This window comes from Daktulosphaira vitifoliae, unplaced genomic scaffold (assembly GCF_025091365.1).
Source record: "Daktulosphaira vitifoliae isolate Bord-2020 unplaced genomic scaffold, ASM2509136v1 Scaffold_3, whole genome shotgun sequence".
NCBI classification, from domain to species: domain Eukaryota; kingdom Metazoa; phylum Arthropoda; class Insecta; order Hemiptera; family Phylloxeridae; genus Daktulosphaira; species Daktulosphaira vitifoliae.
Genome location: NW_026099574.1, coordinates 8,977,653 through 9,046,784, shown reverse-complemented (window position 1 = coordinate 9,046,784; position 69,132 = coordinate 8,977,653). Strand labels below are relative to the sequence as shown.

At 27.7% G+C, this 69,132-nt stretch overlaps 8 protein-coding genes across 13 annotated transcripts; 3 read left to right on the top strand and 5 right to left on the bottom strand.

Moving 5' to 3' along the window:
* Positions 1-10,956: 10,956 nt before the first annotated feature.
* LOC126901201 (origin recognition complex subunit 1) lies at positions 10,957-24,737 on the bottom strand. Of its 5 annotated transcripts, XM_050677532.1 has the most exons (20): positions 24,472-24,737; positions 24,058-24,118; positions 23,773-23,943; positions 21,614-21,694; positions 21,477-21,551; positions 20,029-20,091; positions 19,853-19,969; positions 16,612-16,692; positions 16,432-16,515; positions 16,269-16,349; positions 16,072-16,194; positions 15,810-16,003; positions 15,652-15,754; positions 14,856-15,026; positions 14,640-14,789; positions 13,885-14,000; positions 13,497-13,658; positions 12,219-12,343; positions 12,007-12,157; positions 10,957-11,187 (listed from the first exon to the last, which is right to left on the bottom strand). In XM_050677532.1, the coding sequence occupies exons 3-20, from the start codon at positions 23,941-23,943 to the stop codon at positions 11,028-11,030; spliced, it is 2,208 nt and encodes a 735-aa protein (XP_050533489.1). In that variant the 5' UTR covers positions 24,058-24,118; positions 24,472-24,737; the 3' UTR covers positions 10,957-11,027. The 5 variants fall into 5 exon arrangements, with proteins under 5 accessions (XP_050533489.1, XP_050533490.1, XP_050533492.1 ...); XM_050677533.1 differs by lacking the exon at positions 24,058-24,118; XM_050677534.1 differs by lacking the exon at positions 10,957-11,187 and having other exon boundaries at positions 11,749-12,157; positions 24,472-24,735.
* A 1,740-nt stretch (positions 24,738-26,477) lies between these two features.
* LOC126901202 (uncharacterized) lies at positions 26,478-29,997 on the top strand. The gene is made up of 8 exons (XM_050677537.1): positions 26,478-27,392; positions 27,778-28,042; positions 28,100-28,303; positions 28,380-28,611; positions 28,839-28,963; positions 29,277-29,430; positions 29,557-29,780; positions 29,856-29,997. The coding sequence occupies exons 1-8, from the start codon at positions 26,734-26,736 to the stop codon at positions 29,937-29,939; spliced, it is 1,947 nt and encodes a 648-aa protein (XP_050533494.1). The 5' UTR covers positions 26,478-26,733; the 3' UTR covers positions 29,940-29,997.
* On the bottom strand, positions 29,820-33,174 carry LOC126901203 (cell division cycle protein 23 homolog). Its single transcript, XM_050677538.1, has 8 exons — positions 32,925-33,174; positions 32,657-32,869; positions 32,250-32,595; positions 32,012-32,189; positions 31,436-31,780; positions 30,783-31,029; positions 30,258-30,720; positions 29,820-29,960 (listed from the first exon to the last, which is right to left on the bottom strand). Exons 1-7 carry the CDS (start codon positions 33,044-33,046, stop codon positions 30,270-30,272), a joined length of 1,902 nt encoding a protein of 633 aa, XP_050533495.1. The 5' UTR covers positions 33,047-33,174; the 3' UTR covers positions 29,820-29,960; positions 30,258-30,269.
* A 1,865-nt stretch (positions 33,175-35,039) lies between these two features.
* LOC126901214 (MOB kinase activator-like 1) lies at positions 35,040-37,953 on the bottom strand. The gene is made up of 4 exons (XM_050677556.1): positions 37,665-37,953; positions 37,427-37,593; positions 36,390-36,781; positions 35,040-36,311 (listed from the first exon to the last, which is right to left on the bottom strand). Exons 1-4 carry the CDS (start codon positions 37,676-37,678, stop codon positions 36,231-36,233), a joined length of 654 nt encoding a protein of 217 aa, XP_050533513.1. The 5' UTR covers positions 37,679-37,953; the 3' UTR covers positions 35,040-36,230.
* A 518-nt stretch (positions 37,954-38,471) lies between these two features.
* Positions 38,472-45,434, bottom strand: LOC126901204 (splicing factor 1-like). Its single transcript, XM_050677539.1, has 8 exons — positions 45,171-45,434; positions 44,468-44,602; positions 42,382-42,457; positions 41,544-41,696; positions 41,368-41,474; positions 41,121-41,287; positions 40,902-41,060; positions 38,472-39,581 (listed from the first exon to the last, which is right to left on the bottom strand). The coding sequence occupies exons 1-8, from the start codon at positions 45,253-45,255 to the stop codon at positions 38,814-38,816; spliced, it is 1,650 nt and encodes a 549-aa protein (XP_050533496.1). The 5' UTR covers positions 45,256-45,434; the 3' UTR covers positions 38,472-38,813.
* A 117-nt stretch (positions 45,435-45,551) lies between these two features.
* LOC126901208 (U3 small nucleolar RNA-interacting protein 2) lies at positions 45,552-47,043 on the top strand. The gene has a single exon (XM_050677550.1). The coding sequence runs from the start codon at positions 45,664-45,666 to the stop codon at positions 47,026-47,028; it is 1,365 nt and encodes a 454-aa protein (XP_050533507.1). The 5' UTR covers positions 45,552-45,663; the 3' UTR covers positions 47,029-47,043.
* LOC126901215 (RNA-binding protein PNO1) lies at positions 46,998-48,271 on the bottom strand. Its single transcript, XM_050677558.1, has 2 exons — positions 47,822-48,271; positions 46,998-47,345 (listed from the first exon to the last, which is right to left on the bottom strand). The coding sequence occupies exons 1-2, from the start codon at positions 48,164-48,166 to the stop codon at positions 47,085-47,087; spliced, it is 606 nt and encodes a 201-aa protein (XP_050533515.1). The 5' UTR covers positions 48,167-48,271; the 3' UTR covers positions 46,998-47,084.
* Positions 48,272-48,391: 120 nt separating this feature from the next.
* Positions 48,392-50,932, top strand: LOC126901210 (2-oxoisovalerate dehydrogenase subunit beta, mitochondrial). Of its 2 annotated transcripts, none has more exons than XM_050677552.1 (7): positions 48,392-48,714; positions 48,791-48,868; positions 49,086-49,288; positions 49,372-49,527; positions 50,044-50,361; positions 50,435-50,521; positions 50,587-50,932. In XM_050677552.1, the coding sequence occupies exons 1-7, from the start codon at positions 48,603-48,605 to the stop codon at positions 50,725-50,727; spliced, it is 1,095 nt and encodes a 364-aa protein (XP_050533509.1). In that variant the 5' UTR covers positions 48,392-48,602; the 3' UTR covers positions 50,728-50,932. The 2 variants fall into 2 exon arrangements, with proteins under 2 accessions (XP_050533509.1, XP_050533510.1); XM_050677553.1 differs by having other exon boundaries at positions 48,594-48,719; positions 50,587-50,930.
* The last annotated feature ends 18,200 nt before the right edge of the window (positions 50,933-69,132 follow it).

Genomic DNA, 69,132 nt, shown 5'->3' with positions numbered 1-69,132 from the left:
GAGCGCCAGCCTAGAGCGACGGGCGGTGCCGTGTCAATGTAAAATATATATTTAATATTTTATAAACAAATATTGTTCATACTCTTTGTAATTATCATATTAAGCGATTACAAATTTTATAATAAAAATAACTGACATGTATTAAAATAATATTTTTCAGGTATTTTTGATTTAGACATAGTGTTTATATTAATCAATTTATTTGATGGCGTTTAATAAAATGAATAATAGATTTGATTATATTAGTGTATTGTTTATCCATAATCTACAAATTACTTACACACATGATGTCTTAAGAATAATCTTACTTCAATTTTTTGTTTGTACATGTTTGTAAAACAAATCTGTACAGATATTTAATATATCCATTCTCATCTGCAAAGGAAATAACATCTCCATGATTTAAAACTTGATATTCATTTTGGTTATTGGGAATTTGCACACAATTTACATAAGTTTCATTATCTGTTCCCTGTAGTACAGATATTGTTGATCAACTTAGAATTAATTATTCTCTTTGATAGCTTAATTAATATAAACATGCAATAAAAATTTTAAGTCTTACATTGTGAGAAATAATATATTTGCCATTGGATTTCTTTATAAAACAATGTCGTCGTGCTATAGAATTTTCATCAATTACAATTGAACAGACAGGAGAACGTCCAATAACAAACTGAAGAGTTATAATATATCAATTTAACCATTTTAAAGAAAAATAAAGTATATTGTAAAATATAAAACAAAGTTAAGATGGCTTAAAGTTAATATAAATATTATTTTCATGTAAAAATATATGTATTTTTAATAAGTTCATCTTAACACTTAAATTGATTTTATTTCCTAAAGAAAAAATCTACCTCAGTCTCTCCAATAGGATAGTTAGTGCCACTAGCCAAGTTCTGTAATGTCGCATTACCAGTTAAGTCAGAACAACTGTTACTTCTTTTTAAGCTCATTGTGTTTTTTATCCTTTAAGATTTATGGTATTCAGTTTCAAATCTATTATATAAATACACTTTAAAGTAATGAAAGTATTTGTTTTGAATTAAAAACATTCGAAACTATGGTAGCAGATGTTAATTACATACTGATAATACAAAATAGAACAATTTTATAAAAGTTTATAGAAAATAATAATGTTAAACAAATAAATAACTGGAGTCAATTTTGATGAACAATATGTCAAAAGATCACAAATCGTATCTAGTCGAAGACTTTACCCTCAAAAATTTAAAAAAATTCTCTCGTTCCCCGTAAACGGGGGAAATCACCCAAAAAATTACAAATTTAAAAATTGCTAATTTTCGACATTTCTTCAATTTTTTTTACTTAAAATTGCCATAACTTATTTAAAAATAACCGAATCAATATACATTTTTTTTTTTATATATATACCTTAAAAAATTAACTATCATTTTATATATTTTTGTGAACATTTGACCCTTTAACAGCTCACAGAAATGGTTTCAAAATGATAACTTTTTTACAAAAATTGACTCTTTCAACTGGACTTTTGAAAATGTTCCGGAAAGACTGACACTTTTATATATATCTTAAATTAAAGCTTATGTAATGTACTTTAATTTAAAAAAAAAATTTTGACATCTGGATTTGTCTTCATGGTGTAAATGACTACCCTATTGAAAAATATGATATTTTTGTGTTAAAATTCTGGGTTTTGTATTTTATTTTAATTTAAAATTCCTGACAAGGGGAGTACACTGATTTTCATAAATATTATATAAATCAAATTGATATAGCATAGAAAGTTAAACTTATTTACAGTTTTTTGAAGTCTAGAAAATTAACTTTGAAATTTGAACTTGCTTAAATAGCCAATTTTTTCAATTGATAGTAGCAACGTTCAGTTGCCTAGTTGGTAAAACTTGTAAAATACACGCTTGGGGTTACAAGGTTCCAACTCGCGTATGGCAAGAAATTTTTTTGCATTTTTTCTTAAATCTTTTTTAGTTAAAATTAATTTTNTAAATCTTTTTTAGTTAAAATTCATTTTCAACTCGTTTGATTTTTATCTCATGTAAATTCAATAACTTCAATCAAGATCAAGGATCCCATCACTTTAGTCGCCCCATGCGAGAAGAAATTTCTTAGTCATATTAAAATTNTTCAACTCGTTTGATTTTTATCTCATGTAAATTCAATAACTTCAATCAAGATCAAGGATCCCATCACTTTAGTCGCCCCATGCAAGAAGAAATTTCTTAGTCATATTAAAATTATTATTTTACTATATTTTAGATTGTAGCTTCGATGCATAGCTGAGAAGGTATATTTTTGTAACTATCTTTTATTTTCTCTGCTCTAACTTACACCTATATTTTTCAATGATACGTCAAATGATTACAATTATTTACCCTCAAAAATTGAAAAAGAAATTCTAATTTATCAATGAAACAGTTATTTATCCCATGTTCTCCATACAGACAATTAAAATCATTCATTTCTAATGTTTTTAGAGTATTTATTGACGAATTAAGTTTGACATGATAATTTTATATGATAGGTTTCAACTACATTAAAATAACAAAATTAAATTATTTTACTTTGTAATTTAATAATTTTTTTGCTCTATTTGTGTGTGCTACTACTAGGCTATAATATTCAAAATTTTTTGGTAAACTGTTGTTATATAAATCATTTCTAAAAATTTTTTGTTAGAAAAAGTCTAATTGCACATTTAAAACATCGCAAAAAGTTGATTTAGAAAAGATATTTTTGTTTCTGATGTAAGTTACTTGTAGTCCAGTGTATTTATTCATAAGTAACAAACATTTTTTATCAAAAAGTATTGCATCAATCTTTTTATATTTTTATACACGTTAAAAGTAAAGGAGTATACAACTACTTTATTATTTTTATAATTTCTATTGTGTTAACATTGTTAACTGTTATAACTTTATCAAAAATGACCAAATCAGTATAATTTTTTTTTTATATAAATGCATGTCTTTACCTATCATTTAGTTTTTTTTTATAAATCTAACCCATTACCTGCCTATAAGAGGGATTCAAAATAATAACTTTTTTTTTTAGTTAAATTAAATCATTAAAATTAAATTCTGGATATTTCAATTGTAGAATCTTTTTAAATACCAAAAATTACTTAGAAATGATTTCTATTTAAGTGTTCTATTACGATTAAAATGAAAAAAAATAATGAGTTTTTTAGTAAATATAGAGTAAATAGTAATTATAAAATTTCCTGGCTGCATATTAATCATTAAAATAACATTATTTTAATTCTCATAAAATTTTCTATTTAATGATTCATTCTAGTCAACGAACGAGTAATTTTGGCGAATAGCAGAAAAAATTCCCAACCAAATTTTTTTTTTTTTTAAAGTAGGAAATCGGTGGATTATTCCAAAAGTAACATCAACAACTCTTATTTCTTTAATTATATCCTGATTAGTAGTTCTTTGATTTTAAAATATAATATATGAATAAATACTAATTATAGTTTTTAAATTTAGTATGAAATTGATATTCAATAATTTAATATTGTAATTTAAACGGAGAAATTATAAAAATAATAAAGAAGTTATATTTTGCTTTACTTTTTCGTGTATAAAAATTTAAAGGGCTTGATACAATAATTTTCAATAAAAACTGTTTGTTACTATAAAAAAAATGCACTGGAGTTCAAGGAACTTTCATCAGAAACAAAAATATACTTTTCTAAATCAACTTTTCGCGTTGTTTTCAAATCTGCAATTAAATTTTTTCTATCACTTCTAATTTTTATATTATTACTAATTACTTATAAAATAATAATTAAAAGAAAAAAAAATTTGTTTTCAAATTATTACTGATTTGATTTTTAATATGTTAAAAATAATCATATTTGCATATATATATATATATTTGTATAGTTGCAGCCACCGACTAGCAACCATCACTTTGAAGATGGACTCTGCAATGAGTCCGAAACGTCAGAAACCAACTGAAAACATAGATATATCCTCAAGCACTTCAAGCAAAAATAATCAGTCTAAATTTTCATTTTTAACCTATTTTTTTGGTTCTTTAAAGTTTGTAATGTTGCAGAATTTATACAAGTTTTTTTTTTTATATATTTAAATCTTATCAGTTAGGTAACACAGACACCTGTTATATTAACATTGACTCCTATCAACAATTTATCTTCTTATTAATTTATTTGATTAATCCAGTTTATTGTTTTGATTAACAAATTTATTTTAGTTAAATTCTGTTAGTTCAAATCCTTATCTTTTAAATTGTTTTTGTTTAATCCTGCTGTTAAACTATTATAGATTTTTTTTGTTTTTTCTTTCTCTTAATACTCCTTTTAAGTTAAAATGTCTGATTAAATTTTATTTAATCATATATTATTCTGATTAAACTGTATATTTAATCCAATTTTGTTATTTGAGGTGTTTTTATTAACTTTTACATGTACATTTACTTTTTATATAGTTAAATTTAATATAAATATTAGTTGGTTTGATCAATCCTTTCCTTTTGAATTAATCTTTTATTATTTTGACTATTGTTTGGTCAATACTTGGTTGAAGGTCAAGCTGCTAGGCTAGCTGCCCTTGAAACCTCTGCCCAAAAACTTCAATTATATATTCCTGATCCTAATGTAATGCCTCCTTTATCTCAAAAACCTCATATTGAANTATTCCTAATCCTAATGTAATGCCTCCTTTATCTCAAAAACCTCATATTGAAACTGAAAATCCCAAAAAACTTAGATTCTCTTTTGGCCCTCAAATGTCTTCTACCACTTTATCCCCTCAACTCAAACAATTTAATACTGATCCCCATTCAACTTTCCCTAGTCAACCAACTTTTCCACCTACTCTTTCCAATAATTTGCTTAAAGATTCTCTGTCTACCCAAACTAATTTTAATGCTGAACATTCTTCTCCTTTCCCTTCAACAAAAAACTTTGCTCTTGATGGTATGCCCCTTAACAATAAACATCAATATTCAATAGACTCATTAATCAATAAATATTCACATAGTTTTCAAGATTGTCCTAGAAAAGAAAATCCCCTTGATACTCTCTCCCGTCATCCCATAGGTCGTGATGACCAAACTCCTTTAGATTTTCCCGCTATAATGCATTTTGATTTTAAAGAACCTATTCCCCCCGACCCTTCTATACTTCCTGAAAATCTTTTTAAGCTTAACATTCCTCCAGCCCTTCCTCTTAAAACATAGTCCATCTAAAAAAGTATATTCCTTCTCTTTCTAAAATTCCATATGAGTCTTCATAATGTTATAATGTATATGATTTTTCTTTTTCTTTTGTTAAAAAATATTGTTTAATGTGTTTATGCACATGTTATTTTGTTACATTATTAACAATTCCCCCCCGTCTTGAGACTCATTTCCCCGTGTGTGGTTATGGTGGCATGGTAACGTCCCAGGGGTTGTAGTACGCTGCTTTGCCGAAACAACGTCTGGGCGGTGACATGCCAACTACCCATAACCCATGCGTTTCGCGGATTTGAGACCCTCAAGACACCATTTACCCATTGTTTTTTTATAAACTGTTTTATTAATTTTCTCTAATTCAAATTATGATATATTATAACATGCTTGTTTTTCTTCACGTCTTAACCAAAGATTCCTATACTCTTTTCACTAAAGTTATGTACAAATTCTTTCATCATTCCTTTGAAATAGATCACCCTATTTTCAATAGTTTAATCTATTTGGGGGGTTCTGTAATGTTGCAGAATTTATACGAGTTTTTTTTTTTATATATTTAAATCTTATCAATTAGATGTGTGTGCAGTAGGTGTAAAATATTTTAATAATTTTGTATATGATAACCTCCACTTGTCAACCGGTCCGATATCTGTCATCATCAGCTGACCGTACACTATGCACCTATACCCATATTGTTGTATTTCCCCCCCAATGGACTTGTCAAAGTTGGTACCACCACCACCCGGCGTCATGATCACCGGCCACTATCCAAATACCGCGATAATGAATTTTTTTTTTTCCCATCCAAACTACCGAGGCGACAAGTTGTCTGTTTTTTTGTGAAAACCACGTTTTTGTTTTTTGTATTTTTTTTTGTCCTCCGTTATTTTTTGTATAAAATAAAACGTCGAGATGTCCACGATGGCGTAAGACACAACTATGGCCGGTGGTGGGCCGGCACTTCTCAAAACAACAGCATCAAGTACAACATGAAACCCCCCTTTTCAAACCCCTTATTAATGTTATATATAGCACCTCTTTTTATTTTTTTTTCCTCTTTTCTCATGACTATATATTTAAAATTATATATATTAAAAATTTTCAATAATTAAAAAGAAAAAATATTATGTTATACATGGCCTTTCTCTTTTATTAATATTTGTTTTTATCAAAACCTAGTAGCTCCGTCAACAAGTACTATCTTGTTTGGCGCGGCTACTAAGTCACTGTCCAGTGTTCCCCCTGGGCAGTGGGTAATTAGTAGGCCCTCTGTTTGGCTGAAACCTTACAAGTTGATGAAAAATGTTTGATAAAGATTTATGAAAGTTTATAGCANTGATGAAAAATTTTTGATAAAGATTTATGAAAGTTTATAAAAAAAAAAATTGAATATATTACCATAACTTTTAGCTCAATTACAAGTTTAAAATTGACATCTAGGCCAGTTAACAAAGGAAAAATTGCGTAAAAAATTCCCAACCAAATTTTGTTTTTTTTAAAGTTGAATTACAATATGTATAATGACATACTAATAGTCCTCAAGATTGGAATTGAGCTTTTTTTTTACAGCCTCGCAAAAGTTCAAAAATATGAGCTTTTTTAATTTTCTCAAAAAATATTTAACTTACAAAAAAAAGTTTCGTACAAAAGTTGTTTAAAAGACAATTATAAACAAAAAAATTATCTTATATTTTTTCATTTAAACAAATATTTTTCGAGTTACATTACATTTAATATGAGTACTATAATTTATATTCCATTTTTTTCATTTTACGGTTACTCTTTATCATGTTATACTTACATTAGACACAATGTTATAAATGCATATGTGTGTATGTGTGAGTTTATTTATTTATTGTATCATAAAAGTGTAGTGTATATTAATATACAACCGATAGAGTTGGTAACAGGGGCGGATCCAGAATTTATTCCAGGGGGGGCGTCATTAGATACATATTTTTCTTTTAAGAACTGATTTATTATTTTGTGTTTATTACATTTCTATTTTTAAAAATTCGTTTAATGTTTGTAGCATAATAATTTTTTTAATTACAATAGTATATGTTTTTTGATGACTTTAAGGACATAGGTATATAAAAATAAACTCGTTAATCAAAATTAATTGCATATGAAGAACTTCATTTGAAATTAAATGCTATTTACCAATTAAAATCAAAATATACATTTCTTACAATATTATAGCTTAACACCTAAGTTTGTAACAAATACTGTTAAAATAATTAAAGAATAAAATCTAATTTTCTTTTTTTGTCAATGATATTTTTGATATTATTATGAATACTAATATTTTTGTGAATATACAACAAAGCAAGACCTGTTAATCTATCTGCACTCATTTTGGACCTTAACCATGTTTTAAGCAATCATTAAAATTTAAAATAAAAAATACACNTGTTTTAAGCAATCATTAAAATTTTAAATAAAAAATACACGTAGCGTGTTCTATAAATAACACAATTTAGAGTTATAATACAGTAGGTCAGTATATATATATATTCTATTATTGATGTTATTTCGATAAAGCAATGGGTGTTCCTACACAATTCGCATGCACTTATTATTTTTAAATTTTTATATACCATGTCCTAATTAAAGGTATTTTTATTTAATCAGTAAGCCAGTAGCTGAGGAGGGGCGCGCGCCCCCCTCTGGATCCGCGCGTGTAGGTAATTGATTTGACGCTATATTGTTTAGAACCAACTAAACGTTAAATTGTACATTCCCAAACAACAATCATATTATGTATGTCAATTGCCACCGGAATTTCTGGTAATCTTTTTCTTTGCCTTAATCCTAACTACTTGGAGTCGGCCACCTACATCCCAAACTTCCACTTGACACGATCTCCCACATAATCTACGCTCACATCAGCTGTCCTCATATCGCATTCAATAGCATCCCTCCATCTCTTTTTTGGGCTTCCTCTACCTCTTCTTCCTTCAACATTANGGGCTTCCTCTACCTCTTCTTCCTTCAACATTAATTTCTATAACTGTTCTTACAGCTTCCAATTCTTCTCTCCTCATAACATGACTAAACAATCTAAGTCTATTTTCTGTCATCTTATCCACGATTGACGCAACACTTATACTTCCTCTTATATGCTCGTTCCTTATCTTATCTTGTCTAGTCACTCCACTCATCCAACTAAGCATTCTCATCTCTGCTACGCTTATTCTCTGCTCTACTTTCTTATCAACCACCCAACACTATGAACCATACATCATATCTGGCCTTACAACTTCATACTAAATTTAAAAACTATAATTAGTATTTATTCATATATTATATTTTAAAATCAAAAAACTACTAATCAGGATATAATTAAAGAAATAAAGTTGATGTTGCTTTTGGAATAATCCACCAATTTCTCTAAATGAAACGCTATCTACAGATTTGCATCGAAACGTTTCTTATGATAGTGATTTTAATTACTGTCAGTTATCATCTATGACTCGATCCCACTGTGCTATCGTTTTATTAACTGATATCATTTAATGTGTTACAATGGAACATTCGTAACATCATACTTCACGTACATGATCTCTTTTCTTCTATCCAAACATAAATGCTCTTTTGCTCTATTATCTAAAACCTGGCTATTACCCAATCGCTCCTTTTCCATTAATCTCTTTAGTTTAATTCGTTCTGTTAGACCGGACGGTTAAATTGGTGTTACCATAGCCGCTCACCGCTCTATTCAAATTACTCCCACTATAATTAATTAATCTCATTAACTCCTTACGTCTTCTATTAGTCTTGTTAGCGTTGCCATCTTCTCTAACTACTTCTCCACCATCTGCCTCTGATCTATATTTATTCCTCCGTCTGCCAACCCTTCTCCTACACTTATTAATTCCATTTTTAATCTATTCTCCTCGAATTCTATTGTAGGAGGTGATTTTAAAGGTTACCATACAGCGTGAGGTTCTTCTAATAGTAATTATAGAGGAAATTAAATATTTTCATCTACTTGCTCGTCTAATCTTTCTTTAATCAATGACGGCTCTCCTACCCTAGCCAATCGTTTACCTTATGCAGATACTGCAGTCGATATCACTATAACATCTCCTCCATTATCTTGACATCTTTCTTGATTTTGTATATAGAAGTAACCACTTTCCTATTGTAATATCTCACTCATTTTCCTCTCCCAATCTTGTTACCGATACCCACCACTAACCTACTTCTCCTACAATTAACTACCGTTTTGTCAGCTAGGACTTATTTTCAATTTACATAACTGCTATCTTGTTAAATTTTTCTTTTACTTCTTGCCTTTTGTCCGACTACTACTCTTTCGTCTCTCTACTTAATAATGCTGCTAATACCTCACTTCCACCAAAAAAGCGTATCCTTCCTCTCTCCTACCTGTACAAATGCGATAAAAACACGCTTCCAAGCATTTCACTTATATAGATCCTCTTGTTTTACTTCAGACTTTTTATCCTATTAACGTATTTGCTATATCACCAGTAACACGATAAAAAAAGCAAAAAAAGATTCTTGGCATTCATTTTGTTCGTCTCTTAATCCCTCTTCTTCTGTTCTTAATTTGTGGTTTACTGCCAAAAAAATTAAACATGGTGTTAATCGTCAATGAACTCCTCTCTCAATGATTCATGGTTCCTCCTTCTATAAGAAAGTTACTCCTCTCTATGTACCTTTATTTAATGAATCTATCCCCTCTCCCATTCTATCCCCTATACGTTCAATGCTGCTTCTCGCCCACTAACAAAGCCTTTTACTGCTATATAGTGACACGGCACCGCCTTTTGCTCTAGGCTGGCGCTCACCCGTGTCTCTCTCGATATCAGCCGTCCAGCTATTAATATGACAATCGGTTGTCATCGGTCGTCTCCCCGCCCTTGACACTGAGATAAGGCCGCCGCCGAATATGGATTACCGATATTGCGTTCTGTTCCGTTTTCGACGTACACCGTAACTGGTTAGTTTTTGGAATGTACCTTTTTCGCCGTTTTTTTAAGTTTGTGTTCGGGTGCGACTTGGAAAAATCGCAGTTTACCTATGCCTTATATAACTGTGGAAATTGTTTAAAATAAAACAAAACAACCAATTACGACAATTGTAATTGACTCGCGTAATACTGAATTAATTTGCTCGCGTTGTTGCGAGGTCTTTTCCTCGTTATAGTTATTGTAAGACTATACTTATAATATTAGATATATATATAGTGCTAGTGCGTGCATATTGGATTACGTATTAATAGTCTCAATTGCCATTTACTCGCATTCTTCATCTGCTTCTGTCCTAAATGGCATTTCTCCTTCAACTTGGTCAAGATATCCTTCTCAACATTCTTAATTCTTTGTGATTTATTTGCTTAATTCCCTCCTATTGGAAGACTTCCACGTTATCCTTACTATGATGTGTTTTTTATTGTTTTTATTTTTGTATCTATTACTACTACTTTTTTTCAGCTCTCACTGGACCGATTATCATGAACAATATGTTAAAAGATCATTAATCGTATCTAATTGAAGACATTGCCCTTAAAAATTAAAAAAATTTACCTCGTTCCCCGTAAATAGTTAAAATCACCCAAAAAATCAGCATTTTTAAAATCGGTAAATTTCGACATTAAGCTTTAATGTAAAGATGAGAAGGTATTAATTTTACCATGTGTTTATTTTATTTTTTTATAAGAGGAGTAAACTGATTTTTATGAATATTATATACATTTAATTGACAATAATTAAAATTTAGAATATAAAGTTAAACGTATAGCACTTGAACAATCATATTTTGTCATGTAGCCTCTAAGAGCTTCATCAACATTACTTGAACCCAATACTAATAATCCTCCTTGTCTTCCTCGTACCCACAGCAAATAAATATGTTAAAACCATTCGAAGTCTGGCTTGTACATTCTGTAATGCTAATGATTCTCGTGGAGAACCTCCATTTACAGCAAACTTGGAGTTTTGTTTGTTAATCCTACAAAAATGGATATTACTGCATACATTTTATGTAGTAGTACATTTATACATGTAAAATGTATAAATGTATGGATCAATACAATTTTTTTATGAGAAATACTATTTATATATCTCTTTCATTCGACATACTATTTTTTTAAATTTCCCTTTATATAGAGGTAGTTTAAAACTTAAAATGCGTATAAAAAGTAGAACTTTTTCAACTTATTTTTAATTAAAATATCTTTATTATAAACAAATTATATATTAGGTATATTATATATTTTAACACGCTTATATTAGTTTCACGTGTATGTTTGTTGTTTGTTGTTTGTTTGTCGTTTGTAAGTTTGTAACTTCACGCGGCACGTGTTATTTTGTCGCGTATCCCGTCGTGTATGACCTTGAGACTTACTGTTGNTTTGTAGACTAATTTCAACATTGATGGTGCGCTTAAGAACCTCCAAGTTTACCCTTATATTTGCCTGTTTTCATCTCTTTCAGTAAACACCACTTAAACTAAATTAATTTGACTATAGATTATTTCAAAACATATCTCTGAATAATAACACTACAAATATTAAATTAACATCATATTGAGATTTTATTTATAAGAACTTTATTCATTAATAAAATTTTTAATACTATTTTAGAATTTTTTACATTTTAATTTCAACAAGTTATTAAAAGTAGGGTTTCAAAATAAAGTCTATCAGTCATAAAAAAGCTTTTCACAAGAAATACTATAAAAATAAACTAATAAGTATAATTACGACATGAAAATCATGCAAAAATAAAAATCATTAAAAGTTAAAAAAAAAATTATTATTGGTTATACTTGTCTAAAGCATAACTTATGTCTTCTGGGCTAACATTGAGTGAAACCTTTCGAAAAACATCCCACTGTTTTTTTTCTAGAAAAATTAAACCGTTGTCTCTTAATCTATATGTCATCATAATAATTTGTTGATCATTAGGTAATTCTTCACCTATTAAAAATTAATTAGTTAAAAAAAACGTTTTGTGATAATCCAATGTTAATTTTTATACCTTCTAATAAACAAATGTTCTTCATTTGTGTGTATACTGAATCAATTGTACTATGATCAAAACCAGTTCTAACTGTTTCATCACGGAGTGCTCTTAAAAAATACTGTTCAAATAGACTACATTGTCTAAAAAAAAATTTGCAAACGAATAAGAAAATTAATAAAGCAGTATAATAATTTAGATATCATATTGATGATACTCTTAATTCTGATATTTATATATATATTTTTTTTTTATGTTAAATTCACAACATATTAATTTAATAGAGATTTATAACATGCATATATATTAATAAATTAATATTTTTATTCAATCTCACAAATTTTGGTTACAACTTGTTTCTAACCAATAAAGGTTAAAAATATTAGTGTATATTATTTATTATGATTAAAAATTATATCAGAACTTAAAGTAAGGGGGGCACAAGAAAACTCAGTTTCCTAATCTTTAGCAAAACTGAAATGGTCAACAAGCATATCCTTTTAAAATATAATTAAAATGTTTGAAATTTTATCAATTGATGGATATATTTGGTCTTTCTATGTTTTATGATTCTTTAAGCCCAGATATATATAAATATACAATTAAGGTGTGCACCATATAGGTGTGTAGCTTGTTTAAATACTTACTTTTACTTAGCATAACTTTAAACCTAAAGAAAGCTTCCTTCAGACTCAAGCTACCACATTCCTTTAACTTGCCCTTCTACCTCTAAAAATTAAGTATATTCGGGAGGCTACATTAGTTTTTATGAAGACTTAAGCTCTTAATGCTCTCATGTAAACATTGCTAATGATTGCCCCTGTCAAAATATACTAGATCTACATTGATTGCTTTCAGTTTATTTTCACAGATTCGAAATGAAAAAAATCATAGAATTTTCTAGAGAACGTACTTATACTTATAAATATTAATGGCAACTTTGGTTAAATTATTTTATTTATAAATATTTAATAATAAATATAAGTCACCCAATAAATAAATTGGTACAGTATTAAAACTAAATTTTTATTTTCATTTACATGCTTTAATTTTAATTAACACACAAAATAACAGAAATTTTATTTATATTTGTTTGTCATTCCATTTGATTGTACTAAATAACATATTGTTGAAAATCAAACTGTACCAAGTATTTCAAGCCCAAAGTATCATGATTAATTGTATAACAATTTAAAAATGATAATAATTGCAGTAATTTCCAAAATGCTAACTCATGCTATACCTAACTAAAATATAATTTTAACCACTTTAAATTGCTTAACTTATTATTATTACCTTATTGCTGTCACGCGAAGACCAGATAAAATTGAATTTATAACTTGATTGACATGATTAATTGTTATCATTTGAGATTCATCTTCACTTTTTATCAAATCTATAGCACGTCTACATATATCTAAAGCTCTCCTAGCATCGCCTGATACAGCTGCCACTTTCCTAATTTTTTAGTAAAAAATATTAATATGGTCATTTTTTTAGTGCTGATAAATATAATATAGTTGTCGAAATTTAATAAAAATGTTTAAATGACTTTTAGAGTTAGGTATTTTTAAGTAATTTTTTTTTTTTAATCTTTTAGAATAAATAATAATGATTGATTAATAACTTTCATCAGTATTAAGAACAAAGAACATTGATTGATTCTAAAGATTTAATTAATTACCTAGAAACTAACTGTACTGCATCAGGATCAAAAGATGAATTACCAATTAATCTATTCATAATAATTTCTTGTAATTGCTGGAATGTATAAGGTTTAAACACTAATCTTGTTAATCCCTGTAAAAATTGTATAGCGATTTTTTTCACTTTTTTTTACTAAGTCATATTGTTATTATACATTTTTATTGATTAAAAATATTCTAAGAAAAAATAAATAAATTACTAAAAATCTTAACATGATATCTAGTTTCCCACAACCACACACTTTGTGATCAGCCTAAAAAATAGTGTATTGGCATAAATGGGTAGTAACCTAGTGATAATGTTGCTTTGAATTGTATGTTTAAATATTGTACTTTAGCTTATTTTTTTACATGATTTATAATATTATTTTGAAAATTGGTCATCATCATTGAGACAGCTGTATTAATATTAATTAAACAATTTAGAATTTTAATATATACCCTCTTTTATTAAATAAGATTAGTCATGGTAAGAATTTTAACTATAATTCCCTAAGTATTTTGTTACATCTTCGAAAATTAAGAGAAGTATAAAATTTTATATTCACTTGTCAAATATGTGAACATTTTTTTAAATGTCATATTACGCAAATCTAAAATGGATGTATTTTAATTGAAGATGCTATTATAACTAAAATTAGTAACTTCACATAGTTTCAAAAAATTTTAAAGTGATTATCTAATAACTTTTAAGGTTAAATTGAATCATAAAAATAAAATCTTTTTTAGTTACCATTCTACTAGTCACACATCCTCTTAAAACTCGTTCTGGTAAATCCATAGTATTAGCAATTGCTATTACAACCACTTTAGATCCTATTTGTGTAGGCCAATCAAGTATATTGTACACTACATCTTGTTTACGATTACAAATATGGTCAACCTAAACAAATTATTTTTATTATTTATGTTATAAAATAAGACTAAAAAGAGTTAAAAATATTTAAACCTCATCAACTAGTAAAATAGTAGTTACTTCTCTGGTTTCATTACCAGAAAAATAGTCATTTAATAGAGCTTGAGCTCGAGCTGAAGACACATTTTGTGATGTTAATTCCTTCCAAATAACTGAAAAAGCTTGATGTGGATTAGCCAGCCTCAATCCATTAATTTCTATAAACTAAAATTATTTTTACTTAAAAGTAAAATAATAATTACAATAATTATAAAATAATTAAATACAATTCAATACTTATATTTGTAAATAACTGTATTTTTTAATAGTCATAATAATAATTATTAAACGATAACTTAAGTAGTTACTTAGGCTTTAAATAAAAATAATAGCAATGACATAATTTAAAATGCAACTAATTGAACAGGTTAGGTCTTGAGTCACAAAAATCAGGATAAGCAAAAGTCATTTGTCCAAATTTGATACCACAGAAATTTTGGTGTTTTCTTTTACTAGATTACTGGACATTTTTTTATAATTTAATACCACTTCCCTTGTAAATATCTGAATTGTTAAATTATTTTTAGAATAACCAAGTCTCAGATCAATTATTACATTTAGTAGAAATATCATATTTTTACATCTATCTCACCAAATAAACAGCCTCAGAATTAATAAAAATTACTTATATAAAATTCTATGTTAATTTTTATACTTCATTTAAATTGATTCTACAATTTTTTAAGTTTCATAAGGCTATAAATTTTCAATCAACTATAAAATATATCAATATAAAAGGATATCTTCAACTAACACGCTTAATATTAAAAAAAAATTATTATGCAATTACTTTAAAACTATGTTTCATCATCAAATCAGAGCTCAAAGAATCAATTACGCGTTTAACTGTAGCAGTTTTACCAGTGCCAGGTACACCACTAACATACATACAACTAAAAAAAAAAAAATTAAGTATTATAATTTCTATTAATTGATTTAGTATCTTACCCTGTTAGATCATCATTTATTTTTCTAGCTAAAAAGGAACGTATTGATTTAAATTCAGATTCTCTACAAGGTAAATGTTTTGGTGCTGCATGCAAGTGTAAATTTGCCCTAGCTTTTTCTAAAGGACTGCATGGAACTCTAGCTCCACTATCTAATCGTTTGCTAGCTGAAGCTCTTAAACTCTTGACATAAGCCTAAATATAAAATATTATCTATAAAAATTAGTTAATATTAAAATTAATGTATAATAACATTTATTTACTTTAGGAGTTTTTTTGGGAGTTTTTGGAGTTGATATCAAATCATTTTCTGGTATATCTTCTAAAATTTTTCTTCGCGTTTTTGAACCAGAATTTGTAGGTGTCATAGACTGTCGTATACGTTTCTAAAAATAAAATGTTAAAATATTAATCAACTAATTCAATTATAAAAAATGATTTTATATCAATATTTACTAACATTAACTGGAGTTTTCCAAATATCAATTTCAAAATCTACATCTTTAGCTTCATCATCAATCATTGTTGAATTCTTCCGTTTCTATTAAAAATTAATAAATAAAATAATGCTCAACTTGATAAATATAAATGATGGGAAATAAAAATATAACCAAACTACATACACTTTTAGGAATTGTTTCATCTAAATCTATTTTTTCCAGATCTACATTTTCACCAAACCTCATAACCGGTTTTCTAACACGTTTCTGAAAATAAATAAATACATTTCAATGTACTAATGATAAGCTTGTTTCATACCTACAATACATAAGAGTTGATTTAAATTTTTAAAATTAACTTACTGGTGTAATAGGCTCCATTGAGTTATTAACAGAACTGACTAATTTCTTTATTGAACTTACAGATGATTTGCGTGAATTCTTCTATAAAAAAAAAAAAAAAAAAAAAGATTTTGTCGTACATTGGTAGTACTGCGACATAGACACAAAAAAGTACAAAAATTAATTATTACTTTTGATGACAAGTTTGTCATTTTTGGCTCTTCTTGAGTCCTCCTGTTGGATACACTGGTCAGCTCCAATCCCTCCAATTAGTGAACCACTAAAGAGGTAGGTTTCAAACCCCTTAGCACGGTCTAGCTCAAAAGTAGCAGACTGAAGGGTGGCTCCTCGTCAGCCAACAGCAAAACTACTTTTTCACTATACCTACTAAAGGACGGTGAAGCCAAAAATCTAGCCAGCACGCACACTAATTGTTAAGATCGACTTAAGGACCAGCAGTCCAACCTTGACTCTAGCCGCACACACAGACACAATTTTAATAACACAGTGAATATAAAAAATTTACACTAAGTGCAGGTTTTTGATTAGTTATATTTTATTTAAGGAATTTAATAAACACAAAATCAAAATACAATATAAATTAAGTCGTTCAAAATACAAAGTTACACGCACCAAACATCCTGACCCTTAACTCGACATTTCTTAGTCAAAACGTCAACCCCTTTTAATTTTTATTTTTCCCTTTATATATTCTTTTTCCCACCATTATTAATTTGTTACCCTGCATTTTCCCTTTATATGACATTATTATATTACTTAAGAATTTTAAAATTGCTTACTACTGTGTTGAAAACTTATATTACACTAATGTCGAAGTTATTTAATACTTTCTCAGCTATTTACTACAATTTATACAAATAAAAAATAGTATTTAAAGAGTGCGACACGGAAACCTATCGTATTTAAAACTGGTGTAGCTATAGAAAAAAAAAAAGTATAGAGAAGGAGACACAAGAGCACACTGTAGTCTGGTCTGCCACATTTTGTCTTCCATCACTAGTTAATCGCGATGAGCGAGTAGAGATGTTTTTTTAAAAGTCAAGAACGTTATGCGACTACGATACGCGCATTTCGTAAACATTTCTTAATACAGCCGCACAAACCAGTGCCAACTGAAGTAACAGAGCNCGTTTCTTAGTCAAAACGTCAACCCCTTTTAATTTTAATTTTTCCCTTTATATATTCTTTTTCCCACCATTATTAATTTGTTACCCTGCATTTTCCCTTTATATGACATTATTATATTACTTAAGAATTTTAAAATTGCTTACTACTGTGTTGAAAACTTATATTACACTAATGTCGAAGTTATTTAATACTTTCTCAGCTATTTACTACAATTTATACAAATAAAAAATAGTATTTAAAGAGTGCGACACGGAAACCTATCGTATTTAAAACTGGTGTAGCTATAGAAAAAAAAAAAGTATAGAGAAGGAGACACAAGAGCACACTGTAGTCTGGTCTGCCACATTTTGTCTTCCATCACTAGTTAATCGCGATGAGCGAGTAGAGATGTTTTTTTAAAAGTCAAGAACGTTATGCGACTACGATACGCGCATTTCGTAAACATTTCTTAATACAGCCGCACAAACCAGTGCCAACTGAAGTAACAGAGCGCTTATGGGTGAAAAATGTTGGCGAGAAGTATTGTAAATAAATTAAAATCTCCGGGTCCGAACGTCAGAAAACATTAAATGCGTGCGTTAAATAAAAAGTCCGCGAAAATTTCTTTGAAACACATGCGGCCAACTTGAAACGAACGTACGGTACGACAAATCTTACACCAACACCTACACTTTCATCCTTACAATATTGTGTTGACGACTCGACAACTTGACGCATGTCATACGCAACGGCACCAAGCTTTGCGAANACGAGCACACTGTAGTCTGGTCTGCCACAATTTGTCTTCCATCACTAGTTAATCGCGATGAGCGAGTGGAAAACGCATTAGCGGTTGAGATGTTTTTTTAAAAGTCAAGAGCGTTATGCGACTACGATACGCGCATTTCGTAAACATTTCTTAATACAGCCGCACAAACCAGTGCCAACTGAAGTAACAGAGCGCTTATGGGTGAAAAATGTTGGCGAGAAGTATTGTAAATAAATTAAAATCTCCGGGTCCGAACGTCAGAAAACATTAAATGCGTGCGTTAAATAAAAAGTCCGCGAAAATCTCTTTGAACACACAACTTGAAACGAACGTACGGTACGACAAATCTTACACCAACACCTACACTTTCATCCTTACAATATTGTGTTGACGACTCGACAACTTGACGCATGTCATACGCAACGGCACCAAGCTCTGCGAATATCGTACGGCCGACGACGACCCGCAGAGCGAATACACGTCGCGTCTTCTCGGCGTCGTCGATGTGACGACGTGGAAGATGTACGCTGCCGCCGGACGTGTCCCTCGACAAACCGATCGCTTACCATCAAAACCAGCGTCGACTACATTATCGCGCCGCAAGTTTGTTGGCCACTCATCACCAGATTAGGTTTTTGTCAACGCGTACTCGAAGAAATAGGATAATGGCGAGTTTCCTTTAGACAGTTTTGATTACACACGATGCGCATTTTTATCTTCATGGCGATGTGAATACACAAAATTCGTTCAATTTGACTGTTTGGTTGGGCATAGGGCGTCGTATGGTGTTATTGGTCTTTACTTCTTCGGAGACACTGTTAACGCTACCTACGGACGGTCCAGGATTTTCTCATGCCCTACAAAGAAAATGAAAACTGTCGGCGATACGGTTCCGGCGATGGAAACGACAGAATTGCTACGCAAACATTTTCATGATCGAATGATCTCACGCACCTGTGATTTTGTCTGGCCGCCGCGCTATCCGCATTTATCATACTGCTATCCCTTTTTATGGGCATTTCTCAAGTCCAAAGTTTATATAAACAAGCCAAGGAACCTGTCTCAGCTCTGAGCCAACATCGAAAAAGAATGGGCCAACATTTCCATCCATACAATAAAAAAATTAATAGCGAATTTTAGAAAAACAGCCGACGCGATTGTGTAAAATATCAAGGTGATGTAATTTTTTTAAAGTGATTTTATTGTAACTTTTTATGCTCAATAAAAATTTGTCAAATTCTGCATCTTATTATAAAAACAAATTTCTGCGTGATGATTTGATGAGAATTTTATGACAATTTTAAATACCATAGATTCCCATGTCGCACCTTGTAATATATGTTTCAAATAATTCAGATTATATACTTTTGGAGTTTTAAAAATATCATCTTCGGAATTTTCGTCATCTAAAATTTTATCAATTAATTCGTCAACATCGAATTCATTGCGTTGATTCCAACGTGAAGACTTTCTTGTACTTCTCTAAAGAAAACAAATTTATTTTAATCAATTAAAATGCAATAGAAAATACTACAATATACTTTAGGAGTAGCTAGTTTGTTTTCCATTTCTGAAGGGCTGTTTTTACGAGCGTTTTCAATTATCTAAAAAAAAAATTTAACATAAGACTTACTAAGCATTTGAGTAATAATTAAAGTGTACATTAAGAGGACGCCATACGGGCAAACGACATGACCGAGAGAATGAGGTTTTACAACCGAACTCTTCAATCACGCCCTGTCAATCATTCCAGAAAGGATACCCGCACCTGTACGGCTGCCTTATATTATTTTGGAGTAGCGCATCATTCTATTTTACTATTTACACTGTTATGCTGTGCGTTACGTAATATTTTCATTGATAAAGCTCACATAACATAAAACAAAACGAACATGTAATTATAATAAAATATCATAAGATTTTATTATGATATTATTTCGAATGCTATCTCTTATTTAACGTTAGTCTTACGAGTATCACATTTGTAGTTAATAATTTATTCACACTATGAATAAATGTTATATATCATTTTACTTAGTTTTGTGTGTTATATGAAATTAATAATAATAATACCTAATAATATGTATGTAGTTGGTACTTAAGTTGAGTTTAAACATTGGATGTAATTGAAACTGTAAGGGAATTAATTATTTAAATTTAAACCAAATTGTAAATCGATTCTTTTCATCCGAGAATAGAAAATAATAGTTTTTTATGTAGCTATCTACGACACAATCACCTTTAATTTGCAGTAATTTATTAGTTATTAGTGACACTGGTTTTGCCCTGCAAATAGTTGGTATGGAGTCGATTGAGGAAATAAGATAAAAAATGTTAAATTTTCAATTTTTTTTTTCTGTGTGTTTTTGATATATTTTCAGGGCCGTAGCACGGGGGGCAGAAGTGCCTACGCCCTGGGCCCAAAATCGTAAAATTAATCATTTTTGTTAAAAATTGTGATACCTGTTGTTTTACATACAACTTTAATGTCATTTAGATTTATTGGTACTTTGGTTAATTAGTTGAAAATTGTATTTAGTTGACTACTTAAAATATTTTTCTATTTACAAAAATTTATTGAACTGGATATTTTTATCGATCAACATGGATGTTGAAGGATCTATTGTTTTTATAATTTTGATAATACAACTCTGAAGCTATTTATTATATATTTAAAAAAACAAAAAATAGGAATGTTTAATAGTAATTATAAAATACTAGAAATAATGTTAACAAACAAATAAAAATGCTAGATCACAGATAATTTTCTCCTTTATAATTTTGTAAAAATTTAGGACTCTAGCATCATTACAGATCAAATAAAGTAGCCCCGCACAAAACCGTTTTATTTTCTGTATGGCGTTCTCTAAATTTTGAAATTCAAACACACTAAACTTCTGTATTTCAGTATATATTAAGTATTTCTATATTTTAATTCATTTATAAACAAAAGAGTAAATAAAATAAACATACTTAACTTTCTACTTACCTTTTTTGCACTTGGTGAAAAAATTGAAATATAATTGGTTTTGTCAACACGCTTAATATTAAGTTTTAGTTCTTGCTAAAATTATATTTTATGTTATATCATAATAATATTTCAGACAATATTTAAAATAAACATACCAGTTGAAAAATTTCATTGGGCGACTTAAATTCTGTACTATTATTTTTATGATTTATTTTAGGTGTATTAGTTGATTTTATCTAAAATATAAACAACTTCATTAAAAACTTATTAAAATTAAATGCCAATACTAATTAATCTCCAAATTGTCAGAATAACTATTTACTACAAAAAATTACTTCAATTAAGACTTGAAACCAATACGAAATATTTCAATTAGTTTTGATTTCAACCTTGAAAATGTTTTTGTTTTGTCCAATTTGAGTTTTGATTGTAATAACGGTTCTTTTATATTTATTTATTTTCTTATAAGGGTTTTAATGCTTTATCATTTTATTTTTGGTAAAATACCAGTTAGTGTATGGTAATTTTCAAAGGCATTTTATGCTTAAGTGGACATTAAAAAATTATTCACTGCCCCTCTAAATAAAAATTGTAACTTCAGCTATCTAATTTTTATTTGGACATGACACATAAATCTCTATTCACAATTACATGGATATTTACTGTAGTATTTTTCTATCAATAAAACATTTTGCTTTTCAAAAACATAAATAACTATTTATAAAAATAACTATTATTAAGCTTAATATAATTTCAAGACTCCTGTATACAACTTGTACTAGTGTATATTTACAATGCATACTTTACCTGTGCATGTAGCACAGGTAAAGTATGCATTGTATGTAAGTATGTAACTCAAACTATGTATTAAAAATTTTATAACTCGATAAATACTTATCTGAAAGTTGTTATCAAAATGTTTGTAAGAAAAGCACTTAAAAATAGCTATTTTAAAACTTTGGAAATTTTTTTAAAAATTATTTTTTATTTAATAAAATAATGTAATAATAAGTATGCTTTTTATGTGGTCTAAGAATGCAGAAATTAAAAAAAAATACAGTGAAATTTGAGTTATATTATTTAAATTATTAAACCACTAAATAACTAAAGGAAAACTGTACTTATTACTATACTGATCAGACTTACACATGCACACAATATCAGTCAATAAGGTTTGTCTTTGTGACTTATTTTAGACAAGTGAGTAATAATATGTAAATAAATAATTGTTTTTTTCATCCCTTTTGTAATGAAAAACTTAAATTTTAAATTTCTCTAATGTGAACCCCTTTATTAACTTTGACGCAAGGCTATGAATACTTTGAAAAGTATTCATTTTATTATGGTTTTTTTTTTGTCTGTCATCACTTTTTCTTAGCTTGTATCAGCCCGATTTTTTTCAAAGATACATCAAAATATCACAAACCGTATCTAGTGGAAGGATGACGACTACTGTATACTAAATGGAAAATTACTAATAGAAAATTGGCCTAAAATCTAATGGTTTGTTTTTTACTCTATCCAACATATCCTTTCCGTATGCTTCCAGCACTACATCTAAAAAGCTTCTATTATCCTTTACAAAAATTAAATTTTTAAATTGTTTCCAAGAAAACATGCATGTTTATATATAAAAAGTAGTAACATTTGTAATTCAATTATCCTATAAATAATTTATAAAGAAAATGTAATCTGCTAAGTGTTCATAAAATATAAACAATGATAAATATACATTATTAGTATTATACTCAAATAAATTGAAGGAAAGGATCACTGTTAAAAAAAATTGCCTTAGTGAAAACTGACATTAATAGAAAAGTATTTGATTGTGTATTTACACACATACATTATAAAAAAAATTATTAAAATATCTTATCAAATCCAATATCTGTTTCAATTTTAGTTTTACTACCAAATATTGGTTATAGAAAATCTTTTTATAGTTTCCATACAAATACCAGTTTTTTTAAATATTAGTTTAAGTTTTAATATTCATTTTTTATTCATTTATTCAAAATTGGTTTTGATACTGTTTTCAAGTCTTGCCTTAGATCATTTTACTCTGTACATTTAACTTTTACTATCTAAATTTAAAAAAATGAAATATAGAAAAAATTATTCTAATTGTTTTTTAATATAATAATAATATAATTGCATATATTTATATTTTTAGCAGAGTTAGTAATATTTAAAATAATAGTAAATTCCAAAAATATATAATTTTTTTTATAAAAAAAAATAAAATTTAAAATAGTTAACTTTAATATAACAATTCTAAGAAAATCTTATAAGAATTTTTTGAATAAATAAATACCGCAGATTTAGAATTTTTTGGAGGTGTTGTACAGCAAACATCAATTTTATTTTCCAATGTTGGATTTACATTCTCACTAAGTTTCCTTGACTTTCTAATGCTCGATTCATTAGTTGACTTTTTTCGAGACAAGTTTCTATTTTCTCTTTCTGGTGTTTGTACACGATTCATCTAAATAATATTAAATATAATATAGTAAAAAAAATTGAGACCAATTACAAGTACACTTATAATATCAAGTTAGGACAACACAAAAAACATTGAGTTTTTTACAAAATAATTTACCCATTCAAAATAAATCAAATTTCCTAATGCATATCAAATCATAGTGTACCATAACATGCACCTAATATGAACAAAATTTTTAATATCAAATTAAAAGTAAATGTCTGTAAATTTTCAAATTAAAAATTTTAATTTGTAAGACTTAAGCAAATATTGCTAATTTCAACAAAAACTTTTGAAGAATCATATATACACGTCAAAAGACTAATAAATCTATATAATCTGAAAAGTAAATTAATTTTAACTAAATAATAACTTAAAAAAAAAACCTAATAGCAACTTAACTATGATTATAGTATAAACTTTTAAATAAATTTCAAAATTTTGAAATTCATATATTGCATATTTGATTCCAATTAATAAATATAAAAAAACTACAAATTAAATTAACCTACAAAATAAAAATCTCATTACCTTAATATAATTACGAAAATTTGTTTAAAATATTTAAAATTGGTCAGTAAATAAAGTAATAGCAGCACGTTAATGAATCTATACCAATATTACTGGTATACCAATATTATTAATACTCCTGTGTCAATACATTGATCATAAAATTTTAAAAATTTGCCAACGGTTCAATGTAATTTATTGACAAGAACATTTCACAATTGAAGCAAAATAATTGTTGAATAATTGATACGACGAATAATAATAATTACATCCTAAGTAGGTTATGCGATAAATACGAGCAACGTCCTCAACAAAGAATACGCGGGAAATGTTATCACTTATCATAAATAATCAATGTTTCAAAACATTTAGAAGATAAGGCGAACTTCGTTCTTATCAGTGTTTCGCTTATTGAGTCGAAAATGTTTCAGATGTTGTTCTCAAAAGCGCTGTTTTTAGGAGAACTTAAGGTAATACGGGTATATATTGTATACTTGCATATATTACGCGTATAACCGAAAATCCCCCTTAAACATCTGAAACGTTTAAATTACGCCAACCTTATCTTATAAGGACATGGTTCAAATTTATCATCAGCTAATTCCAAAAGATAAATAATTGTTTGACAAAAACGCCTAAAACGTGATTGTCTTCAAACTCGAAATTGATTTTAAAAATCATCTTATTTTAAATGTATAGACCTAGATTTTTTAACGATTATAAAAAAAATTCCATTGCTAACTTATAATAAGCCCATGGATGGAACTAGTTATGGGTCGTTCACGAACGAACGGATCTTTTTGAACGGGTCATATCAGTGAACGAGTTGATCCGGATCGCNTCATATCAGTGAATATCAGGTCATATCAGTGAACGAGTTGATCCGGATCGCAAAAAAAATAGATATCGTTCATTCGTTCATACGTTCGTTCGTTCGTTTCACGCAATATATCGGACACACTGTTTCATGATTCGTTCATTTACTGAACGTTTACCTGCACTTCAGTTAAAACCTATGCCTAACCTTATATTCTTATAATATAAAAATTTAAAAAAAAAACGAAGAATATATTCTTTATAAGTATATACTTATAATGTTTTCTTAAAAAATTAAATAAAAAAATACTTATTGCCAATGAGAGTTTAAAAGCAACACTATTTGGTTTGTGATAAAAACATTTTTATTGTAGGTTTGCAGACTAAATTTTCAAAGTTGTGACATGTTTCTACTAACATAATCATGCAGGTTTAAAACAGATTACTTCAAGTATCCTACTAAATTGTTCATTTGAAGAACAATTTTGATTATCAATATATAGCTATTTATTTCATAAATATTACATTCATATAATTATTTATAAGCGAAAATAGGTCTATGAATTAGTGAATTTAGCAACTAGGACAAAAATTGACTATTAGACTAATATAATTGTTGTGAGAGGTATTAAACCACCTCACTCTTTTATAATCTGGTCATAGCTGCTGTAAATTGTAATATCTGATTTAGGTGAATTAATTTCTCTATAAAACTCCTTTTATGAAAACAAATAATTTAAATGATTTCGCTTATTATAGAAACAAATTCTATGGATTTATGTACCGCAACTCATCCGCTAGTATAAATTATTTGTTTTTATTCTATACAAAAATATTCGTGTATAACAGCATATTATGTTATTTCAAGTAATTTGTATTTGAAAAAATAATATATAACACGATTATACAAGTGCATTATCAGTAAAAATTCTAATATCACGATAATGTTGCATAGTGAAAATGCGAATTTGAACGACTCGTTCAGGAAAACCATAGTAAGGAGTAATTGATAAGAACCGTGACCGATCGTAAGAAATGAACGAAAGAACGAGTTATATGAACGGGTCATTTGAACGATCCGGATCGTTCGATTGATCCGAAATTCCATCACTAGATGGAACTCAATCTATGTGTAACCACAGAATAGATAATATCTTATCTATTCTGTGATATAATTATTTTATGTTATCAGTTATAAGTCACATGTCCGGCTAATTTTTATTTGTATTTAAATACTATAGGCCATATACTATATATTATATAAGTAATAATAATTATACCAGATAATTACAAAACAATCTTTAAAAAAAAGTTAATATCAATAACTCTTTTTATGACTTATTTATTCATGACATTCTTAACATTTAATTTTATACTATTCTCAACAAAATTATTTCTTTAATTTAAAAAAAAAACTATTATTTAAGCTTTTTATGTACCTAACGCAAAGCCTTCAATAAATGCACAATGAGTCGTACAATAAATTACCTGACAACTATTGGTCGTATTTCATTTTCTTACTACAGGACGGCTTTGCCAAAAATTTGTTTAATCAATGTACGGCCCTTGTGTATGCCATCATCATTTCATGAATCGTTCATAAAGTATAGTGTGGGTCGTGAAAATGCTAATGCACATAATACTATGGTTAATGATCCAATGTACAGTGATACTATAGTAAATCCTTATGACTGTAAAGATTGGCCTAGTGTAACAGATGAAGAGTTTAATAAACTAATCACTCAAAATTATCAATCTAAATCTGTTGATGAAATATGTGAAGATTTTTTCAAAATAAGTATTTTTGTATCGGGTAAACAATTTAGTTTCTTAGACCAGTTATTTGATCCAATTAGAGAGCAGTTAATTTCAGTTGCTTCACAATTATCAGATGATCAACTACTAAAATGTTTAAAACTATTATCTTTGTGGAATGTCAAAATAGCTAAAGATCCAGTATACTTCAAATTTTGGTCAGCTTTAGATAAACAATGCATAGAACGTTTTAGAAAATGGTCTTTAAATAAGACATTACTATATATGGATCATTGGTACATGGCTAGAATGGCCCGAATGAGTAATTTTGTTTGGATGGCTGTTAGAAAACTTGCTCGTAAACCATCAAGGTAAATAGTACTATTTTAAATCTAAATGTAAGATTGCAATAATTCATACAAAAATTACCAAATGTTTTAAAAAAAGGGTGCTTGATAATAAGAATTAGCATGTTGATTTAAATGTGCAAAAATATAAGGTCTCTAATGGACTAAAATGTGCTTTAGTGTTCTAGAATTGTGTTATGTTTTAAATCTATTGTAAATTTTAATAAATACTATCAGATTTAAGTATTTATAAAATAGTTGTTTAACTCTTTTTTAATTTAATGATATTATATAATCATATATAATCAATCAACTTATTAATCAATAAAGTAGTTTGATTCTTGTATTAATTAATTCCATTAAAATATGTTTAATAATTTAATGATCAGGATGTTATTTTTAATTTCAGATTAACTCCTAAACAGTTGGTTCAAATGATGTTTTATGCTAATACTAGTAGAAAATTTACACAATCTCTACCTATGTTTGATATTGAACACGAATTAAATTCATATTTTGATGACTTTACTATCAAAGAACTTGGAATAATAGCATTAGGATTTTTCAAAACACAGACTCCTATACGCAATTTAGAATTAATTGATAAAATATACTCAGCTGTTCTATCAAACTTCAACAATATTAACAGTATAGAACTAGCCGCATTTTTAAAGGTATTATTACTAAATTTCAAAGTAGTTTATTATGTATTGATACACTTCATTTTTTAGATTTTTAGGTACTGCACTAAGCCAAAAAATTATGTTTCGATGCTTAAACTTATGGATAGTTTAGTAGATAAAGTCGACCAAGTAAATATTTTGTGCTGTGTTCATATTGCATTACTAGGCACTAATTTGTTGATTAAACATGATGAACTCTTAAATAAAATCTCTCAAAGAATGGTCAATGAAATTTCAGAAACCCGTATTAAAGTAAATTAAAAATTTAAATATTATTTATATCACAAATTACTATTTATTTTGGATTAACACTAACTAATATTGTTAGGATTTAGAAAGACTAGTATTGGTATTAAGTATGTTAAATCATAACCCACAAACAAAACCTTGCATATTTGATGCTGTTGTCAATGAGTTGAGAAATACTAAAAGAAAAGAAGAGTTTGAATGTTTTCCTAGATCCTATGTTTATACCCTATCATATTTAGCATTAAATAAAATTTATCCCTATGACTGCATTTCTAAATCGTTAACTAGTGAAGCGTTACATAAGTGTTTTGGTATGTATAATCTTTTATAAATGAAATTTTCAATGTGTACTCTATATTTCATCCAATTCCTTAATTTGTATTTTGTTATTTTAAATTCGTTTTTAGATAGTTATTTTAAAATACATTAGTAAAAAGATTTTTAAATCTATGTGTATTTATTTAAATAAAATAATAAATAGAGAATTGTGGATTATGATATCTTTCAATTAATGTATTTTATGAAAACTTTATTTCAGGAAAAACACTAAACAGGTTTACTATTTCTCGTGACATATTAAGTTTGAATAATGGACTTCTTATTGAGTGTCCTGATTATACAGGACCATTTTTGCCTGTTAAATTAAATGAATCATGTAATAATGTAAGTTAATAAGTTTCAATTTATCTAAGAGATTTCTTTTTTTTGTAAAAAGTTTGATTAAAAAAAGGCTCAGATTGAAAAACCCTAAAAAACATAAAAAAATGTATCATTTTTAATTACTTAAAAAGTGTGATAACATTTTCTCTAATTTTAAATATGCTCTGAAAATTGAATTTTTTTTTGTTTTAATTCAACTAGTATACATTGTAGATATCACCAAGCTCTGAGTTAGCTAAATCATTTAACTGTTTTATTTAAACAAATTATTTTATATGTCAAGCCATGTTTAATTGATTATTTGTTTACATTTTAGCACGGAGCATGGCACATACCCACAACAACAGAATCTAATAAAATGTCTCATAGTGATAAATTTATTTCTAAACTGTATAGAGAACTTTCTTGTATGTTTATTGACGAATCATTCTTACATGTATGTTATCCATTACCTCATCACTCAAAACCAGGTATATAGTTATATAATACATTGCATCACTACACATGATATTTTTTAATTGTTTAAGTTTTAAAAATATTTATTTAGTTTTTGAATAAAAATTTTAATATTTATATTTGTAATAACTAAATTTTAGATATGCTCTTTTGTATTGATCCAAGTGGTAAACCCATCGATTTACCTGAATCAATAAAAAGTAGAACTGCTTTTCATGAATTTTCTAAACCTCCAAATATTGGGAAATGGTTTGCTATTGTCCCACTTGTACGAAATTCTGTTCTTTTTAACAGTTCAGAACCTACTGGCCAAACATTATGTAAAATCAGACAACTAAAAAAAATTGGTTATGAGCCAATTATGGTAAGAGTTATTATAACTATATTCAATAAATAAATATACTTGAAGGACTTAGTTATTAATGACTTTTTCTTGCAGTTTTCTCACAAAGAGTTTTCAAATGACATTAATGTACATAATCAAATCAGAGAAAAACTGAAATCTTATGGTGTAGATGTATGAATATTGAGTTTTACTATACACCTATAAAACAACAATATAGGTATAATAGATATTATGCTATGTTTCTTAAGATCATAATATAAAAAATATTTTAGTATGTTAATTTGCATGATTTTTGTATAGTATAATTTAAATTATTTAAAAATATAAATGATTATAAAAGTTGTTAAATCAGTCTTATTTTTTTTTTAAATTATAGACAATTAAACATCAAAATTATATCATCTTGCAAAAAAAAAAAAAAAAATTACATACTTTAGGAATAAATAAAAATTTTTTTTACTCTAAAAATTAGTTTAATTTAATTTTTATTATAACCTCATCTTTTTACTAATCAACAAACAAAGTAGCTTTATTGCATATAAATTCTTCATCTTCTTCATCATTCACATCCTCATCTTCCACATTTTCTTCTACCTTATCATTAGTTTGGGATAAAGATAACATTTGCAATTTTCTTGGGATTTCTTTATCATAATCTAAAATATTTGATTGTTTATTACACATAGATACAGATATTGTATGATCGACATCCATATGAACTCTCTCGTGCATGATAGTTTTAAGTAATGCTTTTGCTTCTTCTTTAGTTTCAGCATAGTTTAAACATTTCTGTGCATAATGTATTGCAGATTCATAATCTGTTTGACTTAAATAGTAGTTAGCAAGAAACATAAAAGCAGAACTATGGTCTCTAGTTTGTTCATCTAATGCATATTCATCAATGTACTCTAAAAACATTTTAGCTGCATCATCAGGTCTTTTAATCTGTACATACAACCTATATTTGAAAAATATTTGTTAACAAAATCCATGATAATTAAGATATAAATTGTTTATTACTTTGCTAGACATATAAGTCCAAGTTTCTCATCGTCACCCATTGCGCGTCCTTTTAAATAACTTTGAAATGCCATGTCAATGTTTCCAAGTTTTTCATACACATTTCCAACAGCAATTATCATCCGACTATCAAATGGCCTTAACAATTGTGCTTGTTTAAAATAATAAAGACTATGTTTAAACATACCAAGGATTTCATATGTCTGACCCAGTCCGTACCAAGCTCTATACTCATATTTATTGATTTCTAGAAAAATGAATTTAAATTTGTTATTGAATTAATGTAATACATTTAAAAGATTTACTTATGGATAAAATCAATTTAAATTGAATATATTAAATAAAAATTTAAACCTAATAAATTGTGCTGATTATTATTATTATTATAGAAAAAAAAAAATTAAAATACTTAATTATTATTATTATTATTATAAATCAATATTATATAAATAGTAGTATGTTAGAAGATTTACATTGTATATCCACTAACAATTTTCTTTTATTTAAATATAATTAACGTATATTCTAAAAAAATATTACTCAAGTATTATTTATTTGAAGGATATAGGCTCACAAATCAACATATACTCTATAATAAAAAATGGGGTATTTTGTGAAAGCACCACTGTGTATTACTATTAATTTATTCATACCTAAAGCTTTACTATAACTTTGAATCGCATCATTAGAATTTTTCAATTCCATGTACTCTTGACCGAGTAGAGTCCAGGCTGCTAAACACAATGGATTAAGTTTCAAAGCACGCAAAAAGAAACGCATTGCTTTTTGATGTTCTGAATGAAGGCTGTAATAGTTACCAAGAATACAACAAGTCTCTAATCGATATTTATCAATCACAACAGCTCTATGAGCTAAATAAGCCAATTCAACTCTTTGGTGTTGAACATAAAGTAGATTAGAATAAGTATCCATATTTTCTAATCGATATGGTTCAATCTCAATTAGCTCATGAAATTTTTGTAATGCTGTTTCAACATCTATGATTTAAATTAATGATTTTTACTATTAAATATTTTACGTATTATTTTTAAAAATACTATTAGAAATAATATATAACAAGTCAATAATATATTGTGCATCATTGCAGAGATAAATAGGATTCAATTTTGTCACAATTGGAAACATAAGTTTAATTGATCTTTCTGGCACAAACAATAACTTTTAAAAGATGACGTTCAACATAAATAAAAATTTTAGAGTTTACTCACATCTTTTATTATGATAACAAACTGCCACTCTAGAAAGAAGAAATGTACTGTCAGTAAAACCACAGTTGAATAAATACTGAGCAACCGCTAACATTTGTTCATTTAGTTGTAAATCTAAATATTTTTGACAAAAAAAAAAATTTCTCATCCAATGGTTTGGTAAATCAAGTTTTGACAACTAAAATTAAAATATTTATTACAATTAATTATAAACGAATTTAAACATTCAACAAATTACTTTAACTCTATCGACAATTAAATCACCAAGTTGCATCCAAGCATGCCAATTCAGTGGTTTTTTACTAATAGAATCTAATAATATTTCAACTGCCTCATCATACTTCTCTAATTTTACATATACCACTCCTAATAGGTATAAAAAATATCCATCTTTTAAACAATCAGCTTGTGAAGTTTTCAAATTAGATATTATTTCATCTAAATTATTTAGATAATCATCAAACATAGCCGGAGTAGCTTCACATCCTACATTTTTTATTGTACCATCAGCTGCTAAATATTCTGAATAATATTTTAAGTATGAAGATATACTTGATTTACAGTCTTTCAATAAGTGTGATGCTCTGAAAATTAAAATTAACATAATAATTAATGTGTTATAATTAACGTTTTATCATTTAATACCTCTTGTATTCCTTAAGTTCAAAACACCTTAAAGCGTGTATGTAAATACTTGCTTCATCATTAGACAATGTCATTCTTCTAAGTTCATTTCTGTTTAACTGCAAGTTTTTAAATGCTTCACTATCATATTTTTTATATACTTTCAAACTTTTTTTTTTATTTTTTGGTTTAGATGCATTTCCTACTACTAATGAATTTAAAAGATCTATACACCTAAAAATTAAATTATTATTAATATATTTAAAATTAAAAATTATGCAATACACACCATTGATAACTTATTTTCAGTCCTCTAATATTTAATTCCTTAAGACTACTTAAAAGTTCTTTCTTTATATCTTCAAGACTTCCGATTTTAGTCACATCAACATCCATTAAATAATTATTCATTTTTTTTATTAATTTTTTTGTTTAAAACAAACCTTTAATATTACTGGCTGATCAAAAGTTTTAAATTTTTCATTGCAGAACAGTTATGTTTTGCTAAGGATTACTATTAACAACTTATATTAAGAAATCAAACTGTAGTATATTATCAAATACCATTGATAAGTCTTATCTAAACTTATGGAGACTTTCAATAAAGTACACGGCTTAAATAGAATATTAATGATAGATAAATACAATGGCGCTTTCACAAAATTCCTTATTTTTATGGGTGGGTATACGATGATTTGTGAACTTATACCCTTCAATATTATTTTAATAGGATATACGTTAATTTTATAAATGATATCTGACTCATTAAACATACAAAAGTATAACCGTTTTTTTTACTTTCCATAGAGTGCACGATGTACAATGTTTTTGTTCGTTTCTGAACTGCTATAATCTGTGGAAAGATTATACGTTTTATTTAACAAAATTTATAAATCCCTATAATTCTTAACTCTGGTAATAATGTTTTAAAAATAACAGACAATTTTTTTTTCAAAACCGCTCTCTTGCAAAAAGCAAAACTACACTTAATTTTTTTTTGCACTGAGTTATCGATAGGTGAACTTATTCTTAATATGTATAATTTTGCATAGTCTTTTGATTTTTTGATGTTCTATGTCCATGATTCCTCATATTTATTAACATGGTTTTTAAAGATAAAAAACCATTTTATATATTTGATTATTAAGACTAACGGATGTTAGTTCTTCAAAATATGTTCGTCATTATCGAAAAATAACTAAAAAATATATAAGTACATAGAGTGATCTGTTTACTATAAACCACTCGATTATTTATAAAATAAACACAATATTGGAAAAATAATTTTTGATTACTTTTAGTTACATATATTTCATGATTTAACAACTAATAATTACTTTTTAGGATCATCCCTTTTAACGTATAGAAGTGTCAACTTTATTTTTTCAATTGTCAACGTACAAAATTAACTGGTTTATTTAATAGAAAATTATGTAATAATGAAAATGACTCATCAATACAATTTTTGGACCAGTATTTCAAAAGTTAATAACAATTTAAAGTAATGATTGGAGGTAAGGAGTAAGTGCTGCTATTTTAATCACTTATCATTTCACTTCGTCTCACCTATGTATAAAAATAAGAATGACATCCCAGGTACCAGTTCAAAAGTTGTTATCGACCAGTCATTTTTTTAATTAGATAATTTTCTATTTTATAAACAAATTAAATACGTATGTTACCACTTAAAAAAAAATAAAGTTGACACCTCTTTACGTTAAAAGGGATGATCCTAAAAAATAATTAATAACTAATAAATCAATATATATATGTAACAGAAAATACCAATTTTTTCAATATTGTATTTATATAAGAGTAATCGAGTGGTTTATAATAAACTGATTACTCTGTATTCATTCATGATTTAATTATTATTATGTTATTTAATTATTTTATCTATTCACTAATGATTTTAAATGTATCCTTTATTTTAATGTTTTATGAAATTTCATTGAATGTCTTTAGGCTGTTATATTTTTATCTTGAAAAACAATAATTTTTTCTGTAGTCATAAGGATTATAATTACTGGAACTCTTCTTAATAATTTACGCACAGGCTTGTAAATTAATATAACACACTTTTTTCAACAATTTGCAAGAATTTCCGACTTGCGGTTATGTCGCGGCATTTCATTCATTTTATTCAATTATCAATTGACTTTAATCGATTTTATATCTCTATCTTCCATATGAGTGAATTTACCTACATGTTGAAAAAATCAAAATTTGTTTTGTGTGTTCTTATATATTAAATTATTGGATAAAATTTTAGTATTTCTATTAAATTTTTTTCAAAGACTATTTAAGTATATCTATAAAGTACCATAGATTTTTTTGAGACATCTATTTTATTTGTTGTGAATTTTACAAAACAAATTTTGCCAGAATTATAAAACAATTGTAATCAAGAAACCAAGACGTGTAATTATGTTTTAAAAAATTCGAAAATAAACATTTTAATATGGTAAAATATGCTGTATTCTGTATTAACTTAATAGTTGAAGGTTAGAGTATTAACATAAAAAACTATACTACATATAACTAATCTGTTTAAATAGGCAAGAATTTTCAAAGGTGAAGTTGACATTTGGGAATGTGACACTATTTTTGAAATTATCAAGAGAAAATCAAAATGTTTTTATAGTTTGGTTACATTAAATTAAAAAAAATATTTTTGACTATAACAAAATCAATAAAAGTATTAAGTTAGAAAAATTAGCAATCTACAAAATAATGATTTATCTGATTAACCAAGTCATTACTAAACAATTTTTTATCAGGATCCTATAATCAAATATGAAGTAGAAAATTGATTTTTGTCAATTGAATAATTTGTCATAAAATATCATGCAATAATTGTAAGATTTTTTATTTTTTGATAATATTGTCTTACATTAAAAAATTGCTGACTAAAACTATTACATTTTACCAAGTAGGGGGTGTGATATCCCAAAGCCACTCTCACAGGATGGCCCTACACATTATAAGAATAAATAGTGATTTCTTTATTTTATTTTTTCCAGCCAAAAGAAGAAAAAATATATCTATAATAATTTAAGTATATATTAATACTAGTATTAATATATTTAAATAGTTTTATATTTTCATTACATAGATGTAAATAAAGATCATTTTTTTAGAAGCTTTAATGTTATTAACAACATATTTTAAAGTTAATAACAAATTATCTTAAAATATTTCACACCGGTCATAAACTATTGAAGTACTCTGTATGAATTCTAAAATATACCTGTGTAATATATATAATATAAAAGTAATTCTATAATATAATTGTACAAAATAGTTATAAAACTGTAAAATATTAATATTTGTGTTTTTCTTTGGTAGAGGATTGTCTACAAATATACAGTGCTTAATATCAATAATTAGATCATTAGGATGACAATAGTTTACATAAAAATATATTATTTATACATAAATAGAGATAATTAATGCCTTTTGACTAAAAATTTACTTATATATAATGTGAATTACTTTTAAACATTTATATACTTATAAAAATGAGTTATCACATCAATTATTAAAGCTGTCAGCTAGGTGCTTGTCAATTTTTTTAAAATAGCATTAAAAACATTTATCTGGTTTCTCTACCAGCTAATTTATCAATATAATCTTGTAATGGTGCCAATTCTCTTCTATCAATCAATACAAATTCCTGTAAAAAAAAAAAAAATTATTTATTTGAATTATATTACAATGCTGTAGAAAAAAGGTATTTTTGTTAAGAACTGACCTGAACAAAATAAATAAAATGTTTAAAAGATGTATTGAGGTGTGCTTCTTCGCCCAAAGATACAATAGAATCAAAATGAGTGTGATATATATGTGCATAAACCCTGAATAACCGTTTGAGAATTGTTTTTGCAATAGATAGAAAATTTTTTGGGAAAGGAACTCCAATTTTTGATGGAAATAATGTTTCATCATCTAATTGGTCTTGAACCCAAGTCATTAGGTAATCAATATATTTAGGTGCCGAACATTTGATTGGTTTTTTTACAGTTAAACCATCTGCCCAATGGTATTCATACTTAGGACCAGCAGACATGATAGAACAACTTTCCTCAGTACAAAATTCAGTTATAGTACCATACAACATATTTATTTGGTTAAAAAAGTCAACCGCTGAAATAGCAAATTTTGATATATATTCTAATATTTATAATAAAAGTTATAATATACAGTGAATTACTAATTAATTAAAACTATTTACAACACTTTAACTTAAAAAAAGTAAAGTACAGTAGGAATCCAATAAAGTGGAGTTGAGGCATCTTTTATATTAGCATTAATATCTGAAAGTGATTAAAATCACTGTCATTAAATGCTTTAATAAGTATTTGAAACATATTAAAAAAAAATTTAACATGTCTATCAAAAATTACATGATAATTGTTTTTAGAGGCCTATTATTACTCATACAAGACAAATCGTCAAAGTCATTTTTTAATCATACAATACACAAAAAAAACCTTACACTGTATGTAGTTTTAAATTATGTATATATTCAGTTACTATGCTAAACTCTTCAAAATAGTATTTTTTTAATGCCCAATAACTATGAGAAATCAAGATGTAGAATATCTTTTCTTTTTTCATCTTAAAGAACATTGTATAAGTTTTAATTTAATATATATTTAAAAAAGGTAAGTTTTTAGAAAAATTTAATAGAAAAAATATTTCAATAACTTGATTTTGAAATATTGATTAAAAAAACATATTTTAAATGTTATTTAGTTGATATAAATTTATTATATATAATTGACTTACTATTGACAGCAACCCACTCATTCAGATCTTCACCTTCAGGTAACAAAACAGCTAGTCTGAGATTGCCTGACCCAAGTGTTGCAGCTGCATGTTTCATCAAATCATATTGATGAGTTCCTTCTGGTATGTTCTTTTTAGGTTTAAAAGTTTTTGATGATCTGCCTCCACTGAAAAAATATGTAAAATAATTAAATCAAAATAAACTATAAGTCGAACAATTCACAAAAGTTTAACCTACAATAGGAAGCTCATTATGGATATACTTTGTGCATAAAATTGTATCCTTTAATTTACTAAATCAATAAAAATCTTTTTAATATTATTTTATATTTGGGAAATAGAAAAAAAATACTAGTTGAAAGTCTAAATCTTAATTGAGAACCAAAAAAGATTTTAATCATGAATATCAGATCGTTACAATAGGAAACTTTGCTTAAATATTTAATGATATGTTTTTAGTTCAATACATTAGTCATAAATATTTTCTTATAAATGTAATATTTTTTTGAAACTTTATTAACATATAATTATATGATTTTTTTTAACAACAAAAACTAATAAAATGTGTGGATCATACCACCACAGCTGTTTATGCAATACACATAGGCTGATAAAAAAATATTTATTTTTCCATGATTTAGCGTCAATTTAAAAAAAAAATTTAATCATTACGCACAAAAAGTTTTATTTACATGAAAAATAAAACAGAATGTTTTTATTATTCTTGGATCGTGAATACAGCTTAAATAAAGCTCATGACATTGGTTTAAACATTAATTTTATTATTAACTAAGTATCATGTAAGTTTTTTCCTTATTTAATATTTTGTTTCAACTTTAGCATTAGTCAATCTACATTAAATTACTGTTATAGAAGTTTTCTTAATTATCGATTTTTAAACTCAATTAATTTTATTAATTTAAAGTTGTAAAGTCAATGGTGGACTTCATTATAGCCTGTATTCAGGCTATAATGAAATTAAATTGGACAGAAAATCTAAAATTCTCAAAGTATGGAAAAAAATTTCTCTTAACAACAAAATTAATTTAAACCTCTTGATTTAATTTATTTAAAAATATATCAATTAAGTGTATTTTATTGTAAATGTCATACTAATATCACTATGAAAAGAATTACATTGTAAACAGAGTTATCAAAAATAATTTACAATACATTTGTAATTTATTCAAAAAACAATTCTAATGAAATATATTTTTTACCAATGGATTTGAAATCATGTTTTTCAATCAAAAGTGTACAAAGAATATGTGATTTTTATTAGATACAAGGTAAAAACTCTAAATAGCGAGGAATTATTGACAATATCATTACAAAACCAAATTTAGTTTTCTACCTAACACCAAATATAGTTAAAAACATTTTAAATTTAATTTGATGATGGAGGAGGTGGTGGTGGTGGTGGTGGCACTGCTAATAATGTTTGTAAATCAGGTGGTGGCATCATTATAGGTGGAGCCATAGCTGGTGGTGGAACTTTGGCTTGATGTTGTTGTTGACTAGGCCATGGTTGAGTTGGAGGTGGCCACATTCCTGAAACAGTAGTAGCAGCTGGACCACCAGTCACAGGAATGGGTGGTGGACCTTGTTGCCAAGGAGGAGGCATAGATGTTGGTTGATTTGGAGGAGGTGGAGGAGGAGGCATGGCCCAAGGCATTTGCTGTTGAAAATTTTGATTGCTTCCTGGAAGAGGTGGAGGAATATTTGGATACTGCTGGTTAGCAGGTGGTGGCATTTGCCAAGGTGGCGGTACATTCATTCCAGGAGGTGGCATTGCAGCACCATTCATTGGTTGATTTGTCCACGGAGGAGGAGGTAAGGAGTTTGGAATAGATTGTTGTGGTGGTGGTAAAGACATGAGAGACTTTAAAGGTTGAGGTTTATTGAACAGTCCTCCAGTATTAACATTACTACTGGCAGGCCGCATAGAAATATCATCACTTTGCTTTGGTGGTGGTGGTCCTTCACCTAATTCCGCCATAAGAGACATGTATTCTTCATCAATTTTAGTTTTTTCTTGGCTAGCAGGGAAACTAGCACCTCCTGTAGATTTCATTCTACAGTCTTTTGCTATGTGTCCGGCTCCTCCACATTGAGTACATAATATACTATTAGTTATATTTGGTTTATCTTGACACTAAAATAAAATTAATTGTATTCATTAAGATAAGTATCAATAGCAAATTATACAAAAAATATAATAAAAGATACAGTATTTTATAAAAGGGCGAAAAGAAAAGTGAGGCTAATTACATAATGAGAATTGATCACTTGTGGATAATATTAATTAAAATTAAAAATATATTAAAAATATTAATTTAAAACTAAAAAAATATTAAAAATACATCAAATAAAATATTTTGGAACAATGTTATTATCATTAGCGCTCAATACATACTGGCTACCTAGTTTATCTAATTATTTTCTCTTAAATTAAAAACATAAATTTTTTTATAAAATTATTTGACAGAATATTATATAGCAGAAACAACTATATATAGATGCAATAAACAATTTGTTTGATAATTTGCTATAGTCATTAAAAAAAGTAAGCCTTCTTTTGTTAAATTTAAATAAAAAAATGATTTGTCTTTTGCTTCTTCTGAAAATTTTTATTAGTCTGTTTTGCAGAGAGTCTATCAAATTTTAAATATAAGCTAATAACACTAAACTTTATCATACTCAAAAAGTATTTGAAAACTAGAATTGCTAAAATATGATTATTAAATTTTTTTCTTTTTAGTCATTGTAAAGGATGATCAATTTATCATAAAACACATAATTACCCGTAAAATAAATACAATACTGAAAAAACAATTTTTGATTGCTTTTAGTTACTAATAATTCATGATTTAACAACTAATAATTACTTTTTAGAATCATCCCTTATAACTTATAGGGATATAAACTTTATTTTTGTTTAATGACAACATATATATAATTAACTAGCTTATAAAATAGGAAATAATCTAATTAAGAAAATTAACAAAAGGTATTAATAATTTTAAGTGATGATTGGAAATGAGCAGTAAGTGTTGCTATTTTAATCACTTATCATTTTCCGGACATATTCTTCGTCTCACTTATGTATAAAAATGAGAATGACATCCCAAGTACCAGTTCAAAAGTTGTTATCGACCAGTCATTTTTTTAATTAGATAATTTTCTATTTTATAAGCAAATTAAATACATATGTTACCACTTAAAAAAAAAAGTTGACACTTCTATACTTTAAAAGGGATGATCCTAAAAAATAATTAATAGCTAATAAATCAAGAAATATATGTAACCAAAAGAAATCAAAAAAATTTTTTTTTCATTATTATATTTATTTTCAAGTAATTGAATATGTTTTTTGGTAGATATGATTTAAAAATGTTTGATGTTTTTCAAGCTTTAAGGTGATTATATAATTATATAATATCAATATAATTATATATCAATAACACTAATTTACCATCCAAGATTTATGATCAGCAGCACCACAATTTGTACATCTGGGCCCATCATTTTCTCTTAAGGTACCATTTAAAAGAGCAAGTTCTCTAAGTTGCATTCGTCGTAAATCATTTTGTCCTTCAGGAACTTCTACACCTTGTTTGATAATTTCTTTGATCTAAAAAAATAAATAACATGAATAGATTGAAAAAAAAGAATGCAGTTTTAATTGTATTACTTTATTAACAGCTTTTTGAACATATTCTGGATTATTACCAGTTACATATGCATGAAGAGGTTCATCTTCTCCTGGTAAGGGTTGTCCATCTTTACGAGCTACTTTACCTTCTTTAACTGAACCTTTTCCTCGAATAATTATTTTAGCCCCTGTTTCTTTTTCCATTGCTAAACATTATAATAATTTTAAAACTAGTCAATACAAGTAATGAACAAATATAAAATCTCAAAACATATATTTTACATACATTTTAAAGTATTTCCTCGAGGTCCAATAAGCAGACCAACAAAATTTATATCAGGATGTTCATCTTGAGGAATCATTACTTTATCACTAACACGGATAACAGGAGGTCTATAATAAAAATAACATAACATTAATATAACATCAAAAAATTATTTATTGTGTAAAATAAATAAATACTTGTAATCAGCGGGAGGTTTAAAAGTAGGATTCACCGTAGCCATTCTTTGTATTAATCTGTGTCGTTCTTCTTCAAGTTTTTTACGAGTTCGATACTCTCTAGTATTCATTCTTTTACCATCACTACTATAAATAGGCTCAGGAGATGGCGATCTGAAACAACATTTATAATACTTCTTTGGTATCCAAAAATTTGTTTAAAACATTTAGATATTAATTATTTTGATGGTCATTATATTATTATTAAAATTTATTATATTTAAGTCCACTGAAAAATATTAAACAATTTTAATAATAAAATTAAAGCAAAATTCATAAATGAAACTGGCTATATTAGTAAAATGGTTTAATTAAGGTAAATTATAACATCGTTGAAACCTGTTTGAAAAAAATTAATTAGTTTTATCTATATACATTTAAGAGCAGCCAATATAACCTATAATATATGTTATCAAATAATTTTAACAAAATAATATTAAGAATATTAATAAGACTGACATAAATATTATTAAAATTATTTATATGGTTACATCAGGTAACCTTAAATGTTTTACTTTAAAAAATTTAAACAAATTTAATACGTATAAATTTATATGTTTTAGCAGTTTAAATGTCAACTTGTCACTATTTGAATAAATAATACAAAAAATAATTAAACCAAATTTAAGAACTTAGACCTAATATATTATCTGTAAAATTTTTTCAGTGTATTTCTTCTACTGAAAATAAAACAAATATTATTATAAAAATCAATACTACGACTTGATCAAATCCATATGATAAATCGAGAGTTGAAAATGTTAAATATTTAGAAGATGGATTTCCAAATTAGTCAAACCTTTCTTCTGGATTAGATGGTATGCCCAGCTCTCCAGTTCTCAGCTTACGTCCAATCTCTTCAATCTGTAGTTGTACTGTAATGTAAACGGGTTAGAACAGGGCAAAAACGCCCAAAAATTAGTATGAAAATAAAATATAAGACATACAAAATTATTAATACTAAAATATTTCAAAATATACCTTTGTTCAAAAATTTATCAATATGTAATATACTAGTACACCCTATTAATATAATATCATTACACAGATTACAACATATCTCCAAAAGGTTAATTTTTTCGGGATAATAAAATTCAAAACCATTGTTGAAAAAATATTATTCAGTTTTATATAACTGACATTTTGTTGACTTGTGTAATTGTAAGAATGCAAAGTTCTTATATTGTGGTGTGGTTCTTTTTTCCTGCTTAATTTGATGAGGAAATGATATTTTCAGCTGTTTTTTTTTTTGAGGTATCATTAGAATTAGACATATATATATATTAACCATAATTTTTTACTATATATTTTTACACTGAATTATTAAGTTTTTTTCATAGAATTGATGTTACAATGATATAACTCTCACACTTAGAAGTTATAACTTAAGTTTAAGTAACTCTAAAGTTACATGGTTTAAATAGAAAATTCAACAAAAATAATTAGATGAAATTGTTTGAAAAAATTTATTTTTCATTTGGTTGTAATGATCTGATCCATATGACCATATATAGTATTACTAATGCCATAGTATTTTATTTCAGCCTTAGATATTAATTGTACTATGGATTTAAATTTAGTATACAGTATCCCACTAAGCTTTGATATATCTATTAACTTTTATCCGACAAATATTTTGCATTTCATTTTTCTTTAAATTAATTATTACAGCTTTGGACTACATTAAAAGCATTTTTTTATTTTTCCCTAACAAAAAATAAATTAAATTAATTTTTTTTTTTTTTTTACAAAAAATTTTCTTGGATTATTAACGACTTTTTGACAAAGTTTTGTGAAAGTTTATAGTAAACAAAATTGAATATGTTGCCATAATTTTTAACTCAATTGCAAGTTTGAAATTGACATCATTAAATATAAAAACTTGTATGAGAATTAAAAAAATAGTATTTTTAAGATTAATATGCAGTCAGGAAGTTTTATAATTGCTATTTACAGTATTAAAAAAAGCATAAAAATTTAAATAGATTCAACTTTCTATGCTATATCAATTTGATTTATAAAATATTTTTGAAAATCAGTGTACTCCCCTTGTCATGTATTTTAAAATAAAATAAAATACAAAACCCAGAATTTTAACACAAAAATATATATTTTTGAATACAGTAGTCATTCTCACCATTATTCAATCCAGAAGTTAAATTTTTTTTTTCAAATTAAAGTATATTACATAAGCTTTAATTAAGATATACATAAAAGTGCCAATATTTCTGGAACACTTACAAAAATAAATTGAAAATGTCCTAGTTTCAATACGCATGTTTTAAGTTTTGACCCCCCTTGTATAAATGGGTATGATCCGATTTAAAAAAGGTGTGTCAGATAAAAGGGGTATTTGTAATTATATTTGTATAAATTTGTAATTTTTTGGGAGATTTCCCCCGTTTACAAGGAACAAGGAAATTCTTTTTGATTTTTGTGGGTAATGTCTTCGACTAGATACGATTTGTGATCTTTTGACGTATTGTTCATCAAAATCGGTCCAGCAAGAGCTGAGATTGAGCGTTCACAGACACACAAAAAAAAACACATCATAGTAAAATTAATACCTTCTCAGCTTCGCATCGAAGCTAAAATAAAAAGTGGTATCAAAATATATCAGTATTAAAATATGTTGATCATACATAACAATTGGACAATTTTTTAAATTCTTGTTTTATAAATACATACCATAATAACAACAAGCATTTGATCATCAGAATTTGCTTGTTTTTAAATTAATACCTATTTAGTATCTAAAGGAATTTTAATTTGTAATTGTTGAATTCATCTTTAAAAAAAATATAGAGCATACACTAAGATATATATATACAAAATAATTTGACAACTTAAGTATATAAAAATTTAAACGTAAAAAAAATACTTACAAATATAAGCCTCCTCTTGCTCTTTGGTAAGATTGTGTGGAAGTACTGTAGGCATTCCAGGAATAAATGTTTTCTCCAATTCACTACCACCCCATCGAGATTTCTTTTTTTTTTTGCGATCATTACTTTCACTGCCTAAATTTAAATTAATAGTGTCAGAAAGTGTATTTTTTAAAAATATAATGAATAACAAAATAATAATAAAATCATAAGAGCTGATATAATTTTGAACTTTTATATAATAATAAATATTAATGATCAATTTGTTTAGTGCTGATTTTGATAACTTGAATGTCAAATACATATTTGTGGTTTTTTATTTGAAATATTTTTGAGACTTTTAAAGTTAAGTATTAATGTATCTTAATTTTTATTTTATTATTTTTTTTTTATTTTATATAAAAATCTATATTTAACATTTAGTTTTTTGCACATTATTTTAAGAATTTAATGAAATTGAATTATCAAATGCTTATGATACAACAGTATTAATTCTATAACTAATTAATATAAAGTTGCATTTCTTTATGTTTAATTAATAAAGTTAATAACTTTACTTGGAGTTTATATTTCGGATTCAATTTCTTTAAAGATACATACAATACTAGTTTTTTTTATAGCTTTTAAATAATATTAGTTTAATTGTTAAAACAAAACAATTAAAATAAAAAATTTTTCTTAATTAAAAAAACTTATTACTTACTAGATGATTCACGTTTTGAACTATCGCCATTGTGAGACTGTGAAAACATACTCATATAATTATTGACGCTCATGTTAGAGCTCATTTCGAATACGTCCAAATTAACAGTTTTTAAAAGAATATAATTTGTTTTAGAATAACTTTATCAGCTGTTCATTCAATATGAAATTAATTAAAGTAATTAAGATTACTTAAATGAAGCATCTAAAAAGAAATTAATTCCCTTAAACATTGTAATTATTTTCTGTTTAATCACAATAATAATGGCTGACGCCTATAGTTTAAGGTGATTTTTTGACCATAATTTATTATTTTTTCCATGAGCTAACCTTATAATTTTATCAGCAAACTTATCATGCTTGTATTAATATTTGGGTAAACGGGACTACTGTATGAGAGTATTGGACAGTTTAAAAATTGAAGTCGCGTGTGTAATGTTTACAGAAATTCACTTAGTTTATATAAATTTATCTTTACTAATTTTTTAGTAAAAATGTCATTTTTCATAAGAAAAAATGTTACAAAGCGTAAAAAGCCACCTGTGAGGGTTAATAACAATAATATAAAAAAAAAGAAAACTCGAAACCACGTCGACGATGAAATCTCATCGGAATCAAGTGAATCCGAACATGATGAACATTTTTCATCAGAGTCTGATAGTGAACGACAATTGACAGCTGCCGAAAAAAAAGTTCAACTTGCTAAAAAATATTTGAGTGAAATTGAAGAAGAGGAACGTCGTCGATTAGAAGATGACAATGAGGAACAAGTAAATAAAAGTGTATTAAAACGATTAAAAGACGATGTTCTTGAACAAAAAGGAAAATTAAAAATTAAAGTAGCTGACGGTCTATCATTTCCAACTGATATATTTGAATTAAGAAGTAAAAAACATACAAAAGCAATTACATGTCTTGTTATATCCCCAAATGATAAATTCGCATACTCAGCTTCAAAAGATGCTACTTTAGTACAATGGGATCTCCAAGAATTTAAAGCTAAAAATGTCTTAATTCATAACCGTAAAAAACCTCAAGATAATCAGACTCATCATAACTGTCCAATATTATCACTTGCTGTATCCGAGAATTATTTAGTATCTGGTGACAATTCAGGTCTTATAATAGTTAGAAATCCAATAACTTTAGACTATATTGGTAAACTAACTGGTCATAAAGGCTGTGTAACTGGTTTAACGATTTGTAATGAGACACAACAGCTATTTAGTTGTTCAAAAGATAAAAGTCTAAAAGTATGGAATCTTGTTGACTTATGCTATGTAGAAACTCTCTTTGGTCATCAAACTGAAGTGACTAGTATTGATATGTTACAAAAAGATCGTGTCATTTCAGCAGGAGGCATGGAAAATATTATTCGTGTATGGAAAATACAAGAAGAAACACAATTGATATTTAATGGTGTTGGAGGCTCTATAGACACAGTAAAAAAAATTGATAATGCTCACTTCATTACTGGGGGTGACAATGGTATACTTAGTATCTGGGGCTCATTAAAGAAAAAACCATTTTGTAATGTTAATAATGCCCATGGTGTTAGTAGCAACAATGGAGAACCAAACTGGATATCTGCTGTAGGAGCTCTGGCAAATTCAGATTTGGTTGTATCAGGAAGCTATGATGGAACTATCAAATTTTGGAGGTGTTCTAACAATTTTAAGACATTGCTACCACTATTTAATGTTTCTATTCAAGGTTTTGTAAATAGTTTAGTATTTACTAATGATGGTAGTAAATTAATTGTAGCCATTGGTAATGAACATAGATATGGAAGATGGCATAGTGTAACAGGTGTAAAGAATAGTTTACATGTTATTAAATTGAACTTTATTAAAAACTAATTTTTTTTTACAGTATTTAATGGTTTATTTATTTTCTATTTCTCAATCATACATAATTATAAAACTTTGCTTTTAGATAATTGTTGTAATTGTCCATAAACTTTAGAAGGTGGCGATCCAAGAATGAGATTACAAATAGCTCGCATAGCTACTTGAATATTTTGAAAAGAACCTAAAATATGTACTTTTGAATCAGCCAATACAATCCTGGTTTTTGTGACATTTTCAATAGTAAATTTTGTACGTCCTCCTTTTCCTGCTAATCTTCCAATAGCACGTGATAAATGATCACCTTTTAGAGTTTTGACATCTTTTACCTACAATATTTACATCATCATGTTATAAAATGTAATGTTGATATAATTACATCAAAACAAATTAATACCATTTAAAAATTTAAATTTAGATTAAAAATGTTAGAAAAAGAGAGAAGATAAATAAAATAAGCTATCAAGAATAAGATAAATAATATTAATTTCTTGAGTTTTAAATTGTGACTAGCCATTAATAATTCATCAATCAAATTAATTATTTTTTTATTTAATATAAATATTTAAACACATTTTTAAAGACTTACATAATTTAAAAATTTTAAGTATAAGTTCTCAGTTCTAATAATGTACTTCAATGATTTGAATCTTATCAATTAAGCACAAGCAGGATAATGTGATATGTTATATATAATGTACTTAAACTACTTAATAATTGTACCTTTTTTTATTTTAAATATGTTCAAAGAGATAAATTATTTATCTTTTTAGACTTATTTAAAATTAAAAGACGTTTAAATTACCTCAAATGATTCAACAAACAGATTGTCCAGCCTTATCAATGCTAATGCATCTTCTACATCAAATCCATATACAAATGCACGAACAAAATCTGCTGCTTTTTGTAAATGTTGGGAGCCTATAGTATCTTCTGGAAGTGGATTTCTGATTTCAACATTTTTTGATTTTATATTAAATCTGACATCCAACTTGAGATGTTCAACGATAGGAGTATAAATTTTCAACCAGTGTTCTTTAAGTGGAGTAAGGCGATGCGATGGCACGGGAATTTTACGAATTTCTCGGTCATCAGACAACTTCTTCGAGGATTGTATCTTTTTCAAAGGCCTTTTATGTACAATTGACATATTGCTAAATTTGAAAACACTAAAATTAATGAAATAGTGTAGATAAACCAAAAAATTACTACCAAAAATGTACACACGTGTTGTAACCAACGTGATAATAGTAAATGATACTGATAATAATATTTATATTGGAACTATTTATTCCAAGAAATATTCTATCATTTTAACATGTGCAGTAACAATGATAAGATCCGTTTAATGACTTGTTGCCATGAATTTGAATATTGTAACTTACATTATTAATTAATATTCTTATAATCATGACGTAAATGTTTATTATTCATTGTTCTCTAAATTAATAAATAATTATTTGACTAAGGCTTCGTCATTCTGTAATCAAACAGTAATTTAATTTTTTTTATTATATTTAAATAACACATTTATTTTTATTATTTTAACATTTTATAACTTTATAACAATTTACTTTTAATTAATCATGAATTTTGCTAATAATAAAGTCTTTTCTTTATCGAAGAAATTGTGTAGTTGTCTTTATAGGTATTCATCACATTTTGTATACCACCCTGAAAAAAATGGCAATGAATTTGGTAAGGTGTGCAGAAATTAAAGTGTTACCATTCATTGTTTATAAGTTTTATTTAAGTGTATTTAAAAAATTCTTAGGAAAAGTAACTGAGCAAAATATGTACCAAGCTATTAACAGTGCTATTGATATAGTGTTAAGCAAAGATCCCAATTCTGGTAATTCATTTATATTATTTAATTGTTAGTTTGTATTTATTAACATTTTTCACAAATTAATTTTTAAAGTTTCTATGTTTTTACATTACTTAGATGGATTTATAAATATGTTCCTATATAATTATAGGAACAAACTATTTAAAATATTTTCGTGCAGCAGTCAATTTACCATTTTGTTTATACATAAAATATTTATATAAGTTTTGCTTAATTATAGTTGTATTTGGTGAAGATGTTGGATTCGGTGGAGTATTTAGATGTACCAATGGCTTACGTGAACGTTATGGAAAAGAACGAGTTTTTAATACCCCCCTATGTGAACAAGGCATTGTAGGATTTGGAATTGGTCTAGCTGTAGCTGGTACAACTGCTATAGCAGAAATTCAGTTTGCTGATTATATGTATCCCGCATTTGATCAAGTAATAATTATAATTTTTTCTAGTTAATAATGTGATTATTAACTCTTTTCATAAAAATTACATGTTATGTTTTATATCTATAGCTTGTCAATGAAGCTGCAAAGTACCGTTACCGTTCTGGTAATTTGTTCGACTGTGGTAAACTAACTATACGAACTCCGTGTTCTGCAGTTGGCCATGGTGCTCTATATCATTCTCAAAGTCCAGAAAGTTTTTATGCTCATGCTCCAGGTCTTAAAGTAAGGAAAACTTTAATATTTAATGTATATATGAAAAATTTGTTTTATGTTTTTATAGTGCTGTAGAATTTGTTTCTTTTAATAATTCTTTTATGATTGACCTTAATTTAAAAAATGTATACACATTTTCATTAGGGCCATTAGTAATTATGGTAAATTTTTAAAAGTACTTATAAACTAGTATTTTGTAAAAAAAATAAGCATGTACCACAGAAGTTGAAAATAGCTATTGGATATCAACGTTTTCAGTAATAAAAGCACTTATTTTTTCATTTGGTAATATTTAGCTGAAAATATTTTAGTTTAAGTTAAAACACTTAACAATTTTAATGTCTTGTGTTAAAATTGGATACCAACATGTTCATTTTTGTACAAGAACAAATTCACTTTTATTTTTTGTTCTTTTTAAAAATATTGATGAATATATTTTTATTTAATAATTTATTTTAGCTATTTGATTTTTATTATCATAAGTTATAACATACTTATGTTTACAATTTATTTTTCAAATTTTAGATAGTCATGCCTCGAAGTGCTATGAAATCTAAGGGTTTACTTCTGTCATGTATCCGGGATCCGAACCCTTGTATATTCTTTGAGCCCAAAATTATGTACCGAATTGCTGTTGATAATGTGCCTGAAAATGACTATGAATTGCCTTTAGAAAAAGCTGATGTTCTAGTTGAAGGAAAAGATGTTACATTGATTGGTTGGGGAACACAAGTTCATGTCTTACTCGAAGTTGCTGAAATAGCTCTTGAAAAGTTCAGTATTTCATGTGAAGTTATTGATTTAGTAACAATATTACCATGGGACAAACATACAATTGTTAATGTAAACTAATTTTTAACTAGTCTACTTAGTTGACATTTTACTAATTTACAATTAATTAAAATATTTGTTATAGTCAGTTAAGAAAACGGGCCGTGCAATTGTGTCTCATGAAGCTCCCTTAACTGGTGGATTTGGTGCTGAAATAGCTGCTTCAATTCAAGTAATATATTACAATTTACCAGTTCTATAAAATTCAGTTTTAATTCGCAATAATATTATCTTTAGGAAGAATGTTTTCTTCATCTTGAATCTCCGATTCGCCGTGTAACTGGATATGATACACCATTTCCTCATGTATATGAACCATTTTATTTACCAAATAAATGGAAGTGTCTGCAGGCTGTAAAAGAAGTAGTCAATTATTAAATTCCCTTACTATTAAATTGTGTTTTTAAATTTACTTTCTTAATAATTTATTCTTTTTACTCTCAATTAATGATATGCTTTATTTGTAAAAAAAAATGTTGTTTAATAAATTTGTATGTAAATTTTTCTTAATGGATAAATATTGATTAGTATTTGATACTGTGTTACATTTAGATATTCTCTTTTTGTTATGTTCATTTTTTCTCTAAAAATATTTACCATTGTTTTATAAATACTATTAATTTTTTAAGATTAGTATTTTTTAAACTAATTTATATATTTTATCATTAAATTGCATTAATTACTCTGTATATTATTAGACTTTTTTTCTGTATTTATTTCATTCAAATATTAGAATAATTTGTTGAATAATTACTATGAATCTTTTATGACATTTTTATTTTATCTATTTTGAATTATTATACGACAATTAAATGTTTATTTTTTATATTTGTTATTTATTAATAAATTTTTTATAAATATAGTATTTGTTAATGAAAAAATAAAATGTTTAATTGTTATATTTTAAATTGTATTTTATTGGTAATCTTTAATTTATATTATTAATTTAACTTATCAAACTTATAACTATGTAATTACCAGAGAAATAATCGCTACTTAAAGACCGAATATGTTACAACATTAATGATTATTCATTAAATTTTGTGTTGTCTAATTTTATTGAAGTTATCAAAATAATTAATATCAGATATTATTATTATTATATATGATCTGTATTACACGTTTATACAGAATGAATTAACATAGTATTTATCACTCTGTACGTTATACAATTGGTGGTATAACCATTTGTGTTATGTTACTTGTGTTATAATATGTACCCATTATTAAGTAGAGATGAAAATAAGATATCTTCTATACAGCGTGATGTTAATAGTAGCGAGTTCTCGTTGAATGGTTCGCTTTAACACGTTTTGTCGAATAAACTATACTATAAACCACAAAATAATATCAAATATTTGATCTCATTTTGTGGTGGATCAAGATATGTAGTCCAAATTAATATTAATTTGGATCACGCCGCGAATTTAAAAAAAACATTTGAAATGTGTTACTTAAAGAAAAATAGCGTTCTATTTCTTTGAAACAATAGGAGAAAACGTTTTGTTAATTAATTTTTAAAAGTAGAAGTAGTAATAACGGGTTACAATGAGTGTATAGCATCTGATTATTTTGAAAAAAAGTTTTTAATTCTGAGGTATCTATTTTATAATAGGTACTTAAATATTTTTAATCCACACTCATAAATAATTTGAAATTTCGAATATGGCGAGCGATGATTTTTAAAATATATTTTGAACGAAAGCTCAAAGGTAACTACACTAAATAATTATTTATCATTGATGGAACACGCTACGATAGTAATGAATGGGATCGATACGTGATAAAAAGTTAAGAGGATGACGAAAGTGACCGTTCCTATTTAGTGGCGGTAATAGTAGTTTAATGTTTGTAGTAGTATTTTTAGTCGTAGTAATAATAATACACAGCCAAGCGAATTCTAACAGACACTCTGGAGTTGTGGCAAAATTAGTAATAAGTACTTTAGAATGGGTAAACCGGATATGCTTGTGGCGAACAAAAAACCTTCGTCATCGTCCTCCTATAAAAGGGTTTAGGACTTTCATTATTGTTACATTTTATCGGCGAAGGTCATTGTCGAGGCTAAGCGTATGAGCTTTATTATATTTTAATTATGTATACATTTGTACATTGAAATTCCTATATGGACCGTCAAAGACGTTACGTTATAGTTCATACACGTTCACGGTCCTTGTCACGACGCAACGTTCGGTCCTCCGCATGCCATTCATCACCATAAATATCAAATAAAATCTTAATCTTTTTAAAAAATAATCAAGTATAAAGTGAACCTAATAATAATAATAATAATTAATCACTTCACAATTGACAAAATGATAATTGTTATGGGCATTTTCGACCATAATTGAAAGGGACTGAAATTTATTTATCTGTAGGGCCGTCTATACTGTAATTGTTTAAATACACCACTCCTGTCAATAAATTGTATTCATTTAATGTGTATGATTTTCTCTGTTATTATAGAAATTATAATTTGATTCAATCTGTTACATAAGAAAAATAAACATAATTTATGGTAATGTTTGCATAATTTTGAAACAACAGAGAGAAGAACCTCTTAGTGGAGATACTCAAACATAACGAGTTTATATAAAATACTAGAACGTAAATTAGTATTTATTAAAGACCTCGAGGTATCTACGATTAGTTTTGTTAGGTTAAAGGGTATAAGTTAACGTACATTTAGAGCACATTAATTAAGCTGGTCGTGACAGCACATTTTTTTCGAAATTTCCTGATATTGTGCTAGAGGAATCGGTGATAATCAATTTAAATGTTAAAAGTCAACCTGTAAAATCTAAACATCTCCATTTGTTTCTGATTAAAACACATTTCCCAACCTTTACAACTGAAACTAAAAAATAATTTGTAGCATTAATCAATGTACAAAAATGTAGAAGTAGGTTAGATTAGAAAAAAATAAATTAAGAACTAATCAACAGTTTTGTATTATGGTGAATATAATTTATTTTTAACAAACAAGATTATTTTCTTTACGCAATTTTAGTCCTTGGTTCAGTAGCATACTTGAAGCTGTAAGTGGATGTTAACAGATATTTTTTCGAAAATACATTTTGTTGCATGAATAGTAGTATTGTAAAAACATTACATAAGTCTGAAATGGGTTTCGTCTCGTGATTATGGGAATAATAAATCGATAAAGGTTTTATTGAAGAATTTACCATTAAATACTACTCAGTTACAAAAGTAGCATTCCCGAACAATTTCAAAAATATCAATTGACACATTTATATCCACTGACTGCTTCATTTATGAGCTGATTGTGAAAAGAGGGAGTATTGTGAACAGGAGTGTGTATGCTTTTTTTAAGCCGTCTTATTGAAATTTGAATATTTTAATGGAAAAATTCATGCCCTCGGCACAAAGAATAATCATTAAAATGAAATATTTTTTTTTATTTCAACTTAATCTTTTAACGTCTCCTTGCCATTGATTTTGCCTTGAGACTTTCTCGCTGCAAATGTAGTTTTTCAATTGCAGTTTTTATAAAAGTAACGCCTATTGAAAACAAAAACGCGTGTTACATTTAAACATTTAGAGGGCGGAATCAAATGGAATTGATTTCAATTTCATCGGTTGATTTCTACTCGATTGCGAATACATTGTTTTGAGGTTAGGGTTTTTTAACCAAACCATCACACGAAACCGATAAATGAAAACCGATTTGATTTCCGAACAAACGGTTGCTGTTTGTCGTCGACCGGCGGTGGGTACCGAGTAGAAATGTGTACTTCGTCGACCTTGTTTCCAGATAAACAGCGAGTGTTGCAAGGACGTCGACAAAGCTCGAGAGGAGACCGGGCTGGCTCTTTGGTTGCCGCCGGTAAGTTACAAATCTCGAACACATCACACAGCAGTAATACACAAGTGTCATAATTAACTACGCCCATTATAACATTGCGGAATTGGGTCACCGTTACAACCGCGTTGGTACCACCACGTGTAGAGTGTTGCACTTTCAGTTTTCAATCGAAACCGGTTTTTTCGCGCCAATTACACTTCCCTTGGACGTCGAACTCATAACGAAAAATGTGTCCGACGGCTCAGATGAAATTCGCCTTGGCGATACTAAAATACCAATCGACAACGGCTAACTAAAAATGTAGAAACATTTTCATCGGCCAAAAACACCAACGACGTCCTGATTATTCGATAGAAAGTAGTTGTATTTTACATTCGTAGCAAACAAACACGAATGTTTCAACATTCTTCGGGTTGTTTTTAATAAAAACAGTTTTTCGTAATTACCCGCAAACTGTTTATTTACTTTACCGCGTGTCGCAGCCGCCAGTTAATTAAAACAAACACCGACCGAGTAACTCAAACCCTTTACAGGCGTGTGCGGCAATCGTAATGCGAACGAGCCACTCGATAAATGGCTGTAAAATATATTATTTACGCTTATTACCGGTAACGTATACGAGCTTTTCAATCGATACGGGTCAAGTAAATATTTTATATCGATTCGGTAAACACGTTTTTTTTAAGTCGAGTTTCTCAAAACAAACCTTGGAAAATTATTATTTAAATATTTTATACGGACTATAATGAAATGTCAGAATTCCTAAAGCCTCGTTTCAATTAATCGCATACAGTTTTGGTCGACATTTCATTTATATTTACTGTGAACTTTTAAGATATGTTATAATGAAATCAGTTTAGTTGTTTTATTCAAATCTACGTTAGTTTAGTATTACAAAACCGAATAGTAAATCAACAAAACAAGTAATGATCACACGATTACTAAACACAGACAAAAATAAAACTTGCATATTTTATTCAAATTTAACAATACTGATTCAAAACAACGGAAACTTTTTCTATTGGATTCTTCTACAATTTTGTACAAACAAATCTGTTTACGTGGTTTAAAAATATGACAAGAGACCGATAAAAATATGTATGATAATTTTAAATAAAAAATTTTAATTACAACTGAAAGTACTCATAATAATAGAATGTGAAAATTAGAAAATGTAAAAGCATAGTTATTTTTTAATAGGCTAATAAATATTGTATAATATTACACTGCGCACGATGTATGACCAGTGTACTAAAACGTTGATGATTATAAAAAAATACACTTGTATGAAAACCTAAGATCCAAACCAACTCTGTTTGATACATTCGGTTTATTACAAGTTGATGTACACGTGCCATGCGTTAGTGCATATAATGTTATGCAGAGTGTCAAACATTTTTTTACCGCTTAAATATAATTTATTGGTTAGACAGTATTTACCTGTATAAGACACGGCGAATTGTGAACTCTGACGAAAGTGACTCTTTCAACATTTTACACGTGTAAACTCCGACAAAAATGGCTTTTTTCAGATTTTATATTTGCAAACTACAGCTTAACTCATAAATTACATTTCACAAACTCCGACAACACACGAAATTTCCTAAATATCCAATTATCGATCGACACATTAACGATTGGCTGATGTGTAAAGGCGAATTTTAAATAATAACATTTTGTGTGATGTAAAAAAAAGGAATAATTCATAGTTTTTTTTACGATATTCTGACAAGTTTATTGGTTGTTCATAGGTTAAGCTAGGAAAGGGCTGAAAAGGCCAAGTCCCTTCAGAAATTCAGCAAAATTAAATGCATTGTTATAATGAAATAATTTTTTGCTGGAAGAAAAATTAAATTTAGCCCCCTCCAAAAAGATTGACCATTCCGCGATTACGTGTCTATTTTAATTTTTAAAAAACAAATTGTTTTCATTTTGAATTAATTTCTATTGATTATTTCGTTAATAATTTTTAACCAATCCAATAGAAATCAAATTCAGGAATTTTCTTATAAAAAATGAATAGTTTAGATGACATACACGTGACTTAATCTTAGTGAAAGATTAAATTGAAATTATGAAGAAATTATGTTAAGTTTCGAAGTATTTTAAAAGCTTATAATCGTTAGTCAAAGATGTTGTCGAGTAGGAACTTTGGACGATGACCAAAATATTTTTTAACGCTTATATCATTTAACACGAAAAATATTTTTCGTTTAAACTAGTTAAAATAATGTTTACTTTCATAATACACTAGAACATATCCAAACAAATTAATTTTAGATGTTTGATTGATCGGGATTCTTTGTATTAACAATAAAAGGCGATTTACGATCAAGGGCCAATAAAATACAATAATTTTTTTTATTGTTCTCATCTATCGTGTTTAGTAGTGCTATATCGATTGTCGATTATCCTAATCGCTCGCCGATAATCACAACTATTGTCATTTATCAATGAAAATTACACTTGAATCTCTTGATGAATGAATATCGAGTAAAAAGTCAACGACGAATGTTTTTTATGATCATTAACTAAGAACCAGTAACGAAAGAAATTGTGTTGTTGTTTTGCACGCACAATAAATCAACAGACGGCGCGAATGGCACCGCCGTCACACTCGGAGCGCGTGCTGATCATGTTTTAGACAAATTTCAATTTTTTAATAATTAATAGCGCAATTTCGCAATGTGCGTAGGTAACAACACCATAGTTTTTTAATTACCGAATTACGTACGGTTGTTTTTGTTGTGTGCGTTTGGGTACTCCACACCGTTATACGTTGTACGTGTTATCCATCGGCTACCAGTTGGCAATAATTATTATTATTACGCCGTTACTGGTTGCCCAAAAAATGTGTTCACGTGTACACGGAAAATTATATAAAACGTTGGGTTTTTTATTCGTGAGAACAGCGCAAGGTCAGCGGTTCTGGTTAGCGATAGGCGCGACAGGCGCCGCGTTTACTGTGACGGATTACTTTCGCACGACGGGTAAACAAATAGAGTTGTTCCAGTGCTGTCGCTATTCAAATCGGTCTAGTGACGACATTGAGCGAACTGCACCGAAACGCCAACAAACCTCGCGAACCGACTGCGTAACGTGATCTTGTGCATTCTAACCGCATTTGCACGTCGGTCCGAGTCATCACGTTAACTGTAATTAAATGATAACGAAATCATGTGACATTAACGGCTATTAGTAATAACGAATGGACATATTATCGCAACTAAAACAATGTCAACTAATTATTAGCAGCGATGTCACAGCAGAGTAACGCATCAGTCATCGCTCTTTCTCTCTATCTCTCTCTCTCTCTCTCCCTCCGTAGAGTTTCGCCATGGTAATTAACGTGAATTATCTGTTGCGCTGCTTGTGATCGCCGCATATCGTTTTGACGGCAATTAATACTTTACTGGACACTTAACTGTTTTATTATCAAAACCAACGGTGACAGTTGGATTTTGTTCAGAGAAATTTTTTGGAAGTTGTAATTTTAGCATTTATTTTTCAATCACTTAAAGTGATAAAAATTGCTCCTTCACTATGTATGTACAGCTTATTGAGAGAGAGAGAGAGAGAGAGCGTTTGATTATCCAAAATTAGTCTATTAATTGATATAAGTAACAAAACATTGAAGGGACACTTTATTACGATAAAAAGCTATCATTTCAGACATTTCACTTCTAACGCGTCTTTTACGATACATTCGATTATGTTAACCTAAAAAAATACCAACATTATAAATGATTGGGGTGGCAAAAATTTGTACAAGGTTTATAACCCAATCTGATCGGCTTATATTTTTGGGTAGATTCAAGACACTTGCAAGACGACATTTACTAAAAACCCGTTTTTTAAACACATAGTTGTATGTAATAAAAAATGATAGTTTTCCCGTAAATCCAAAATAAATTGGCGTTCACTCTATTGAGTATCTGTATAAACCGCTCAATTCAATAAATTTGACCAGCAAAGAGGAAAAAAAGTACATTTTGTTGCTCCTGTACGCACTTCTATGATTATACATGTTTTTGTACAAATAAACAGTAATGTTAAAATTTAATAAAGGTCTAGAGGCTTAAAACTTAAAACTAAAAAATATTTTGTTTAGTAACGCCTAGAAAAAAAAATGATTCATATTGTTTTGAACAGCTATTACTTCTACGATTATGAAAATTTTAATTTGAGTTATGATTTTATTCATAAATACATAATAACTTATTTATAATTTAGGGATTCAAATATAAATCTATTTTTAGATGGAAACAATATAAAGTTTGTTTCGAGTAATTAATTTCTTAATAAATTTTTCTTATAAAACTTTTTAAACACTATTTTAAGAAAATTACTATTAAAAGTAACATTAAAGAATACACGAAGTGTGTGATATTCCTCATGATACCATTAAACATTTTGTTTTGAATAAATTTTATTATTTGTGAAATTCGAGATGATTTCTTAGCAAAATTAAAATATTATTTATTAAAATTAATTGTCAACAAAAGAACATTGGTTCGTGTAAATTTGTAAAAAATCATTTGTATTATATAATTTGATATGGACGAGGAAGATAGATCCCAAGAACAAAAATATTTACTTGATGAAGATGCAATTTCTTTTTCATAAGAAACAAGTGTATTTAAACAATTTTTTAGGTATTTCGTTCCCTCCAAGCACAAATCCTTAATTACATCACTATTTTCATACGAGATAAGCCTATAATTTGCAAAAATGGAAAAACTTAGATACGATATAAATTCATTTAAAAAATAACAATTTTTTTTTTTGGCCTAAGGAACTAACTAATTACACAATTTCATCTCTACATAAATTTTTAATTCGCTCTCTGGATATTTCTTGTTTTAAATTTATTTATGATCTCAAAACTACTAAACTGAGCAAGTACGGCACACCAATATTTTGTGCATATGATACCCAGCGGCACAACAAAATTAAGAAGATATCAAATATTTGAAAATTATATACATTTTTTTTACGTCTATTAGCAACATAATTGTATTTTAACCATCCCAGTGTATTTTTGTTGGATAGTTCAAGATTATTTGTGTGATTAAATATAACATTACCAATACACTTATATAATTAAAGTATATATTTATTACAATAGTAATCTAAATAGATAAAAATATTTCAAACAGTATCCCTAAGTCGACTATTACCTAATGACTGGTTATAAAACTTATTTTATAACGATGCACGTCATACAAACACATGCATATGTTTCATCAGCTGTGGTCAAAGCAAAATAAATTGCAATCGAGTAAGACACTAAACGTTATGAATTTAATTCCAGTATGCAAATTCGTTTAACCTTGAACCCTGTTTACTTAAAAGCAGTACACGGACGATCTATGCACATTTTTTTAGTACGGACCAGATCAACAAAATGCAGTAATAGTTAACCGACGTTGACACATAACAATTTTAACTATTTTTATTGATGCCCCACAACGTTAATTGAACGACTTATTATTTTAATTTATTTAAAACCAGATTTCGTTTGTGACTTTTTTCATCGGCTGTTTTTGTCACTGATAAAAATAAGCGAAAAAATCGTTTGAAAACACGTTGCACGACCTTGTTGGGAGACGAAAATAATGACTAAAAGTCACACATATAAAACGTACTAGTCAATCGAACAAAATGAATAACATTGATTTACATATTCATTGAACTACGAATATTTTTTTATTATTATTACAAACGTCATAGACGTCAACACCTAAATTGTAAATTTTTCATGAACAATTTAATGTGATGCGACATTTAATGCATATTAAGTAAGCAATGAACTCGGATTAATTGATATTTGAAGACCTATCTAAATACAAAGCGTATACGATTGTAATTAGACAGGTGTACTTATTACTTATTCTTTCTAAAAAACAAAAACGCATTAAAGAAGTCATAATGTTCTCTTTTTTAAAATACAAGATTTATGATGTCATAAAAAAGATTACCAGTAAAGTAAAAGTTTTATCACTTAACAAATTGTTTAAGGATTTGAAAATGTTTTTAATAATGACAATTGTTGGTTGTTAAAAAAAATAATTTTGCTAATTTTAAATGAAGAAAATAGCTTCTAGGAGTTAAAGAAAAACGATTAATTTAAGTTGGTCGTTTTTACAGTTGAACTTATTTAGTTCAAATGTAAACAACTAAATTTATTTGCTTTTCAATAAACTTTTTTTTCTGTATTTGATAATAAGATAAAAATTATTTGTTTGGCCAGTCTAATATACGTGTGTATAATATTAATATTATTTCAAACCTTTTTTTTCAACAATACTCTCGATATAAATTATAATAATTACCAAAACTTTAATGTGGTGCATAATAACAAGTAATAAATTATTTATTAAATTAGTGGTTCACCGCAAAAAAAAAAAATGTTTTCCTGATCATATTTTAGAATAATTTTCAAGGACTAGATTGTTCGTTAGGTCTTACAGTAAGTTAGTCATAAGTTAAAAAAACATGTATTAAACATTATTTTTGGTATTTTTGTACATGTTTTTTATGAATTTATATAAATAAATTTTATGTTATATAAAAACATTTTACCTGTTTTGAAAAATATTGACGGTGTTTTTGTTTTCTTCAAAAGTAATACTTATTAAAAGATTCAAGGTTTTTTTAACATACTCCACAATTCAAAACGTCTTATTAATTATATAAAAACAAATTTTTCTTAACTTTTTTTTAACCAAATTATAAATTAACTTTATTTCTCTTAAATTATATCCATAGGTGGGTAGCCAATACGGCAGTTTTTTTGGTGGTGATTATATTCAATTTTTTCCTTTCTAAAAATTTTGTTTATAACAATAATTTGATTTTTTTTTATAGTTAGGACAAATTTCTAAACTTCCTAATATTCTTGGGCGTACGAATATCATACCTTTGTGATTTAGCATTAAATAATACAAATATTAATAAATAGTTTATAAACAGATAAACTGATAGATAGTGTTCATGTCTATAGAAGCGCAATACTAACACTATCTAACAGATACTTACTATCGGATCCAAAAAAATCGTTGCCGAAATTTCTTTATCCATTTGTATTTAGTCAATCATTTTACTTTAAAATTTTCTAAGTTACATGTTTTTTTTAATTATTTGAGAATAACAATCTAAATAATAAAATTTATTTATCGAGAAATATTTTTCATGTCCATTCCTTGTTATTTAAAATTAAAATATATTGAAAATATTAATTTAAAACGATAAACATAAAAAATATTTTATTCAAAAGCCACAAAAATTTCTAAAAAGTCGCATATATGTACTTCGATTTCAAAATATATTGAAACTGATGGGCCTTTACTGGAATGAAATAGGCTAAAATTTGTCAACTGGTCAATGGGTAAGTATCAAAATTATGAAACTTGACTAATAAAGTTTTAAACGTTCAATTTTTTAAAAATGACATTTAATAAGCATCTATAGTTAATCGCTATTTGGTATAATTATGTATACATTAATAATTGTATGTAAATTTTATTCTTATAATTAGAGATCTGCGGAAATTTTCGAGTAAATATTTGATAAATCTCTAAACCGGTCTTTTTTTTTTTTGGCTAGTCAAAAAAACTAAATAAAATTTATTCTAAACATTTTACATTTATTGAATGTAAGAGTTTAAAAATTAAATTTGACAACAATCGTTTTTATATAATAATAATTTAAATTTTACCTATTTATTTTATTAATTTTTTGATATCAGAAATTGATTTAATACAAATTTTAAACCCTAAGGTTTAGTAGAGTATGTGGTCAACATTGTTGATAAGAAAAGTAAGTATTTTGATAAAATATTCGGTAAAGTGATCAGTTATAAAGGTATCCCTAATAAAAAAAACAATTATATCAAACTCCTAACAAAATTCTGTGAAATTAGACTTCAATTGTATTATCAATTAGGGTTCCTTTTAAATATCGTTAATATTCAGAAATATTTATTTTTTCTAATATTTTTGTGAATTATTTTTATATCTCATAATTTTAATTACAAAACAATTAATTTTAATACGACTCTATTTATCTGTGAACAATATTAAAAAGTAATTTACTTTTTTTAATTTTTAGTGTTTTTCTTCTTTCATTGCCCAATGGAAGGAGACGCTGGTTACCCAACTAGTGTCGCATTTGTATATGTCACCTATATAAACACAATTAGAATACAAAAATTCTGGTGGGCTGAATTTAATTTCTCCTCTAAAGATACTACTATTTAATAATACATTTAATTAAATATATATTCGAATACATATTTATAATATCTTCTGTCTCTGAACATTATTATTATGTTAATTTGTTATCGTCGACTACGATGTGATTTTTCGAAATGTCATACATACACTTTATGTTTTTTTTTACACCAATCTTCATAAAACTACTGATGATGTGAAACTATTCAAAAAGTTCAGAATTTTGACCGATAAATTTTTGATAACGTAAAAACGTTAAAAAACAAACACACAAAGAAATTTTTGTTTTATTTAAAGTAAACGACAATATTAGGTATTTTAATAACCATTTAAGGTTATGTAATGATAATTAAGTATACCTAATGTTTTAAACTGCACGGCTGTATAAGAGATAATTTCAAAGTATTCTAAAGAGTATAAACTAACAATCGAAACTTAAAGCATTTCTAATAATTAATATATCAAATTTTATCAGAAAATGGAATGGAGCATCAGTCGAAGAAAAAGTTTTTTATGTTTATACGACACATCAAAGGAAATTCGTCAAAGCAAATAAGTTTCCTATAAGTTTTTAGGGACATTTTGCTCGCGTGATTTATTGAGGTTCAGTCCTCCTCTGTTGGGCATGAGCTTCCACGCCAAATGAAATTTTTTTTAAATTAAAAAACGCAAGTATTTATTCCAAATGAATACAAAATAAAAAGGTCGTAGAATAACTACCGATTGTGTACGTGGAGAAATTTTAACAAAATTTTACTCCCACCTTTTGTGCATACAATTCTGAGCATGCCACTGACTTAACATAATTTTTAGTTTCTATATTTTAATAAAATTCCTGTCGCTTTTATCGATAAGATTTCCATTGTGGTTTTAAATCATAACATTTAAAATTATGACATGTTCCACGTTTACTTTCATTCATACCTATAGATACAATGCACTTTCTCTACGGTTACCTTGGACATGCAAACGTTTGTAAATTTTGCATCATTCGTATAGAAAATTAAATAGAAGGCTTAATATTACGTTAAACTCTCGAATGGCGTTAGTTTTTTACGATTTTTAAATGTAAAAATAAACTTCCATAAATAATAGTATCGTCTCAAATCATTTGTTTAATATGAGATAATAACACATATTTGTTTACAATATACCCGTAATGTACTTTTTATTGTACTCTAATAGAGAATTTCTGCATAATAGGTAAGAGTTTTTAACATGTGAATTATATGTATTTACGAATTTTGTTAAGTTAATCCGAAAACATCATCAACCAATACAAATTTTTATTAATCGACTTGAATACTTAGAGATGTGTTTTTCCCGGCGTTTGGGCGATTAGAAGGGTTCGTTCCACTTAAAACGAACATATTTTTGCGTTACTAAATAATCATACGAAAAATTTCAGAGTGACTCAAACAAAACGTATAAATGCGCAAATTCAATGTCCGTGCTCTTAATATACAGTGTGTTCAGTAAGTAAAGCCTCAGGTAAATTGTTACAAACAATAGAAACAAGCCCTTACTTACTGAACACCCTATATGTGTGTGTGTGTGTATCAAATAATACGTAATATGTGATTGTGTACTTTAACAAACGTGAAAACGAATAAGTTTTCCAAGTTTAATCCGTTACAACTATGTGCTTATTAATAATTAATTATAACACACGATAGAAATAAAACATTAAACGATCATTGTTATTGGTATACCAAAAATCCCAGTATTGTTTCCTTTTGTGTGTTTACAGATGATAATATCTCAAAAATAATTGTTGCGTCGACAATTGTATTCTTATTAAAATAGCCGCAACGATAAACGGCTTTTCGTTTTGGCAGAGCTTAGAAATATGCGTTTGCGCAAAAACACATTTGAAAAGACGAATAACTAAAAAAGTCAAAAAATCCAATTCGTAATATTTATGATGTAATCATTGAATTTAAAAACAATAGTCGTAACTTAACGGTGTCAATAAATTTGGCGAATAATATGTATATGTTATTAATAAGTGCAAATTGTCAGCTGAAACCGACCGAGTTTCATATTTTGTCGATCAAACTGTACATGATATATCGTTGTGTATGAAATGGCTTTAACGTACATCTTGTAAAAAACATTGAATACGGGCTGAACAATAGACGTGTACCAAAGTCATTGACATCTGTAAATGTACTGTTGAATTTTTCCACTGCAGTACTCGCAGTGCACGAGCTATGTGCTAATTAAACTTTTTATGTAACAAACACATTTACTCACACTATATATGCCACTTGAGGTTTCGTTATAACTCCATTTTCATTTACGTGCGGATTTTGGAACAGTCGCCTTGTTTAAGGGGCCACTCTCTCTCTAAGTAATAAACATTACTCTCCTTCGAGTGTCTAGATTAGCCAAATGAAAAACAATTAAACTTGCATTTAGTAAAGAAAACTTTTTCCCAACTGGCAGTTAGAAATATATTGTCTTTAAACTGTCATGTTTGAAAACGTTCTCGAGGTACACGTTTGAATTTCCGACGAGTTATCGTTCTGGCGTCAGTTTCACAGTTTCTCGAACTTTTAAAATGCTGACAAACGCGGCAAATGATTTATATCCAGTAAACCTGTTCGACACAAAGGTTACATGTATTTCATGGGGCTACGAAACTCTTGTTGGCGCCCCATAACAATGCGTACTAAAAACTACCCCAATCGTAACGAACGCGTCTTCCGACCGTTCAGGCGTGCGGCAAGAAAACGGGGCGATCCGATCCACAGTTGGTATTCAGGACAAGGACGCGGTTGGCCAACCAAACTTCTCGCGCGGTACAGACAGTTAGCCGTTCTCTTGGCGAAAAACACACGCTGTTGGGTGTCAATAATAACAATAATAATAAAGCGGTATCAACGGCAGATCTATTTAACATATTGGCCGCTAAGACATGTGTACCGTAAGTGGCCTCTACATTTTGTTGGTAAATCGTAACGTTATGCATATTGGTAACAGAGCCAAACATTTAACACACGACTGTTTGTGACCGACATACGGCACAGCGATACGGCCTCTCGTGGCACACGTGAGTTAGCGACGGCCACTGGTGGGTGTGTGGATGCGGATGAAGGCGCCCACATAAACCGAAACTGTGCATACGGTTTAACGATACTGTGTGGTCCAAATTCTGAAATAATAAAAGTTTTCGACATCCCAGCGCGTTCCATACGCGGTAACCATTACAGCGGTGCTCGATGAAACCATAAAACTCATTAACCACACGATTGTTGTAATTAAAATTGAAAAGCTACGCCGAGTTCACCAGACAAATCGCATTATCCGATTGGCAGGCGATTGCGGTATATTATAATTATCATATTTTTAGGCGCGCATTTTATCGTACACGAGCACACTCAAACAACGTACCGCCAAAAAGTGGCCAACGCTATTCAAGTACCACACATTATTCTAATTAGTACTTTGACTATGAACTAGTAGAGGGCGTACACCGAAATATTAGTAGATGATTGCCTAAAAATCTACGGCTTTGCAAAAGTATTTCTAAAATTATTTGTCTTGGAAAGTCTGTGCTTCGTAGTGAAATATAATTACTTCGTTACCATTTGTTCGCTATAAATTATCTTTAATATCGTTCTCGTGATTTCCCATGAAATTCAAACGTCATTTAACGGACACTTGTCTCGAATAAACAAATCGATAAGATTTTCGGTTTATCGCAAGTATTGATTAGCATTCAACACGGTCGCCGCCGTCTAATTTGTTTTCTTCCATTCGCAGGGGTGTGGCAAACTAAATATTTGCTGTACCGAAGAAATCAACAGGTTTTGGTTGTTGTACGCGTTCGATCAATTCTCGTGCCGCTCGGGTCTGTAACAATAACAACACGGCACTTTTCTTCTGCTCCAAACCCCACTAGTTTTTTCCGAAACAATGTTGACAATGCAATTATTTTTCTCGTCGTTGTTATTAGTAAAATAACTCTATCGTAAAATACCGTCGCCGTTGCATTCGGAAAGGTCGAATTCTCCGGTCGATTAGATCTGAAGTCAGCTGAACCACCTTAAGTGAACAGCAGACACGGCGTATAAACCCGTTTGGTTTTTTATTATCGCCAAGGCCGATCGTTGTTCGGGCGTTATGTCCGTCCAATATCATTTAGCGTGCACACGGCACACGTGCAGACACGTGATCGCACTCCCCTACCCCCTCCGTTTAAGAGCTTACATCGACTACCGACGGTACAATAAAAGTTAAGTTGACGTTACGCAGAATGGCAACGCGGAGTGCTTTTAGCCTAATGCCCCTCTGTGGGGGGCAATACCAGGACTCGGTAGAGCTTTTAGCAGAAGGTCGTGTATGGAAGAAAACATCCCGGAAATTCTATACCTACTTTAGGTGTTTTTTTTTACAATACAATTGATTTAAAATATTTTTCAACCACTATGGCATTGGGACACACGAGTTGAGCGCAAACCCCTCCCACGAGAAATAGAGTGGTCGCAGACAAAATAACCCAATGAGTCATCAGATACATTTGTTACTACATCTCCAAATAAAATTTGAACGCCTTGCATCGGTACACGGCAAGATGGTCGTAAAAGATCACGGGAAATGTTTTTTTTAAATTGAATTTTTAATAACGTGTTTTAGTCAACCGTCACTAAGTGTGTACACAGCGTAAGTGCGGGACACGGTTAACGATTGCCGTCTATATTTGTACAACGCGTTGAATGTGCGCAATGAGGATTTTTTACAATTACAAGTTGTGCGGATGAGATTACGAGATCGTAGACGGCGATGGTTACAATTTTTCACGCTGCACATCTACGGCTTGCTACCTACCCACTTAGAGTAAAAAAAAAAAAAAAAAGTCGTTTCGCACAATAAACCGTAAATACATTGCACAGTGCCCAACGGCAAAAAACATAACCGAACAACGACCAATTGTTGCATTCGCATGGATAACATAGGAAGCGACTGGCACATTTATGTTATAAAATAATCAATATTATTATTTAGTGTTCGATCGAGTTAAAACCATTACTCATGTTATTAAGAGTTAAAACTTGTTTACAAATATTATATGATATATCTCCTGCACATCTATCGGTGAACACACTTGTACGTCCGCAACTTATAATAGTTTATTCGAGTATATGACAGCCGTTTATGGAACTTGGATCGCATGGTATTACTACTAATGCAATGTACAAAGTATGAAAACAAAAAGTTTTAAGTTCCCTAAAGTTTTAATGTTTTTCTCGTGGCTTATCAAACAACACCGAAAAAGGACGATTTTGAGGAAACCTACAAGAATGGTGCAATAAAACAGTTGGCTAAACATTTCGAGCTCGTCAAAACTTGATACTAAAACTCAATTAAGTAAATGCATTGCACAAAAGCAACTGCTAAACAATTTTAATATAAATCACAATAATGCAAATTACTAAAACCTTTGAAATAAAAAGATTTCAATTAAAAAAAAAAACGTTGCTAATAGGTTTTTAAACAATTATTCAACAAATCAATGTGTTTATTAATTATTAATAAATACAGTTGTCACGATAAAAAAACAAGGTTGTTACGTTTGATACATGCGGTGTTTTAAACATAAAAATTTCAAAATTGGTTTTATAGAGACTCTTATGTTTCAAATAGGTTTAAAAAAAATTTTTTCAACAATCCTGCAGAAAACTACAATTGTCCTTTTGATAAATGTCAACTAATCGACACAAAAAATATTTTCACATAAACATTTGACAAAAATAATAAGTGTCAATTATTGTTATTAATGTTATGTTCTATGTTATAATAATAAAGAGAAAACATCTATTATATCAATACTATTACATAGCAAACAAACGATTGTAGTTCATGATGATAGATTAAAGATAAGACACTCATTTTTTTTGATATTGAACAATTTAAATTTTCGAAAATGATAAAATTATTTGATTCAAAAAGCTCTACAATAATATGTAGTTAAATAATTTTTTTTTTCAGGGTAAGATACTTAAAGTTTAATTTTTTTTAATGGAAACACCCATTTTTAGTTTAACTATATTATACAAAAATATGTTTAGCAATTTTGTTTTTATTATGTTTTTTATTTGATGAATCATTCAAGTTTATTAAAGTTTAACAGTTTTCTGTTAATAATTTGCTGTTTGGCATACAGAAGTCATCATTTGTTTATGATGTCACATAAACAAATTTTTATTGACAATTCTTGTTATCTCTTACTAATCTGTTACTTATTGTTAATAAGAATAAATACCGATGATAATTCATAGGCCTCAGAAACAGATTATTGTTACCTCTGGTGTTATGAAAACCAAATTAATGATGCATTACTATTTTAAATCCAAATCTTTAAACATTTTTAAAACGCAAACGATTTGTTGTCGGATAAAAAATATCATAAGAACAAAATTGATAGTTTTTTTTTTCTGACGTTTCATTAAACAAAAAAAAATGGGTTTCCATTTATGAAAATTAAATTTTAATCTTTTTTATCTTCAAAGGAATAAAAAAAGATTATTTAAATACATATTATTGCCGTTTTTTGTATCAAACAGAATTTTCCTTTTCAAAAATTGAAAATATTCAACATTTTCTAAGAAAATGACCGTCTTGTAATTAATCGTTCAGTTTGTGCATACATGTTTTAATTAGGATAAATAGACTTTGATAAGAATTTTGATAACTAGCCAAGTTTTCGTGATGATACAT

Coding starts and splice junctions, on each gene's coding strand:
- LOC126901215 (XM_050677558.1), bottom strand. CDS start 48,166: ATGTCAATTGTACATAAAAGGCCTTTGAAAAAGATACAATCCTCGAAG. Junction 47,346..47,821: donor TGTTTGTTGAATCATTTGAG/GTAATTTAAACG, acceptor TAAATATTGTAG/GTAAAAGATGTCAAAACTCT.
- LOC126901210 (XM_050677552.1), top strand. CDS start 48,603: ATGAATTTTGCTAATAATAAAGTCTTTTCTTTATCGAAGAAATTGTGT. Junction 49,528..50,043: donor CTCATGCTCCAGGTCTTAAA/GTAAGGAAAACT, acceptor TTCAAATTTTAG/ATAGTCATGCCTCGAAGTGC. Junction 50,362..50,434: donor ACAAACATACAATTGTTAAT/GTAAACTAATTT, acceptor TATTTGTTATAG/TCAGTTAAGAAAACGGGCCG.
- LOC126901204 (XM_050677539.1), bottom strand. CDS start 45,255: ATGAGCTCTAACATGAGCGTCAATAATTATATGAGTATGTTTTCACAG. Junction 41,697..42,381: donor CCATCTAATCCAGAAGAAAG/GTTTGACTAATT, acceptor ATGTTGTTTCAG/ATCGCCATCTCCTGAGCCTA. Junction 41,288..41,367: donor TCGAGGAAATACTTTAAAAT/GTATGTAAAATA, acceptor TATAATGTTTAG/CAATGGAAAAAGAAACAGGG.
- LOC126901214 (XM_050677556.1), bottom strand. Junction 36,782..37,426: donor TGAGTGGGTTGCTGTCAATA/GTAAGTCAATTA, acceptor TTGCTATTTCAG/CGGTTGACTTTTTTAACCAA. Junction 36,312..36,389: donor ATTTTATTTATTTTGTTCAG/GTCAGTTCTTAA, acceptor TTTTTTTTACAG/GAATTTGTATTGATTGATAG.
- LOC126901201 (XM_050677532.1), bottom strand. CDS start 23,943: ATGAATCGTGTACAAACACCAGAAAGAGAAAATAGAAACTTGTCTCGA. Junction 20,092..21,476: donor TTTCACCAAGTGCAAAAAAG/GTAAGTAGAAAG, acceptor TTTTTTTTTTAG/ATAATTGAAAACGCTCGTAA. Junction 13,659..13,884: donor GCAGTACAGTTAGTTTCTAG/GTAATTAATTAA, acceptor CTAAAAAATTAG/GAAAGTGGCAGCTGTATCAG.
- LOC126901203 (XM_050677538.1), bottom strand. CDS start 33,046: ATGAATAATTATTTAATGGATGTTGATGTGACTAAAATCGGAAGTCTT. Junction 32,870..32,924: donor CTGAAAATAAGTTATCAATG/GTGTGTATTGCA, acceptor TTTAATTTTTAG/GTGTATAGATCTTTTAAATT. Junction 32,190..32,249: donor TAATTGTCGATAGAGTTAAA/GTAATTTGTTGA, acceptor TTTTAATTTTAG/TTGTCAAAACTTGATTTACC.
- LOC126901208 (XM_050677550.1), top strand. CDS start 45,664: ATGTCATTTTTCATAAGAAAAAATGTTACAAAGCGTAAAAAGCCACCT.
- LOC126901202 (XM_050677537.1), top strand. CDS start 26,734: ATGAGTCGTACAATAAATTACCTGACAACTATTGGTCGTATTTCATTT. Junction 29,431..29,556: donor ACCTCATCACTCAAAACCAG/GTATATAGTTAT, acceptor ACTAAATTTTAG/ATATGCTCTTTTGTATTGAT. Junction 29,781..29,855: donor TTGGTTATGAGCCAATTATG/GTAAGAGTTATT, acceptor TTTTTCTTGCAG/TTTTCTCACAAAGAGTTTTC.